General features: G+C 38.3%; 1 protein-coding gene across 1 annotated transcript; it reads left to right on the top strand.

Moving 5' to 3' along the window:
- Window positions 1-24,184: 24,184 nt before the first annotated feature.
- STEAP4 (STEAP4 metalloreductase) lies at window positions 24,185-47,564 on the top strand. Its single transcript, XM_029928474.1, has 5 exons — window positions 24,185-24,287; window positions 39,793-40,250; window positions 40,891-41,418; window positions 42,951-43,115; window positions 45,430-47,564. Exons 2-5 carry the CDS (start codon window positions 39,795-39,797, stop codon window positions 45,715-45,717), a joined length of 1,437 nt encoding a protein of 478 aa, XP_029784334.1. The 5' UTR covers window positions 24,185-24,287; window positions 39,793-39,794; the 3' UTR covers window positions 45,718-47,564.
- The last annotated feature ends 24,525 nt before the right edge of the window (window positions 47,565-72,089 follow it).

Below are 72,089 nucleotides of genomic sequence, written 5' to 3'. Positions count from 1 at the left end.
TAGCCTTTCTAATAACTCTGTATACATGAACTAGGCACATTCTCTTCTAGTTCAAAATCTAGCCCAAACTGTGTATCTTCACCTTTGTCTTACTCTGTAGTCTCACTTCCTTGAAACTCAAAGGACAAATTAAGTTCCTTCATATTAAATGTCATGCCTTACAGAATGAAGAGTTTTCTCTCTTTAAAGCCCATTTGTTTGCAACAGAATGGGCCAAAGCAGTAGCACAAGTGCCATTCTGGTTTACACAGCAATGGAGAACTGGATTGCAGTAGGATCCCTAGCCAGACATGGGTGTGGTCCAGTTTGCTCTGGGACACTAATGCCACAAAATGGCAGGTGCTTTCCCTGCCATTCTTACATACTGGACACGGGGCAAGAACCATGTTAGAAAGAGCTCAAATGAGAAAGTGTGAGGACAAATCCATGACATATATGCGTCCTTATGTTATTTTCCTCAATAGATAAACAGATTGATCCTTATTTTTTATTAATTTTTTTACATTTATTTATTTTTGAGAGACAGAGAGAGGCAGAGCACAAGTGTGGGACAGGGAGAGAGAGAGAGAGAGGGAGACACAGAATCCGAAGCAGGCTCCAGGCTCTGAGTTGTCGACATAGAGCCTGACGTGGGGCTCAAACCCACAAACCATGAGATCATGACCTGAGCTCAAGTCGGACACTTAACCGACTGAGCCACCCAGGCACCCCAGATTGATCCTTATTTTACTTAGTGTTTGAAGATCAAACTAGTTGACAATTGAATATAAAATTCATGTTACCAAGAGCAACAAAGCTATTAAAATATACCCTTAGAGACTGAAAATAGGTACAATCTGTTTGAGAGAAAAATATATCAAAAGCCTCAAAAATGTACTATTCTTTGATCTAGTGATTTTATTTCTGGGACATTAGACTAAGACAATAATCACAGCAGTGCAGAAAAATTCAGTTACAAAGATGTTGGCATTAGTTGGTATATAAGCATAATCATAAAAATTTGGAAATGACATAGATGCCTAATGATAGGAGCCAAGTAGAACGTACCATGAACACCCACGCAGGGAGACATGATGAAGCCAGGACCATGATATCTAAATACTTAGAGATTTCAAAAAGGAACTACAATACAGTTTTAAGTTTAAAATATATTATTTTATAATAAAATAATTTAAAAATACTATAATGCCAATTTAGTTAAAAATAAACTTGCAGGGCATCTGGGTGTCTCAGTCAGTTGAGAATCTGACTCTTAATTTCAGCTCAGGTCATGATTTAAAGTCGTGGGATCAAGCCCCACATTGGGTTTTGCACTGAGCATGGAGCCTACTTAAGATTCTCTCTCTCTCTCTCTCTCTCTCTCTCTCTCTCTAAGATAAAAATAAATAAATAAAAGAAATATGAATTTTTACTCAAACAAAAAATTCTGGAGGAAAGTACCCTAAACATTATTACTAGTTGCCCCTAACTATTTGAATTATACATAAATTTTTATTTATTGTCTTTATACCTTTACCCCAAAAATTAGCTATTAATGAAAGGATATTATCTTTTAATTAAGAAATGGTATTTGTTTTTAAACTGTATGATAAAGAAAACGTATTTTATGTGCAGCAGAAGACTGGAAAGAAAAGCAGCTGCTCATTGCAGTGACAGAGAATAATTTGTGTAATACCTCCTGGAGATACAGTCCTATCTTGCCACCTTGAAATGATAATAAACAACAACTATTCTTACAATGAAGTGGTGTCAAACTGCTACAGTGGGAAAGCAAAATAATATTGTCTCAAAGTCAGATGTCAACCAAATGCAAAAGTTCCCCAGAGAAAGATGCTGGTAGAATAAATAATTGAGAATAGTGGACTGTATCTCTGGTAAATAGTGTTTTTTGTGAGGTTGCATAAACAGAGTTCTAATGGCATGTAAGATATTAATTAGGATACTAATTTTTGATACATGGTGATAAGTATTTCAAGAGTTAAGTTATTAGATTCATATAGTCACCACATAAAGATTTTGTGAAGAGAAACAACATTTAGGAATTGAGTCCACATAACCACATTTAAAATATATTTGTGTTAAAGCATTTATAAAACCATTGTACCTACAAGTTTATGAATATATTTATTCTTCAAACGTAACTTCCTTTCTTTAATTTCTCCCTACCCTGCCTGAGCATACATGCTCCCTTAGACACACATGCACGTGAGCACACACACACACACAGACACACACACACATACACACACTCATTCTTATCACCATGATAATCAAAATAACTCATATTTCCTTGCACTTTTACCTGGCAAATTTTCTGCTGTCTGGTTATCCAGTTGTAAGAGCCTCAGTTTTCTATTTTTGCTACCTAGGGAAAATCCAGAGGAAATTGAGTTTCTTTGATTCATAAAGCCACTGCTAAGCTTATGAGCTTCTCTTTTTCATTCAAATCACATCAACATTAAATTGATCAAAGAAGAAAGGTGTAGGAGTTAAGTTTCATAGAAATAGTTACCTTTTCCTCATTCACTGCAAAGCGGAATTGAATCAACTCTGCACTTTCCTCCCAGCCTAGAACACATTTTTCTATGCCTAACAGTTTAGGAAGAAGTCTTGTCAGGCTGGGGGAGAACAAAGAGCATGTATGGCACTTTGATCAGGGGAATCAAGAAGTTATGTCAGCAGAGCAAAGAATGTTCCAACCTGTGAGCTTGTTAAGGCCAAGCGCACTGTGGAATTGTTCAAATGGGCACAGTCTGAGTTTTGCAATATTTCTTGTCCAGTGCCACTTAATAGCTCACAATCCCTAAAGAATCCTAAGGAAAAAGACTTCAGTGTATGTAAAAAATACAGAGTATCTTAGTTTCGGTTCCCCAGGAAGTAGACCCTGAGGTAAGGATTTGAGTGAACGTTTCCTTGGGAGGTTTAGGAAACTCTAAGCGCAGAGTAGGAAAAAGATATAGACAAAGAAAAGCAATAGAGAGTAAGTGGTTAAGCAAATGTGTTAGTTAGTTAGTGCCACATAACAAGCCATTCCAATGCTACTGACTTTAAAACTGAACCTGTATAGTTTCTCATGCTGCTGGGAATCATCCAGATGGTTCTGCTTGTATGAGTGGGCTCAACTGATTTCTACATTCATCTGGTATGGCTAGATGTCTTCAGTGGTCAGACACATACTTCTAATGATTGGCCTAGGCAGCTCCAGCTGGATAAGCTCATTTCTAAGCCAAGTCTCATCCTCCAAGAGGCCAGCCCTCGCTCCATTAGGTGGCAGCCTCAAGTTCTAAATGCTGCAAGAAAACAAGCCCCAGCAAGCAAGCACTTTTCAAGTTTCTAATTGGGTCATATTTGCTAATCTCCCAATGGCCAAAGCAAATTCATGTGAGTACTCAGATTCAAGGTTGGGGGAACGAATTCCACTTTTTGGTGGGAAATTTGCAATGATGCATGACAGGAAGGAGGAGGATTTGTGGTTATTTTTCAACTTAACCACCACCAGCAGCTATACTGGGAGGTTGGCATTTAATCCAGTCTGGAATTTTAAACTAATCTATGCTTCAGAATTAATTCATCCCACCCAAGGGAGGAGGAAACTGGGGTATGTATCCCCATTGGCCCATTGCAGGGTTGCTAATACCCCAGCAGTTCCAACTGCCTGAGCCAGAGCAGCTAGATTAGCTCACTGGTCCAGATACTGGCAGTCATGACTCTTCAGTCACACCTAGAAAGTAAAAACTCTCAGGAGGAAATGAGACCATGTCTGTGAATGTTATATACAGCACATATTTACCATTCAAATGATTCAAAGCATCCAAGGTGAATAGCTTCAATCAATTTATAAGTCTAATTCTGCTCTGTGTGAGGTTTCTGCTGCTGTTGTTGTTTGTTTGAATTCCTGAGACAGTTAAATGACTGACAAGTGGCATGTAATAGCCCTTATCTGATTTCTGGTAAAACAATGGTGTACTTGCTCCCTAGGCCTCATTAGGCTGCCAGCCACCTACCAATTAGAAATGTCTGAGAATTTGAACTAAAAAGTCAACTTGTTCAATGAACACTATTCAGTGTTCAAAGATACCTTTTCTCTTTACACAGACAGGAATGAACTATAATCAGCTAGCCTAATCTTAGCATCACACTTTATCTTAGCACTACTCCAACAAGTAAGTATCAAGTCATTGGCACATATTTTCTGAAATGGAATCGTCAGAGAAGTGCAGTGATAACATTATTCAATCATTTTGAATGAGTTGTTACCAAAGATTCAAATCCACAATGTGATTCTAAAAACATAAAACTTTTTGTTTACAAAATACTTGTGTTTGTTACAGTGAGGAGTACTACGGAGCGGTGGTCAAGATCATGGACTCTGAAGTCAGATGCTTGGGTTGGAATCCTGGCTTGGCCACATGTCAGCTTCCAGCTTGAACAATTCATTAAAGCTCTCAGGGCCTCCATCCTTTCATCCCATAAAACGAGGATAATAATGTTTCCTATCCCAAAGATTATAGTAAGAATCAATACATACAATATTCTTGGAACAATACTGGACAATATGATTACTTTAGGAGTGAATCACTGTTTTCACATACTGACTAGTGCTCTATTAGCTTGAGTTAATAAGAATTATTTGAAAACAGAAGCAAGCTAAAAACAGCTTACAGCTTTGATTTAATTGCCCCTAGATGTTAGTTAATGCCTTGAGGAAATTAGACTCTAAACCTCAGAAGCAAGCAGTTGTGATTTCAGTAGATTTAAGTTTTTCTCAATGGCTTCTTGGTAAGCAATGAACTGTCCATTGCACAGACACCCATTTACAGTACCTCCATCCACACCCACACATACACACATAAACAAATATACTAACAAAAGCATACCTAAAAACTGTTTCAGGAAGTAGTACTCAATGTGATATTCTCTACTCTCTTTTATTTCAGTTTATTAAAATGTTGGTAATATTATATTATTGATTTTGCCATCATTAATGGTTCATGACCTCATTTCTGAAAAAATACTGTATAACTAATCCTTTCAATGAGATAATTACATGGGGGGGAAATATGCTCTTCATTTCTGGCCTCTCTTCAGCCCAGTCCTGTCCTGTAGAACCAGCACTAAAGTTCACCTTAGTACAAAGGGAAACAGAGACTCTTACAGTCTTTCCTTACTAGATCAGACTACCTGAATCTCTAACCTTGTCATCAGCTACTCATTCTTCTCAGCACTCTTCTAAACATGCAGGATGTAGGGGATGAATGCTTCTGCTTGGGAAAATAAAGACATCTCTATGACCTAAAGTTCTTCTGCCTATTGTGGTTATGGGAGACATGAGGTTGTAGCAAGAAAGAAGAGGCCATCAAACCTCTGGAGAGCTGTAAAGAGCCTCTTTCCAGCCCTAGAATAGAAACTATGACCACTGACCTAGCATCCAATTTGTGACCAAAGCAACACACAATACAGCATCTGATCTAATCTTTGACAATTAAACACATGACAAGATTTTAGAAACGGAAATTCTGTGGGGACAAGGTCAGGCTGAATCTATTTTTAGATAAATGGTGCTTATCTCCTATCACTCAATCACATGAAACATAGTCCACTTACTTTGTAATCTTTTTCTACTTGTGCCAACTGCACTTCACTAAATTCTACCTTTAGTCATGATTCACATCTTTTTTTTAACTTTATTTATTTTGAGAGAGAGAAAGAGAGAGAGCATGCACTCACAAGCAGGGGAGGGCAGAGAGAGAGAGGGAGAAAGAGAATCCCTAACAGGTTCCATGCTGTCAGTGTAGAGCCCAACACGGGGCTTGAACTCGGGAACCCCAACCAGGAGATCATAATCTGAGCCAAAATCAAGAGGTGAACACTTCACCGACTGAGCCACCTGGGTGCCCCAAAGTACTTCTACTCCTTGATTTGTACACTTAGTAGGTTGAACTAGAGATGTTGAGAATTTCACCTCACAGAACAATATTAAATCAGAGTTCTAGAGATAGGTGGTGGCAATTTTGATAGCACAACAATGTGAATGTACTTAATGCCACTAACCTATACACTCAAAAATTATTTAAGATGGTAAATTTTATGCTTATGTGTGAATTTTATCACAAATAAAAAATAATATTTTTAAGTATTACATAGAAGTTTTTGAATTTAGGTTACATATTTAGACCCTCCTCCTACCTCGCCCCCTCATTACTTAAAAAAAAAGAAAGAAAGAAGGAAAAAAACACAAGCAAGTGTTACATTTTTGTTAGTCAAGAAATATTTAGTTAGCTATTTAAATCCTTAAACCTAAATGTCATCCGTCACCACTTGCTCATGTCCGTGGTTTTGGGGGATAACCAGAAGAATAGAAATACCCCTGTTGATATCTTATTCACCCAAAAGTTTCCACACATCCAAACACCCCATCACTGAAAAGTTCTTCATAATAAACATATCCATAAATAGACTGATACTTTTACTGATGCCAGAATTGACATATTAGCCTAATCTTTGTGTTCAGAAACCTACTGACTCACTCAAATTGAGCCATCAAAATAATAAAAATATATTCAAAGAATTATATAAATATGCTGTTCCAAAAATATGAAAATGGAGGACTTATTTAAAGCTTGTGCTTGACTACACCTTGAAAAATCAAGAAAACAAGGACATTTTGTTTGGATGCCTCTAGTAAATGAGGCCTTGAAGAAAACCAGGGGAGCAGTTCATTGAGCATGTATTTCTCATTGACCTTCGGAGGCATTTGTCAGCACCTTTAACAAAAGAGCATGTGAATAAGTATGGTCTCTTACTGTTGAATTTTGATGGCCTTATAAGCCACTCATGCTTCAACTTCCTGGGTAATGTATCATCAGAATCTATCTCTAGTCATTTTGTGGATAGCTTTGTTGTAGCTCCCAATTACCATAGTATATATGCTTCTCTCTCTTGCCCACCTTATTACCCAAACCAAACACTCTACTTCCTAAGAACAAACTTATTTCATGTAAGAATCATTTTTAAAATCCTTTACATTAGACTTTTATCACAGCGCTTGAATATTGCATTTAACATCTCTGTCCTAATTCTAATCCTGAAATCGACCTCATTCAAACCTAATGGCTTAATAGTACTCTCATGCCCTGCCCCACCTCTCCTAATTTTCCAAAATAACTGAATACATAGGAAATACAGCATGATTGAAGTCATAAAGAAACACTTAAATTTTAAAGCTAACAATGCAGGGCCTCCTGGGTGGCTCAGTGAGTTGAGTGTCCAGCTTCGGCTCAGATCATGATTTCATGGTTTGTGGGTTCAAGCTCCGCATCAGGCCCTGGGCTGACAGCTAGCTCAGAGCCTGGAGCCTGTCTTCGAGTTCTGTGTCTCCCTCTCTCTCTGACCCTCCCCTGCTCTCTCTGTCTCTCAAAAATAAACAAAAAGCACTAAAAAGATTTTTTTAAAATAAAACAAAAAACAAACTTGGATTGTCTATGACCTCCCTTTGATTCTCCCTGACTCTCTCCAAGAAGTTAGTCATGGCACTCCATGTGCCCAGTAGCAGTTTGGACGGAGCTCCATAAGCACTGTTTTTAGTGTGTTGTAATAATATATCCTTCACTAGACTGAGTTTATCTAAGACTGGAAATATGATTTATTCATTTTTTTATTCCTTTCAAGAAGCTAAAACTAGAGTCTGTTCATGATAAATGTTTTTTAAAATGTTTTCTTTTTAATTTTTGAGAGAGAGTGCACGTGAGTGGGGGAAAGACAGAGAGAGAGGAGGACAGAGGATCCAAAGCAGACTCTGTCCTGACAGCAGAGAGCCTGACATGGGCCTCAAACTCCCAAGAACCATGAGATCATGATCTGAGCTGAAGCTGTCAGATGCTTAATTGGGTGAGCCACCCAGGCGCTCCCATGATAAATGTTTATTGAAGGAGCAAATCACTAGGCTCTCCTTCCCCCTGAGTTTGTAGTGTTACAATGGAACTCACAAGTGGATACAGCAACAGGGTCTCTTACACAGACTAGATTTACTGGGTAAAAATACGGTCTTCAGAAGTAGTTTTGCTTGGGATGAATCCTGGATCTGGTACTTACTAGCTCAGTGACCTGGGTACTTGTGTCTCTGTGCCTTGGAGTTTTTGTCCATCAAATGGAATGTTAATTGTACCTACTTCATTCACTTGTTGTGAGTATTAAGTGAGATAATGTTTGTAAAGTGCTTAGAGCAATGCTTGGGTCATAATAGGTGCTCTGCAAACATCAGCTATTATGGCTAGGAAAGTTTTCTGCTGAATTTAGTAAACTGGGGAAAAGGAAAATAATGGAATGAGATATTTTGCCCTATTATGATCATGATTTTACTTGTTTTTTTTCCTTCCATTGATTCCTTACATGTTTCCCCCCCTTTTCCTTCCTATTTTTTACTTTTCTGATGCCACTTCTTTTTTTTGAATTGGGTGGTAGGAAACAGAGTTAGGGTTAGGAGTCGAAAAAGTAGCAGTTCTTGGAAGTCATAGATTAAGCCAAGTAGACTGTGATAATAAGAGTTTGATATACACGAGTCATTTGAAAGAGCTTCCTGGATGTGGGTCTAAAAGGTTTTAGGAGGAGGAGTATGCAAAGATTAAAGGAATGGGAGTTGGTCACTGTATGAAATGCATTTGCTATCTTTCACCCTTCCTTGCTGTTTGATAGTTCTTTGTTTAATGCAAATAAAAGGCCAGTTACCTTTGGGTGAGCTACACTTTCTTGTTTTATAGACTTAGGCTTTCGAGACTCCAAGGTTGAGATTTACATGTTTATATAAGAGGTTTACATTATAGCAAGGTATGCATGCATACATCTTAATCTTTTGACCATTATATTAATTTCAGAATCTCTTTAAGCAATTAAAAAAATCTTTGTTGTTGATATAATTTGGTCATTTGGAGTTACATGAAAATGATCTTGCCAGGGCTGTTTGAATTGCTTGCTCTTGAAATTCTAGATACATGTGACTCTCTCCAACTCTTTGTAGTACAGTGATTGTGTACTACAGAATAGAATAGAACTGAACAACAGCACTTTTTATCAGAATCTTTGACTTGCTGTTTATGTGTAGAACTTCCTTTTAGTTCTGGATTAGGACAGTGCCACAAAATATTCTTTACTTAATGCTTTTAACTTAAGCAGAATGGTTTATTGAAAAACAGGCATTTGCATTGTTAGCTTTATTTGTTTATTATTTAAAATTTTTTTAAATGTTTTATTTATTTTTGAGAGAGAAACAGCGTGAGCAGGGGAAGGTCAGAGAGAGAGGGAGACACAGAATCTGAAGACAGAACCCACAAAGTGTGAGATCATGACTTAAGCCAAAGCCAATGCTTAACCGACTGAGCCACCCAGGCGCCCCCCAAGTTTTTTTTAAAGACAAATAAAAGGTCCCAGAAATAGGATGGAAGAAATAAGTAGGTGTCCATGTTTTCAAGAATAACGAAGACTCATTTTTAATAAAAATATTTCTGATGCATATATACACACAGAGTTTAAGCTAAGTCCACAGAACACATAAAAATAAATTACAATTTCTTCTTTCAATAACCATATCATCTAGAAGGAGAGATAACACAAATGAATATTTTAAGGTCATATATATATTTTTTTTTTAATGCTCTAAGATGTCTAGGATATGCCCTTTAGATGACCTAAGAACTTCTTAGAATGAATCCAAAGACTTCTTGGAAACAAATGCCTATTCAGCTTCTATAAGCCTGAGTTCAGGAATGTTGGATCAGCTGAATTATCCTCAAGGACCTGAGGGTAATGGATGAGAACTGAATGCACTGCTTCAATCACATTTTGCACTCAATAATAATTTCGAGACTGATGACAAGGACCAAGTAAGGAAGTATTCGCACATATCCAGACTAGACGATGTGTAGCTCCAGCCTTAGGCATAACACTGGGCATGGGAAGAGACAAATTATACTTTCAGAAAGACTTACAGTCTGCACTCACAATGGGGTAATCCCTGGTTAGCTTTGTACTGTATTCCTAAGATAAGTAAAATGTGTCTGATATACTCAAAAAGAGAGAGGGATGAAGTAGAAGCACAAAGAGAATTAAGGAACAGACACAAAAAGAGGACCCAGTGGTTTTGCCATCCTGTTCCAGTCCTTTGGGATCCATCTCTATTCTTAGTGCTGTATCCCATTTCCTTCCATCTAACTTGAGTTTGTTTCCATTACTTAAAACCAGGATCTTAAGTAGTAATATTGCAGAATCTGTAGAAGTTCAATTCATATTATCCCATTCACTAGGATACAATGGTCAAATGAAAGAAAAGGAAAGAAGAGAAAGAAGGAAAAGAGAAGGAAGGCAGGGAGGCAGGAAAAGAGGAGTGGAGGGAAAGGAAGGGACAGGAAGAAGCGAGAGAGAGGAGAAAAACCTCCCATTCTACTCCCCTATAGGAAAGGGAATAGATTCAGGGCCTAAGTTTTGAAGATATGTGCATGTGCTTTGGGAAAAGGAACCTGGTGAATGGATTTAGGGGTAGGGGATGGAAGCACGGGAGATAATAATGAGAGTGAACATTAACAAGGAAAAGACTACAAATAGAAAGAAAAAAATGGTATGAAAAATGCTGAGAAGGACTGGATGACACTTAGCAACCAACCAGCTGTGTGGGTTAATGGAGGAAAGGAGGAGTCAAGGGTAACTGTCCCAAGTCTGGGGTCTGGACGGCTACAAGAAAAGGACCAGTGAGTGCACCTGAAATCAGGAGGAGCGCTGGCTCCCGGAGCATGCATGAGGCTCCTTCCTGCCTGGCATCGGTGGGGGTGTCCACCAGTACAGGAGGAGAGACAATACGGTGCCCACAGATATGGCAATCGGTCACCAGAGTGGACAGCTGACACAGGCTCACTTAGGCAGAGCTTTACAAGGAGAGAGAAAGAAGGACCGACCAGTAAGACCTGGAGGAAGAGCCACATTTGGGAATGGACAGATGCTGAAAATAGGACCACAAAACCCCAGAGAAATCAAAGGAAATTGGGAACACACAGTGCCACTGATACTCAGGGTAACGCCAGTGTTCAGCAGGGGGCAGTCCACAGTTTAAAACAGCTCAGAGAGGTCAGAAAGAGAAATGGAGAATTTGAGACTAGCTATCAAAATTCACATTAAGAAGTCACTGAGCACTTTTCAGTAATTTGATAAGACAGAATATCAAATGACAAAGGCCCCAGGAGTAAGTAATTAGGAGCAAGTCAGAACTCTTCCAAGGGTGTTTGGAGATGAAGAGAAGCAGACAAGAGAGGCTTGATCATGAGTGTTTTTTCTTTTGTCTGTGTTTGGATGGTGGGTTGGGACTGTTTGTTGTCAATGTTTTGAATAACAAACACCTGACTGGTAGGTAGTGGGGCAAGGACCAGTGACCCCAGACATTGAAAATGCAGGAAAAGGAGTAGAATTGGTAGAAATTACATCGTGGAAGGAAAAAAGAGCTCCAGTGTTCCTGAAGAGGAAAATCTGATTTGGGGAGAGATATAGTTAAGTGAGGTCTCCCATCCTCCGTAAAATCACAGGAGAGGCCAACCAAGAGAAATGACAATGTGATCATGTGAAATCACAGTCCAAAATACAGGCCTAGCAGCCAGTCAGCACATAACAAACATTTGTTGAATGAATAAATGATTCTGCTACTCCAATGTGTATGTTTGAAAACAGACATAAATTTTTTTGAGACAGAGAGAGGGCACAAGTGAGGGGCAGAGAGAGAGAAGTGGGGGTCACCTAAAGTGGGGCTTGTGTTCACCTGAAGCAGAGCTCATGCTCACCCAAAGCAGGGTTCAAGCTCAGCTGATGCGGGGCTCAAACTCATGAACTGTGAGGTCATGACCTGAGCCAAAGTCAGATGCTTAACTTACTGAGCCAGCCAGGTGCCCTGTTGCTGATGGTTTCTAAAAACTGGTTCAGAAAAAAGAGGGCATTCTATAACCATTAACCCTAAAGAGAGCCAAAAATAACAATAAGCTCCCCTTGCCTTGAACATCAGAGAAGAGGAACCCAATTACATGTCATGCCCAAGTTAATTCAGCCACACCTATACGCTCAGAAACCACAGCATCAGCAGAATCATCTCCCATGATGAAAGGCAAAGTACTACAAACAGCATTTCCATTTCCATAAAGGAAACTCCATGACACCCTTTCCACATGACCTGCCTATAATGTCCCTGTTTCCCATACAAGACTTTGTGTCTTACAGCACAAACATTCTGAGGGTAGCGTGCACCCCATCTTCAGTTACAAGCCAAATAAGGAAGGTCAGTATGTGACCAAGGAGGAGTAAAGATGATCACGCATTCAAAATCAATATCGAGAGCTGCAGACGACCAATGACAATAACCTACTGTATGCCTCCACAGAACACTAACAAGACGTGCTCAATGTGGCCACCAAAAATGCTGGTACACGAGATGTCAATAAAATGTAAAGTAACTAAAGAGAACCAGGGCTTGGTCATTTTTGGAAAATTGGAATGTTACTTATTGCAATTTGTCTATGACCTTGAAAGGAAATGTGCTAAACAACGCAGGTTAACCCATGATTTAGTGGCCTCAGACCTTAGTTGTCTTTCTTTCTAAGAGCTAATGCGAGAGTTCTTAAAATTTTCTGTGCCATTAACCTCTTTGGCAGGCTAGGGAAGCCTATGGACCCCTTCTCAGAATAAAACTGATAAATGTATAAAACAAAATAAGTTTACAAAAGCAACTGAAATTGAATTACAATTGAGTTTCAGTTTGCTTTTAATAAAAATTGAGAGTTTTTGCTGTGAATCTGAATTCATAGACTCTGTTAAATGCCCTTGGTTGTCCCTTTTATGAATAGAACACATATAATTGGTGTTCACCTACTGTGATTATTAACTAAATAGACACAAGCTTTTACCTTCTAGAATTACTAAGACTGCAGTGAGTGATCAGAGAGCAAAGACTCAGAACTGTGCCTGCAGCTGGCACAGGCAAGATTCAAGTCCACGGACACAGAGAATCTCTGACGCACTCTGACAAAATTCACATCATTGCTAACCTGGTTCCCGGAAAGGCCCTCAAGAAGAGTGAGTGCAGTGTGTTCCTTCAGTTATTCCAGCCTATTTACTCTCTGTCCTGAAAACCTACAGTGTACAAATGACAATCTAACAGTCTAAGATCATTTTGCGATTAGGTTTCTCTCTGTATTATTTTGATTAAAATTCTCCCAGAAGGAAGTTGCATTTCACCAAAATTTTAAGTTAGGCAATGTTCATTGAAATATTACTAAATACATGATAATTAAAACTTTTATAACAATAGCATGAAATACTTAAGAAGCAAAACCATGAAAGTATAGATTTCTTTTTATTTACCTGGATGGTTGATTGTTGTCAGTATTGGGTTGTCTTTATTGCAAAGGTTGGTAACAGGGTAAGTGAGCATTTAATTATAGAGGAGACAGGAAATAACCATAAAAGAAGCATTAATCAGCAATAGGTAAGGATCTTTTTGGCATTGCACAAGCCATGAACTAGTTATTTCCCCACCTAAAACCAAATGTATTTATTTCCCAGAGATGCCATAACAGGTTACCTCAGGACTGGTGGCGTAACAACAGAAATTTATTATCTCACAGTTCTAGACACTAGAAGTTGAAAATCAAGGTGTTAGCAGGGTCAGTTCCCTCTGGAAGCTCTAAGGGGAAATCTGTTCCAGGCATTTCTAACCCCAACCCTCAACATGCCTTCACTACGGTCTGCATAGCATCCCTTTACTTGGGTCTGCTTCCCTTTTCACCTGGGCTGCTTCTCCCTGTGTCTCAAATCTTTCTCTTACAAGGACACAAATTATTGGATTTAGAGCTCAACTAAATCCAGGATGATCTCACCTCAAGATCCTTAACTAACTACATCGGGAAAGACCCTACTTCCAAATAAGTTCACATTCACAGGGGCTCACAGGGCTGGAGACTGGGATACATCTTTTAGGGGAACACAATTCAACTTACTTACTACACCAAAGAATCTTAAAATTCCAGATATGGCAGTTACAGAGGCTTTTGGTAGAATATGAGAGGAGGCAATGCAAGTATAAAGCATTTTTTTCTTACACACAGTATCAGTATATCCTTCTGTATTTTTTAAAAAATGCATATCATGAATTCTTAGCACTGCAGATCTGTGCAATAAACATAAGGAGTATATGTAGCTACAGACCTGAAATAGAGTTGGTTCAGACTGTGTAGTTGAAACAGAAAGTAAGATATTTTAGGGATTTAACTTTGAGAAATTATAGACACATACCAGAAACTCCCGGTGATCATCTCTGAAATGAGCTGTGCCCAGCCCAGTCCGGGAAGGTGTGGGCTAGTGTAGGATGTAAAAACAGGATGAAGACAGATGTCTCCTTAGTCACTGCTGCCTAAGGGTATTCCTAGTTCTTTAAGGAAATAGGTTGAGTATCACCCAACCCATGTTGGAGCTAGGACTGAATTGTTTAAGATATGCTGTCTATATTTGTTCTTAAATTACCACTTTGTGAATTTTCAAAAAATTTATAGTTCATCTAGTGGTATGTAGCCAACTCTACTAAATTAAGGCTTTTGTGTTTACGTAAAGTCCCAAAAAAGTGGGGAAGAAGACACTTAATGTAGTACAAAGAAAAATGGTATCAGAACTGGGTAGACCAACTGATACTTGCATTCAGAAAGGGGAGACTGCTTGAGGCCCAAATATGAATATTCTTATTTGGCTCTAACACCCTTTATATATCCTAAGACTTTGAAAGCTGGGTACCAAGGTACGGTGATATGGTCTTTATCCACATAATCTAACTTCATGAATATTTTCCATATCTTCAAAATAAAAATACTGTCACCGAAAAACTAGAAGTATGCAAACTTTTATAAATTTGTTCATTTTATTTAGTGATTTTATACAGCCCTTTATAGATGTACAGTCCTTAGACTCACTAAACACAATAATCCTGTCTTTCCAGAAAGAACCTTGTCTTATTCTTCTTTGGTATCTCCCACAATGCCTCACACAGTTCCTGGGGTGTAGGGTATCCAAGATCAGTGGTGGCTACAAGATTGCCTGACACTTTACACTAAATGATTTTTCCTTCTTTTTGAAATGGCAATCAGCAAATGTGATGATCTTAACGGACTTAGGTTAGATAAAACTGCTCAACATTTTCCCCACTGAAGCAACAATGAAAACTGCATTTGGGAAACACCTAAGTGTGCAGGTATGTTCTATGTCTCAGTTTTCTCATTGGTTGTACTTGCTTCAGAGGGTTGTTGTGAGGCTTAAACAAATATTTGAAAAGTGTCCAAAAAAATGTCTGGCATATAGAACATTCTATATAAGTATTTTTATTAGCAGTGGTGTTCATAATTATGGTTTTTCACTAGACTTCCAGAAATGGATTTGTTTGAAGGAGAAAACATAATAATACACCTTTTATTAGCATTATTGGGGAACAATTTCTTCCAAATTATTGTAATCACTACCTTTAAGTAGTCAATCAGTCAATCCATCAGTCAGTATTTATTGAGCATCTATTGAATGCCAGTGACTATTCTCCGACAATACAGTAACATGCTAATGAAAAGATAGTTCCTGGACTTCAATAAGCTTACTCTCTGGTGGGAACAGAAATACATAAACACATAGATACTTTCAGACACTATGTACCATGAGGGAAATAAAATTATGTAATATGATGTACAGTGCCTACCTGAAAAGTGGTAGATGGGAGAGCTAATTTGAGCTGAGAGGGTCAGTAAAGGCAAGGAGAAGAGAAGCTGAGCTGAGAACAAAATAATGAGGTGGTCACTTGTAGATCTGAGCAAAGCCCTTTCTTTCTAAGCAGAAGCAGTCATGACTACAATATGCAAACCTCATGCAATGGAAACAAATGCTCAAGGTTAGGACAGGAAGTCATTACTTGAATGCTATCCATACAATCATCCAGGGCACGGGGATGAACTGAAGACTGAGAAAAGAAAGAAGATAATTGGAGGAGTGGTCTTTATGAAGGTAGCCCGGGGTGAGATCCAGAGTATACCTGGACAAAATGGCCTCGGGGGCAAAAAGACTTGAAGGGGCAGAAGGTGTAAGTATGACTATGGAGGGCTCTTAGAATTAGTGATAGGAAAATGAGACTATGGTAATCACAGCATGTAACTGCATGGGGAAGGGAAGTAGAGGTTTAAGGAGTCATTTCAGAGAGTTAGACATTGACTCTGCTTGGCAGGTACAGCAGGATAGCACTTAGTATGATGCACCTTTGCCACATGTGCTACTGGTTTTGAAATAACTAGTCACCATGACTGTGTGATTTTCTCCAGCAACAGTTATCTGCTTTAAGTAGAGGTGTAAAGGAGGCAGTTAGCTGGGGAAAACCAAGGTTGAGGTTTTGCCAGAGAAGGAAAATGGACAAAGAGACAGCCAGGGGAATCAAAAAATATTTGTGAGCAAAGGGTCATGAGGGTAGGTGAAATCTCAGTGAGGTAAGAGAAGTGAAAAGATGGGGGAAGCACGAGCAAGCAAGGAGTATAAGAATAAGCAAGAGCAGGGACCTGGAGGTCTTGAGGTCAGAAACCAGCAAGAGTGGGACGGACAGGGTGAGCAGGCTGGACGGACAGAGGTAATGGTGAGAAAATCAGAGTGGAAATGGAAGTGTGCCAATCATTAGTTAGGAAAAGGTGGATGGGGGTAACTGTAAGTGGTTTCCCAGGAAGGAGGGTGGGTCAGTATAAAAAACTGACCATATGACAATCATTTTGGATAGAAATGCCATTAAAATGGTTTTTATGCCATTTCTTATATTATGGAAGCACACTAAACATAATTTTTCTTGTCAGAATAGGGCTATCAATATAAAGATTAATATAGTATAACATATATAGTAATTCCCTTATCATTTCCTGATTGTTTTGATCTTACAATAAAGTATCACAGTCATATTTGGAGTCTTAGATCTGCTTTTTAGAGTTTTCCTGTCTCTGCCTTTTTCCCTTCCAAGTATAGTGGCCTAAAAACTGGTCTTAGACTTAACTAAAATGCCTTAATGGCACTACATTTGAAGTCCATGAACTTGACTGAATCTGTCTGGGTTTTCTAGATGTCCTTACCTGGGCTTCCTTCCCTCCCTCTGGTCAAACGAGGATTTATTCTTTGAAGAGGAGAAAGGGGCACCAGGATCAAAAAATATCAACCCCCGCACCCAAAATAATAAGCTTTTATTTCTAGCAAGTGGGTTTTGACAAGATTTGACAAGTGTTTAATTGAAATATTTCTCTTGCTTATGAATGGTCTTCTTAATGAATGACCATTAAGTTATGAATGGCCCTGGATTTAAGTTAAAAATTAAAATAGTTCTGATATAAAGTATTAAGTAATTCACATTTGAATGACATAAAAAATTATAACCTTCCCCGCTGCTTCCAAATATTCTTTCCCTTGTGACTTTCCTCATGTGTAAAATCTATTATGTAATCACACAAATCAAGGATATTCCCAAGTAGTCACTAGCCCCACCAAACCAGATATCTACCTAAAGAGGACCAGTAGAATAACCATTTATTTTGTTTTTCTCCACCTCCTTTTTTTAAAAAAAATGATTTCAAATATTTTTTACTTACACCATTTGAAAGCCATCTGTCCACATCCCTTTTTCTGCAATAGTTATATAAAAATGAAGGTGGCATTTCTGAGGAATCCAAGTTCTATCAGGGCCTTCTGCAGGGTCCTAAAATGTGAAGAGGGTAGTCTTCCCCTCCCTTTTCTATAATGAATGCTGGACACCCTTACACGGCCTGTTTACAAGTGCTAACTGCTGCGACATGGTGTGAGATCTCACTACCAAGACACTTTCAGAGAAAAAGACCCCAGAACTCCATCACATTTTCACAAAATGCTATTGCAGATGTAGGAGATATGGAGCTGGGAGAGAAGTAGTTAAATGAAAAGGTTATAGCTGGAAAACAAGTCTGGGGGGAAAAAAAAAAAAGCAGAATCCTGGGAATAGCAAGAGAGAAGTAGCCAGAGGCATTGGTTTTTTCTAAGCAATTTTAGCACAAAAATGTTTGGCAATCAGTAGAGGCAGTTGCTTGAGCATTCCACTTCCGCTGAAGAGCAGATTTAATAACAGCGGTTACATGAATAGTTTCAAAGATCTTAAATTTCTACATATTTCTCTTATGGGTTGCTACCAGTCCATCATTTTGCCTTCAAAACATATATTCACTCATTCATTCAGCAATATTTCCTGAGATTCTGCTATGTGGTATCAGCCACCATTTGAGGTGCTACATAGACAGCAGATTGCAAATGACACAAAAATGCTTTGTTCCCGTGCCTCCTGCAATCTCGGGGAAGACAAATAATAAACACAGTAAATCATTCCATTACAGTGTGATAGAAAGTAATGAGTGCTATGGAAACAAAGCAAAGACGGGACCAAGTACAGGAAGCCAGGCATGTACCGGTATAATTTCAAATAGACCTGCCTGGACTGCTCTTTCTCAATGATCTCTAAGTTGCACTGTTAAGTGAGAAAAGCACAGGGTAAAATGTGACTAGCAGGCTGCCACTTGGATTTTTTAAGACTAAATAGACAGGCTTTTATTTGCATAGCCTGTCTGTGAAGGGAACCCAATAAATCATCAACATGATTGCCTCAGGCAGGAGAACTCGATGTCTGAGGGGAAATGCTTTCTAATTTTACTGCTTTCATATCTTGAATTTTGCACCTGTGCATCAACCTTTCAAATATTTTAAATTAATCCTTTAACGTGAAGTTTTACATAACCTAAAATAATCTGTAGTAGTGAAATCAACTGTTTGGCAAAATAATCTATAAATAAAAATAAATAAACTGTATTTGTCATTTCCTTACCAGCATGATAAAGAAAGCTCTATAGTTATCTTTAAGGCAAGAACAAGGAAGAAAAATAACTCAGCAGGTAACTGATCTTTATAAACAGTCAAAAGTAGAAAAAAGGGCCCAATGTATTCATTCTTCTTGTCCTTTTCCTCCTATGATCTGCTTTACACTGATCTCATTGAAAATTCTGTTTGAACAGGACAATGGATTAAACTACATTCACTCCTTTCTTTTCTTTTTTTTTCTTTTCTTTTCTTTTTTCTTTTCTTTCCTTCCTTCCTTCCTTCCTTCCTTCTTTCTTTCTTCTTTCTTTCTCTCTCTCTCTCTCTCTCTCTCCCCCCACCCCTTTGGTCTCCTCTTCAGTATGTAACAATTTAGCTAACCTCCCTTTCCTGGCACCAGGCACAGACGGGCTATACTGGAATTACCTTTACCAATAATATTTCTAGTACTAACAGGAACCACCCCCCACTGTTGAAATAGAGCTCTCCCAGCACCTGGACAATCAGCTTATTTACCAGGAGGCTGAGGTAAAACTTATTTTCAGTTTTTTAATTACAAAAAGAAAACATCTCTCATTAAAAAATGTATCATTTATCAAAACATTAACATGACTTAGGTATTTCCCCTTCTCTTCAAACTATAGAGATCTTGTGCTTTGATAACATCATAGCCAAACGACCTTCTCCGAGACCAGCAGGTGTGGCCTGGACCAAGTCCAGATTTCTCCTGGGGACAGTCAGTCCATAGTCCTGCCAAATTACGATAGACCTTGTGTCTCAGAGAGTCAGAAATGCAGATAAATACAACAGGGGTTCCCACCCACTCTCTCCCCCACCCCCCGCAATTCCCAATCCCAGAAGTAGCTGCCCTTTACCTCAGGTCATTTACTTTTTAAAGTGTTGTTATTCACTCATTCACACACATACACACACTTCCACTTTCACCCTCTCTTGAATTTCTAGTGATAGAGCCAGGCTCTTCAGCGCATGTCTTATTTTTAAATTCTTTATTGTTATTCCTGACATCACCGCCTAGCCCAGCCTCCATTATTGCTGCTGTCTGGCATATTTTCCCATCAGCGCTTTTTTTTGGTAACAGGTGGGTGGCAAAATGAATGTTGTTTGGTTTTGCTTCCTGCTTTGTGTTGGCAGGAATCCTAGAAATTGGTATAGTAAGTAAATTCAGGCCATGGACCTGGTTTGAACCCTTTGCAGTTTCGCATTTTGTTGTGGAAAGAAGGTGGTTCTTTTTGTTTTTTTTAATTTTTTTATGTCTTTATTTTGAGAGACAGAGACAGAGAGCAAGCTGGGAAGGGGTAGAGAGAGAGGGAGACAAAGAATCTGAAGCAGGCTCCAGGCATCAAGCTGTCAGCAGGGAGCCCGACTATGGGCTCAAACCCACGGACTGTGAGACCTGAGCCAAAGTCGGACACTTAACTGACTGAGCCACCCAGGCACCCTGACAAGGTGGTTCTATTAGCCCACCTCCCAAGAGGGTAGGAAAGAAGTAGAAAAGAAGTTGGCTGGAACAAGAAATAAAATTTCCACATCTACCGAAAAGTAACCAAGAAACTTCAGCCATTGAGATTATTTACTCAAGTCACAAATCTGCTACAAGAAAATTCAGGAAAATTTCCCCCCGAAACAATAAATGGCATTCTCGTTCTGAATGAGTGATATGATGAAGCCACCTTAATGGGCAGACTGCGTGGAGAAGCAAGACTGAGCAGGTGCCCTTCCCATACTATCAATCCCATTTCATTAGGCGGGATTGTACAAATACCACAATTATTGACACATGTAACTAAAAAGCCCAGGGTGTATAATTCTCTTCAGGTATAAAGTTCCAACAGCTTCAGAAACCTATCCCTTCTCACCTGTTTACTCTGCTTTCCTTTGACGGACTTCTTCCTCAGGCTCACTCTCTCCTCTAGCAGGTTCACCTGCTAGCATTTCAACAAAGAGTGTGCTTCTTTCTGGGTTGTTCCAGGAAAGATTCCTATTGGCCCAGCCTAGGTCACATGCCATCACTAAACCAATCACTGTGAACAAGGCTGTGTGCTTTGACTGGCCAGGTGGCCTATGTTATGGGTCTATTCCAAAAACCGACTCTCCCCTGACCCTCACCCAGTGTTGTCATTTCCACCTGGACCACAGGGACTGGGATTGTGCTAGGGTGTTTCTCAAAGAAAAATGAATTCTGCAAGGCTAAGACAAGAAGAGGTCACCAACAGGCCTAAATTTAAGGAACACTCATTTTCTTGTTCCCAAGGGTCCATTTTAAGAGTGACCCTGCCTCAAATTTTGTGCCGTGGGCTCCTCACTCACCTCACTCTAGTCCTGACCCTGGATACTGGGCAAGCAAAAAACAAAATACTCATGATACCCATATTCAAAATATCTCCCAAAGTTCCTGAAATCCACCACTCCCCCATTAGAGATTTATTTCTTTGGATAAGCCAGACATCTCTAGGAATCCTTCAGTTTTGTTTTGTTTTTCAAAAACAGCTAGAGGGCAAATTTTTTAAGTCAAGAGTTCTCCATATATGTGCTAATTAAAGACTATCATGTCAGTCACCTCCAGAGCCAGCACCCCATAATAATGTGTGATGCACTGCAAGAAGAGGCCTCCAGGAAGAGGGAGGAGTGGTCAAGACCTGAGACTGCAAAGAAAAAGGCCCTTAAGAGGAGAGAAATGACAGAAAAGAAGCCACAAGATGTTAAAGGCAAACTTTCATTCAATCATTAAGTACTGGCACTAGGCCCAGTTCATCAATTGTCCTAAATTCTGCCATGTGGAGAAACTGAGACAGCCGGCTGACCGGTCAGGAAGTAGCAGGAAAGACTTAGGGCGGTAAATGTGGAAATCTGTAAACAGGAATGCTGCGGTGTGTGCAACATCTGGGAAGGCTTTTCCAGAGTTCTGATGATAAACTTTCAGAAGGATGAATTCTGCCAATGGCAAAGCCTTGGTCTTCAGGTTGCTGGCATCTTTAAAAGTTTAATATTCCCGACAGCAAGGGTTTAAGGAAAGACTGGGAGAGTTATGAATTTTGTGTCCCTCCTAGGACTTGGGGGAAAATCAGTCTTTAAACCACAAGATAAATAAGTCAAGCACCTCTTTCTTAAGTTTAGTACTAATAAAGACAATTTCTTCTATCCTTCATATTTCAGTAATTTAATCTTCCTTTTCTGGGACTCTAGTTGCCCCTGGCAAAGAAAAAAGCTTACATAACTGAAATATATCTGCCTCTCATAAAAATTGGGTCTTAAAAATTTTTGTCCACCTGAAAATAAGTATAAAAAGCAATGATTGTGTTATTAGTTGGAGGCTGTATTTGGGAATATGATTGTTCATATGTCAACTCATCATGGATCCAAACATCACCCAGAAACCAGAGTGACCTTGTCCATAGACCCAGCAACATGCATCATGGTATCAATGGTAGATGCTTAGATGCCAACAGCCTTGGAGTCTGATAACTCACTTCCCTGTTTACAGAGCAGCCTTCTGCACAAAATGGCTTCCTTGGGATGTTCCCCCAGGAAAAGAATGTGAGGGCTAGAATGTTTGGTGCCCCAGGCACCTGGATTTTCACAGTAATTATTTTCTTTATATTCCATTTGACAACTAACAAATCAGCATTACTGTTGTATCAGGGTCAGTGTGCTAAGTATCAAGTTTCTGTGCCCACAAAGGCTTAAAGCCAGATACTAGACCAGGGGCAGGTCACCAAAACCGTGCTGATTAACCATGAGGGCTCTAAGGAACACACCAGGAGGCCTTCTTTCCTAGTTGCACACCTTTTTCTTACCCTGTCAGTCTTGAAACTGGGAAAACTGATGCTATAAAATCAATGCATACTTTCTTTTTTTAAAATGTTTTTATTTATTATTGAGACAGAGTGAAACAGCGTGAGTGGGGGAGGGGCAGAGAGCGAGGGAGACACAGAATCTGAAGCAGGCTCCAGGCTCTGAGCTGTCAGCACAAAGCCCAACATGGGGCTCGAACCCATGAACTGTCAGATCATGCCCTGAGCTGAAGTTGACTGCTTAACTGACTGAGCTACCCAGGCGCCCCAATGAATACTTTCTTAAGCTCTTCCTTGCCCCAAGAATACTATCAGATGAACCTTTGACATAGGTTTATTAAAGGGAACACTGAATATTGAGTACCTATTATAAGCAAGCACTGTGTTAGGTGTGGTGAAGAATCCCAGGCGGAAAACAATAGGGTGTCAACCCCCGGAGCTTAGAGTCCAGGAAAGGAGATGTAAACACAGTAACTCTCTGAAGAAGCAAACCTTCCTAACCGGTGTATTGGAAGCATAAACTACACTGTATGGAGAAAGAAAAGCTTACTGCAACCAGAGGCTGGGAGAAGACTTCTTGGAAGATATGGGGTCTGAGCTAACTCCACAAGATACTCTGCAGAGAGCTGCAACCCGAGCAAAGGACGGGTTGGCTCAAAATTGCTGGGAACAGGCCTCTATGTGGCTGAACATCTGGACCTTGATAAGTATGCCATGGAATTTAAGACCAGATGGCTTGGCAAGAGACAGATTGGGAGGACCCTAGGTTCTAAACTGTAGAGTTTGAGGGGTGCTTTGCCCCATAGGTTATGATTGATTAAATCTCAAACCTATTGCTGTAGTTTCTGAGCTCCTCTTATATAAAAAGACATATCAATCCCATTGCACATATATAATTATGCAATATATATTATTGCATATTATTATGCAATATTATCTAGATACATATTAACAATAAGGCACCCACATCATCACCCCCCTCTTTCTTTAGGTTGTTTCTTTTAAACAATTTAATCTACCTAAATGAAAACCTCCAAAATCAACATCAACTAAGCTATGAGCTCCATGAGAAACCCAAGGCTTCCAATAGGGGAAAGATGTCACCTTTTACTCTAAATTGAGACAAAATGGCAGCAAGAGAAATGCCTCAAAGCCTAGACCAGGTAGTGTTTTCTCAGCTACTCAAAGTTGTCTCACTCCTTCAGAAGAGGGATCCTCCTCAGCCTCCCTAAATTTCAATCTGCCGAGAATGCAGATTCCCCGGGCTCTGGGGAAAACCCTCGGAAACTCCACAGGCTGGTACCAGCAGCACATCTGCAGCAACGGCCACAGCGGCAGCACAGGAAGTTCTGGTTCTTCCAGTGCGGGATTCCCAGTTTGAACGCTTCCTGGAAACGCTTTCTTCACCGCTTATCTTGCGAAATCTAGCGGGCCCTCCCTCCCCTCTCTGGCCTCTTAAATGCGCGCCGGGAGCCACCCGCAGCCCCGAGCTGTGAACTGACCCCCTGCTCGCCCTGCTGCAGCTGCGCCCGACCGCGGCCGCCTCGCCTCGAAAACACTTCCTAGCAGGTGGGTCGCTGTAGCCCGCTACTGCCGCGAACCTTTCGCCGCGCGCCCCCCTCCCTTCTCTGCTTCAGCCCCTGCTTCCACTCTCCAGCCCGAAAGCACCTGGAAGAAGGTGCTGGCAAACTCCGCGCCGCCCCCACCCCCCACCCCTAGGAAGCGCCATCCAAGGGTGTCCCGCAATGAGTTAAGCAATTCAGCGAACATCTTTTCCTGAGTTTTATTGCTCATCTCTACCCCAGGATGCGAAGAAACTCGAAGGTAGAAGGAAGACATAGGGCTTGTATTCCTCTCTGTATCTTAATTCCAGATGAGAGAGGTCTTGTGGCGCTCACCAGGAAGAGCGCCTGGAAGAATGTGGTTTTGGCAATCTCTGCAGTCTCAGATCCTTACCAAGAGCGGAAATGTGCCCTGAGATCTGCAACCACCTCTGTCCTTGATCTTGATTTAAATTCCCTACTGTAATTTAGCGATTGCTTTTCCAGAGAAATACTGTTTGAAAATGTAGTTTATTGTAAAGAGTACATAAATCCCCGTTTCCCGGTTTGTCCAGAGGCAGCTAGATGGTAGTTGATTTCCCCTTCTGGATGTTAATTTAGGAACTTTTTAAAAAGATGACTGGTGTGATGAAGGGGAGCTGGACGGAGAATAGGAAAGAGAGGTTGGAGAATTCTCTTCCTAGTTCTAACTAGAAGCTCACTACCTCCGCCTCATTTTCCACATATGCAAAATAAAAGGCTCTTGGACCAGATGATCCACGCAGTCCAACACTCTAACAAGATGAAAATCCATGACTAAAGATGCTTGTTGGTGAAATATATAGAAAATCTCATTAATGCAGTCAGTATGACCAAGTAATTACTTTCTTCATAATAATGCAAGTTTCACTGTTCTAGGGAAAGTGCCCAGTGGTGGAGCATCTCTTCCCACACAAGTAGCTTAGACTTGTACCACATTTATCATTCAGAGAATACGCTCAGATTTCAAAACCATTCTTCAGCCTTGCTCTGTGAGAATGTCCTATTCCCTATAAATGGCAGTCATATAAATGTCACTCACATGAAAGAACATTTTTTTCTGATTCAGTAGGTGTAATTTTATAAAATGGCACATTTATTTGAAGCAGTAACTTTTTTGAGATATGGCCTTTTGCAAGGCCCCGAGTTTTTCAGAATGCTGTGATTTAGCACAGAATGAAATTCCACCTGTATACATTCTACCTGCGTGGCAAACATTGCCAACCCAGAAAACCTATTTATCAGGCTTTGGGGTTGTAAAGTAAATGGTACATGTGTATAGAGAAATTGGGTTGGAGCACTTTCTCCATTGGCAACATTTATGGTTCTGCTGAAGTTCACAAAGCAACTTCAGGTTCAGAAACTGGTATGTACAAGGCCTGACCCCTAACTTGAAAATAATTTCCAGACTTCTGCCCTTGCTTAAGTTTACTAACTGTTGTTAGAGTCACCAAATAAAATTTTATAATCCTGTTAATAAATTGAAAACCCTGAGCCTTGAGCCTCATTCTGAACAGGTCTAAGAAAAATAGATTCATTTATGGTAGAATTTCAAAATTGAAACCCTGGGCAGTCACATTGCATTTCAGGATCTCCGGAAGGAACTCCCCCCCGCCCCCCAATCTGGTTCTTTTTATAAGTCACTTACATCTTTTGTCAACTGCTATTTAAAAATCATTTCCTTTCAAAATCTTAAGAAGGCTAAAAAAGCTACTGGCAAATAGATGGACATAACCACCCTTCAAAGTGGAAGCCTTGCTAAGGTACCTTGTACCTCATTTCCCTGAGTTGTCCTCTGAGAAGGAGCTCATTTGCTAAGTCTCTGCACCCACATCTACCTATAATTCTTACTGTAAGATTCTACACAGGCTACAAATAATATAGCTTTCTGGGTAGGAAGGTTTTTCTGAAGTTACATTCATGCCAGAAATAACAGAAATAAGATTTACAAAGACAAGAGCTCTGAAGTCACCTGTTTGTTCTTTGTAAACCCAAAGAGAATGAGTCATTAGTCAATTATGAAGACTTTCTGAGCAGTTCTGTGTGATGTGTTAAGCCTACCTGAGATATTTTGAATGACTTTTCAAAATGATTTCAATTAACACTTGTTCTTTTGTTAAGAAGAAATCAATCCTGGAAGGAATAAAGCCAATAAATAAAGCCAATAAATAGCTAAAGGATAATTAATGCTTAAAACAATGAATGATAAGAAAACATAAGAAAATATACATAAACAGTTTGTTCTTCCAAAATCATTAAGGAAAAGAGAACAAAGGATGCTTGTACTATGTGAAGATCATCTTCCTGAACTATACCACAGCCAAAAGAATGCACTCTTCTACTAGAACTGTTTCCATTCTAACTAACAAGACATTTACATCCTATTCCAGTGCTTCCCCAACAATGTTCTAGAAGATTATTAAACCCTGTGTGAGAGGTTTTACCACATTGTACTTTGAGAGTCTCATATTTCTGAAAAGTTATTTTTCTTAAAAGTTATGTTTCTTTTAAATCTAGATTGTATGAGCAGTTCTAATGTCAGGCTAAAGCAAAGTTCAATTTTCATCCTAGAAGGAAAAAAACGTGTGTGCAAAGAGTAATTTCTAAAAGGTAGGAACTATAATTCTGAATAAAAAGAAACCTAAGAGGTAACAATATAACTATATAGCACACCTCTTAGAGGGTTAATTAGAATCCAAACTAGGTCGTCTCTTTTACCTCAGTTCCAAATACAGAAGGTGGGAAAAAATGACATTAAGAATAGAGCAAGGGGCTCCAATCAGGTCTTCAGTGGTGAGGGCACCACAGCTGAGGAACATGGAAATATGAGGGGGCATTAATGGTCCACACTGATTATGCATGTTTTATCTGCATCTGCTCTATTTACAGGGTGTGGAAACAGTTTTGAGCCCAAGTTAAATAGTGGCTGAAGCAATTTTGCACAGACTTTAGTAAACTTCCTTGTGCTGTTCCCCAGATAAACTAGTGCCCGTTCTTTAAACTGGGGCCTGCTCTGCACAATCCTCTGCTTGGGTCCTTTCACACTGTATTATAGCAGTTTGATGATATGTCTACGTCCTCCCCAAGAGGGAGTGCAGCACAGGGCCTGGCACAGACAGACTGTTCAAAAAGTCTGTTTCAAACATGAAAGCTGACCAAGACATTGACAACACTGATTTTTATTTTGGAAGATGGGAACCCTTGTGAATGTAGCAGATTCTGCAGGGATGCCCCTGCACTGTACCACTTAAGGTCAAAGATTTCAACTACTTGCCATTTGGGGAGAAGTATGAGGTTGCTTTGTACTGTACAGTCTATATAAAATAAATAGTAGGAATCATTGGAAGTATTTTTTTTTAAAGAGGAAGAAATTGCAGGAATCTTGTTGGTTCTTTTCATTAACCTTAACTTTAGTAACTCTGTTATGTTGCTATACTGGGTAAGTTACATAAAGAAAAATTGTAACTATAATACTTTAGAGTCTAATTCATTTTTAAAAGTGATCTAATAGGATTAAGGCATTTAACTGAGGTCAGGAAAATTGGAATATTGAATTTTTAAAGGTTTTAATTAGTTTAACTTAAGTAAAAATTTAGGCCTTCTTTAATACTTGAAAGCATGGTATAAGATACAAAGCCCAGTGAACAGTTCAAAAGAATTAAGTTATATCAAATCATTTTATAAAAAAATTTATCATACTTCCAGTCATTTCTTCCCCATTCCCCAAGTACTAAAATGATTTCTTCATCCTATTCAATTGCCCTAACTTGGGTGGAATTGGAAAGGGGAGGATGTTGAGGAGAAAACAGCAGGTTGGCAATGGTTTGATTCAGTAGTTAGTAATGAAAGTGTGCCAATTGTTTCTGGTTATCCTAGACTAAGATCCCAGATTGTGCATTCTTGAGGCATATCTGGAAAATGGAAAGATATTGGTTTGGGAATAGTCATACACAAAGAGGCCCTGTCTATCTCCCCAAGAAAAGCAGGGATTTAGAACTGTAATTTACAGCCAGCATTGTATTAACTCCATGTGTGGGGCAGAGAAGGTGCGGGACCTCTGAGGGGTGAGAGGGAGCGACACTGACCCTGTTTTCAGTAAAGCCTAGGAACCTGCTGAGATGAGAGGCTCCTAAGGAAAGAGAGTTAGGCCTAAGGTGCAGTCAGGACTGGAAAAGTATATCATCCTATCAACGGAATTACTTTCCCATTTCCATGGTCACATGCAATTCTGGGGGGGGGGGGGCTGAGAGGTAGGGAAAGAGCCAACAGAGTGCTGATAAATGACTCTCTGAGGAAAAAAAAAAGTCCTGATTTATAGCATTTGCTGATTTCCATGGTGTGAAAATTCCCACCCACCGTGGCTAATTTCAAGCTCTTACCTGGCAAGCCAGCCTCTAGCCATACCACTGAAAAGAAGTGACATTGAAAACTGAGGAATTTAAAAGAAGGAGCTGTCTCATTAAAAAATATCTACCAACCAGCACTGCTGTCAAGTTTGTGTATCAGAGTATAACACAGATAGGGAGGGGAGCAGTTTCAAGTGCACCTTGTCCCCTGGGTAAGACATGGAGCAGCTACAAAGCCAACCCTGGCCCTGAAGCTCAAGCTGATCCATCTTGGCAAACACTAGAGGAACCCTGGCCATGGTGGAGTCCTTGCCTCTGAGAGCTAGCTTAGAAAGAGAAGAAAATGGTACCCAAAAGGTGAAGGAGACTGTATTCCTGAGAATGTGTGAATCACACCCCACCCAAGAAATTTATTAAAAAATGGTAAGAAGATAGACAACATAAAGCAAAATGGAGATTCTTCAGCAGGGACTTAGGAGTGGGATCAGATCCACAGCAAGACTCCTCTACCCCAAAACTAAGTTGGCAGTTATCAATATTTAGATAATTCCTAGTGGCCTCAATATGAAGATAAATGACTATTTATAGGGAGTTTACATTTCAAAATTGAAATGATCAAATCACTTGCTAAATATCCCTGACAACAGAAGTCCTGGAAAAAGCAAAACCCACTAATTGACGCTAAATATGAAGTGGGTTGTCACGATCACCAAATTATCAATAAGCAAATGCTCAGGTAGTGTATACAAGCCAAATGCCACCTAATCAGCAAGATAGAGTTGTTTTTCTGATGGTGGTAAGTCCAGTTCTGTCCTGATGTTGAATGTGTGGTGAACTATAGACTTGTAAGAAGTTGTTCAGCATTTAGAAGGTAAATAGAGGTCAAGGCAAATTAACTCAGAGGTGACTAAATTCCTGACCTTGTTGTCGTGAGCCCCAGGCTTTAATCAAATAAATTAACCAACCTAGTCAGTGGCTAATGAACCTGCATGATAAAATTCTTGGCCAGGGAATCATGATACAATCTTCATTTCTCTTGACAGATGCGGCTGAGATCCAAATGTGAAAACTTGTACTAATACGATTTTTAGTTGAACAAGATTTTCATGGAGAACTTAAGCTAAAAATAAATAATTTTTCTTTTAAAGTACAATTCGAACTGATACTAAAGATCTGCATTTCCTTTCTATCTTGGTAATTCATTGGGTGGCAGTGAAATGTTACTAACAGAATCATTATAGCTGCAGCACAGGCCATAGCTGGTTTAGTTAATAGCAATGCCTGGGGAAGTATATATCCCTACAGAACATTAACATGAAGGTTCTATATAGCTATGCTCTTGTGACTGTACAAGTTAAGAATCCTGTTTTCTTTTGTATTATCCTGTTTGCCTGCATAAAAGCTAGTCATCAGTAAACTTGGTTGCTATGAGATAAATTGTTTTGCTCTCACAAAACAATTGAAGTAATTTGTCAGTTTTTCAGCAACCAACCTACAGTGGCTTCTTTATTTATGTTAAATGCATTAAATGCTAGATATCTTTTTGTCTGTGGCTCTTACTAACAGTCATACTTCTAACTACAAGGCTAAAATAGGAAATGCACTATTTTATTTTCAAATAACATGTGCAACTGAAGGCTGAATGTCAAAAATCACAATTAGAAAATTCATTGATTATAGGCATGTTACATTTTTCATAAACTGCAATCAGAAGTCATTTTAAGCCAACTTCTACTGATTTTGCTGCAATAATATATACCTGTCAGTAAAATAATACATGCTTAAATGCAAATATGCTTGCTTTCTCTGAAGAACCTTGATCTCACTAAATACAGAAATAGCTCAGTGAACACATTGAAGGAGTTCATGTGTTAGTGGAAGGACTTACATTTTTTAAAATATGTTTTGCTTCCCATTTGTCCCTGGGATATATTAAAACAAACGCTCTAATCACAGGAAGACTGGCCCCATTGCAGATGTCCCTGCTGCCCCTCTGCCTGGTGATGAAAGGAAACCCTTGATTTGATTGATGGGCTTCAGCTCATCACAAATATGGTGTCAAGTGGGACTTTCAGGTTGAAATTCAGAAGGAATAATAAAACAGGAGGAGGGACTAAAAAAAAATCCCTGTTTATAGGCATCAAACTAAAATGAAAAATTGTGTCACATCTTATAGACTTTAAAAATGTTATTTGTCTTCTAACTCCTTGGAAGGAGTCAAGCCAGACTCCTGGATTTGTGTGCTATAACACCAGTGGGGATACTACCTGCCAAATGAATTCAATATCTTGGATTGAACAATCATTTCAGAATTCAAAGCGCAATTCTTAAGTGGAGAAAGGTGGAGAATATCTTTAATAATGGTTTCTTCCAAATGATAAACAAGATAGTATATGACACCATGTGAGAGTTACTATTCAAATTCAGGAATACTGTAGTAGATCTGTGGGGGGATTTGATCCAACAAACTTTGTGGCCCACAGAGAACAATTCGTCAAGGTTTCCTTGAGATAGAAAAGAGCAAAAGCCTACCTGGCAGTCTAACACCAAACCCTGAGTCTGGGTCGCTTGAGATTCCTCCTTGTAGGTCCTATGCACTCATCCTTGCTTCTGGTTTTCATAAAAATAGGAATTCTAGTCTCTCAGATTCAGCCAGTGAGTATTTAGTGGAAAAGTTGTAAAGCAGGTGAAATGTTCCTGCAACCCCTTCTTTTAACCTCATCAACACTCTGCTTTCTCTCTGCCTTTCCCTTCCCCACCATCTCTCTCCAAGAAAGATAGCCTTATCTTTTTTCATTTGCAGTGGTTTTCAGCCCTGGGTTCTCCATAGAATTGATTGCTTATTTGGGTTAGGTTTTTGTGTTGTTGTTTGTTAGTACAGATGTCTGGGCTCTACCTCAGACCAATTAATTCAGACTCTCAGGGGGTGGTGCCCTAGCATTTAATGGCTACCTAGCTGATTTTAATGTATGACCAGGAAGAGAACGACTGTAGCAGACCATTAATTGAAAGCTAACAGGCAATGGTTTGCATTCTTGGTTCAAGTAGAATCATCTAGGGGAGCTGTTTTTGAAAAAGAAAATGCCCAGACTCTATCCTAGAGCAGTTGACTAAGACTCTCCAAGAGTTTGTTCATCAGTATGTTATAAAAGTTCTCTATGTGATCCTAATGTATACCAGGGTTGAGAACCACTACTTTCTAGTAATTCCTTTGTAGGGGTGTTTACATTTTATAAACCTTAGTGATTCTAAGAAGCCACCTCGATGGTTGAACAAAAGTCTGGAAAGAGTGTCAAGAACACATCTGTCTGTCTATACCACCACTGTGGACCCTCCCCCTGCATTCCTGTCCAAACCAAATTCTATAAATGGGTCCTTCTTTGCCTATTTATGGTTTTATCATAGTTCTCAGCACACTATTTCTATTACCCAAAATTTTGTGTTGTGATGATAATAGCTTTGTCTTTATAGTCCTTTTCATGATTACCTCCAAACCTTTTTTCAGTGAAGCTTTTTTTTTTTGCATTTTTGGTTTGTATAAATATGTAAAATTGGGTAAACTAAAAAACAAATAAGACTTCTAATATTATGTGTTAATATAAGTTTGAATCTTTATAACAAAGAATTTTCTTTAATTTGTATTTTCTATAAGTTTATCAGTATAGAAGATTTAAATGGATTCATGAAGGCTAATTTTTCCTTTCAGAGTTCTCTGCACCTGAGAAAGGGGGGAATATTTTCTTTTCTCGTCCCATTTTTATAAATGGTCTTATATTCTTAAATATTCACATATTTTCCTCTTCATTCTATGAAGTCATTAGGGGAAACAAATGACCCATTTTCCAAAAGCAAGGTGAAAAAGTGCCCACCTTTTAGAAGGGGCATGCTTTGGGTTGTTGATCCCTGTTCTTCTTACTATAAGAATGTAGAACAGGATCTATTCCAGGGCAGAGAGAGGGGAGAAAGGTCAATTTGCCCCTGGCTGCTGATACACAAGGGACTTCAAAATTTTATTTTGATGTATTCTCCAAATGAGGTCTATGCATATACAGAAATATACTGCTTAGGATAAAAAGAAGTTCATGTTACAAGTTTAGATTTGTATCTACTTATCAGATAACTGCATACTGCTACTATACTTTAATATGAATTACTATTATAATACAGCCCATGATTATCTCCTACACACAAAAAATAGAGTACATTTTATTTTCAGAATATGTCAAAAATCATTGATTTGCTAAGTATAAGCATTTAAAATATACAATTTTTTGAAGCTATGGGTAAGATTTTACTAAAACTTATATTGAAAGACAAAGGAACTAGAATATCTAAAACAGTTCTGAAAATTTAAAAAAAATAATAATGTGGGAAGAATGAGTCTACCTAATTTTAAGTCATCAAAACTGCAGAACTGGCAGAGTGTAGATCATAGATCAATGGAACAGAATAGAAAGCCCAGAAATAGAGCCACGCATGTGCAGGCAACTGATTTTTGACAAAGGTAAAAAAGCAATTGAATGAAAGAAGGATGGTCTTTTAAAAATTGATAGGGAAGTAATTACCTATTAATAAGCAAAAAATGATTTAAACCTCATACTTTGTAGGAAAATTAACTCAAAGTGGAAAATGGAGTTATATGTAAAATATAAAACAACCAAGCTTTGAGGAGAAAATATTCAGGACCAAGGGCTCGGTGAAGAATTCCCAGACATGACATGAAAAGCACAATCCACAAAAGAAAAGAGCCAATATATTAAATTTAATGAAAATTTAAAACCTCTGCTCTGTGTATGACCCTTGTGAGGATGAAAAAACAAGCTACAGAGTAGGAGGAAATATTTGAAGACTACCTAACTGACCAAGGACTCACATCTAGAGAATATATAAAAATTCAACAGTTAAAAAACAAAAATCCAATTCGAAAATGGCCGATGACAAGATGACTTTTCACCAAACAGGACAAATAAGTAGCAAATAAGAAAATGAAGAAGTCCATACAATGGATCGGTAGTCTACAATAAAAAGGAACAAACATATATGCACCAACTTGGATGGATCTCAAGGGCATTATGTGTGGTGGGGGCAGAGGAAAAGCCAGTATGAAAAGGTTACATTTTATGTTACTTCATTTATATTTCATTCTAAGATGACAAAATTATAGAATTAGAGAACATACTGATGATTTCTGGGGTTAGTAGAACAGAGAGGGGAGTAGTGCTGAAATAGTTCTGTATCCTGGTGGCCCCAGTGGATACATGAACTTGCATATGGGATAAAATGACAGAGAACCATACACACACACTGTACCAATGTCAGTTTCCCAGTTTTGATATTGCACTATAGCTATGGAAAATGTAACTACTGGAAGGAACGAAGGATCCCTAGGAACCTCTTATACTATCTTTACAACTTCCTGTGATCCTATAGATATTTCAAATAAAAAGATTCTTTTGTTAATAGCATTGATTTGTTTAGCATAGACATATAAAACATGCAATTTTTTGTTATCGGGTTGGGACATTTTCATGTTTTTAATATGCTAGAATTAGAATCCTCTTAAACTGGAAGTGGCCAGGCCTTCTCTAATCTCTGACTTCTAGGAGGTGATAGCTCTAAAACGCACGAGCCAGACAGGCCCTAACGTCCTCACTGGAATGTCCCAGAAGAACGCTGTCTCAGGTACCCCAGGCCTGGGGTAGGTTCTGAAGACAGAGGAAGATGACAGGCAAGACACTACACGACCCACACTTAGTCCCGCTCGATGCCTCACACGCACGCACAGGTGCTCACCCATGCGCAGGCGCACAAGCTTCTCTGGCGGCTGCTACCATGGCTCTTCCACGTCAACTTCGCCACCTTTGCATCTATTAGTTGCGAGTCTCTTAATCTATATGAACGCCCAGGGGGATCACTTTACCTGTCTTGGCCTTCAGCTTGACGAGCCTCTGAATGATTTTCCAATCCAGGGGGTATTCCTGTTGTGTTTTCCGTTACAGACCTGAAGTGTTTATAGAGCAGAAGGAAAAAGAAATCACTGTTATGTTTTAATATCTTAATCCTACTTTTTCTTAATGCCTCTGCTTCCTGTGTACCACCTTTCTTATTTTCTCTATTCCTCCCATCCTACATCTAAAAGTAAAATAGGATTAGAAAGCTTTTTTTTTAAGTGGCATCAGAAATATTACTACCTACATAAACCCATGTTTACACACGGGAGCTATTTTGAGTTACAAATACTCAGAAATGGGCGTTAACTTCCCTTTTTTACATAATACCGTCTATAAAATGAGCCCTCAACTTGATCTCCGTTGTGATTTCAATTATGCATGTATCTCCTTTTTATGAACTCTTGTCATTAGACCTTTTTTCCCAAGAGCTCAGAATTAAATTCTTCCAAAGAATTAATAACTTTATATTTCACATTTTTTTCATCATCCCAGTTATGGTAACCTGAGGTCTGATCTTTTTCGCTTCTTCCATAAAAACAAATAATAATCAAAATGTTGCATTACCCTGGGTTGATTTGCAAGCAGTGGCTGTGACAAAGGTTTTCATGCAAAATTTATTAGGGAAGTGATTCCAAGGAGTAGTATTGAAGGGCAAGGGGGATAAACCAGGAATGGAGAAAGTCAGCAGGAGAGGGCATTTAGTTGGCCACTGCTAAGGAGGAGTGGCACTCTATTCCACTGTGGCTTTCTGAGGAGCCTTACAAAATGTGTCAGCACTGTGTGCCAGAAGATGAAAGGGTAAGCATTTATCTCTGGAGTCCCATCCTGCATTGGTCTATGATGGCCCCATGGGTTATACATGTCTGAATGCTAAGCAGGTACAGGTATCAGAGAAACTTCAGGACAAGAATCAAGAGATATAATGTGGGTCCTCAAAGTGAGCCTCTGATAGGCAGTGGAAGTGCAGCAGAGCTCCATTACTGCCCAACAACTGAAAGTCGAACCAGGAGGATTTGAAGAGGAGCTCAAGATGCCACCAACACAATTATCAACCTTATAGCTTGATAAGGAGTAACTAATTGCCCAACGTAATGACTGTATTTCTAAGTCAATCAGCGACATTTTAATAATCCTTACACTGTCTCCAAAGTAAGTACTATCAATCTCTCATTTTAAAGATGATGAAACAGAGACACCAAGAGTTTAAGTAACTTACTCAGGCTGATAGTGCTAGTAAAAGTTGGAGCAAAGAAAGTGGTATCTGGGTAGCTCAGTTTGGTTAAGCATCTGACTCTTGATCTCAGCTCAGATTTTGATCTCAGGGTCTTTTTTTTTTTAATGTTTATGTATGTATTTATTTTTTATTAATTTTTTAATGTTTATTCATTTTTTATGGTTTTTGTTTATTTTTGAGAGGGAGAGAGAGAGAGACAGTGTGAGCAGGGGAGGGTCAGAGAGAGGGAGATACAGAATCTGAAGCAGGCTCCAGGCTCTGAGCTGGCAGCACAGAGCCCAATGCAGGGCCTGAACTCACAAACCATGAAATCATGACCTGAGCTGAAATCAGAAGCTTCAACTACTGAGCCACTCAGGCGCCCCCGTATGCATTTATTTTTGAGAGGAGAAAGTGCAAGCAGGGGAGGGACAGAGAGAAAGGGAGACAGAGAATCCCTAGCAGGCTCCAGGCTGTCAGCACAGTGCCTGATGTGGGGCTCAAACTCATGAACAATGAGATCATGACCTGAGCTGAAATCAAGAGTTGGATGCTTAACCAACTGATCCACCCAAGTGCCCTGATCTCAGGGTCTTAATTTCATGGTCATGAGTTCAAGCCCTATGTTTAAGTCTCACATTAAAGGGGAAAAATGTTGAAGCAAAAAAATAGTGCTGTTTAGTTGATGTCTTCACTTAAAAAAATTTTATAACAGGTTAGAATAAATTAAGGTAGTGGTCAAATCATCAAAATAGTGTCTGGAATCTCACTTTGCAATGATTAAGATGATCCAAATGAGACTGTCAATAAAGATATCATCCATCTCATTACCAGACACTGGTAACTTTATCAAATCTGTATTTTGCTTGCAAATGTTCATCCAAATATAAGAGAGAAAGAATAATGTATTAGGATAAAAGACTAGATGAAAAGTGAGGGGATACCATCTAACTAGCCTTCTTTGAACACACAGTAATTAAGGCATTTACCAGTTTGAAGGGTTGAGTTGTAAGAACGAGCTGTTAACTGATTAGCAATTAACCAATATACATTGCTAAAGTAGTTTGCATTCATAGATTCCATGAAGAATTTTTCAGCTATGTTCCCATCTGAGAGGCCCTGTATCATCTTCAGGTGCTTCCCTACATGTGGTCACAACCGTCTCTGACAGGTATCAGTCACCAGGTGTTTTTAAAAATGATTCAGGGGGCACCTGGGTGGCTCAGTCAGTTAAGCCTCCGACTTCGGCTCAGGTCAGATCTCACATTCGTGGGTTCAAGCCCCGCGTCAGGCTCTGTGCTGACAGCTAGCTCAGAGCCTGGAGCCTGCTTCCGGCTCTGTGTCTCCTTCTCTCTCTGCCCCTCCCCTTCTCATGCTCTGTCTCTCTCTCTATCAAAAATAAATAAAACACTAAAAAAAATTTTTAAATGATTCAGTTGCTATGATTATTTCAGTTATTCCAAGAGTTCCTGTAGAGAGACAGGAAAGTCTTGGGATACCTGGGTGGCTTACTCAGTTGAGGGTCTGACTCTTGGTTTTGGCTCAAGTCATGATCACAGGGTCATGGGTTTCAGCCCCACCCCAAGCTCTGTGCTGAGCAAGAAGCCTGCTTGAGTCTCTCTCTCTCTCTCTCTCTCTCTCTCTCTCTCTCTCAAAAATAAATAACAAAATAATAAATTAATAAATTTGGGGGAAAATTCAGTACTAAAAGAAAAAATAATATTCTAATAAATAACCTAGTTAATTTTATTAGATTGGAGAAGCTTTGAGAACTTTTATTTGATTTGTTTTTGATTTGAATTTCACAAACTTTCAAAAAGTAACTCACATGTTTTTAACAGTATCTAAGTTTAGTTTCAACTTGCATTTCTTTTATTTTGGGTAAGATTAAGATTTTCTTATTTTACTACATTAAAACAGTCTTTCATATCACCTTAGGATAAACAGTCAATATATATCCTTTGCCCAATTTTCTAAAGGACAATTATTTTTTAAATTTTTTAATGTTTATTTTTGAGAGAGAGAGAGAATGAGCGGGGGGGAGGGGGGAGCAGAGAGAGGGAGAGAAAGAGACAGAATCTGAAGCATGCTCCAGGCTCTGAGATGTCTGCACAGACCTGATGTGGGGCTTGTACTCGCAAACTGTGAGATCATGACCTGAGCCACCCAGGCATCCTGGCAATTTTTTTTTTTTGGTAGGAGTTAAAAATATTTTTTCCATTTTGTTGATCTTCTGACTTTGCTTACAGTGGTTTCTGCTTTGCAGGTATTATTTATTTTTATGTAATCATATTTATTCCTTTATTCATTGATAGTTTCAGGGATTTATAGGAAAAGGGCCTTTGCCCTCCAAAGTTATAAAATAAATCTCCATGATTCCATCTAGTTCTATTATGGTTCTACTTAGATAGATAGATAGATAGATAGATAGATAGATAGATAGATACGATAATTTAAATCTTTAATAATTTTAAATTTACCTTGAAGGGGAGCAAGAGGTATAGATTCAACTTTTTCTTCAAACTGGCTATTCAGTTGTCCCAGTATTTGCTACTGAATAATCCATCTTTTCTTACTGATTTGAGATGACATCTTTATCATTCATACTTAGCTCAATTTCTATATTTTTTACTCTATTTCATCAAACATTTTCTATTCCTGTGACACTGCCATATTATTTCATTATTTTAGTTTTATATTTAAACATTGAATAGAACTAGCCCTCTATTCATTACTTTGCTCTCCAGAATGTATAGATTAAATTAGTTAAAACTGACATCTGCATAAGGCTGAGCCAGTCCATCCAGGAACATGCTGTACCTTTCCATTTACATAAATCTTCCCTGGGTCTTCAGGGCATGTTTAATTTTTCTTCATATAGTTCTTGTACCTGTCTTGTTATCTTGTTAAGTTTATTCCTAAATGTTTTCTCTATTTTGTGCAACTGTAAATAGAGCCCTTTTTTCTATTAAATCTTTGAACTTATTTTTTAATATATGAAGGATATTGATATTAATTGGCTTCCTGAACAAGATGTTGGGTTGATTTTGTGGTATTTTAGGTATGGTACCTTTTCAGTTGACTTTCCCAAGTTTTCCAAACTTACAGTTTGATCATGCACAACTCCTTTTGAATTTCTATATCTCAAATCTTTTACTCTGATCTAGTTGTATTATCTAGAATTTCCAAACATAAAAGCTAAAGTGGTCAAAGCAGATATGTTTATCTGGCTTATGACATTATTGGGAGTGTTTCTGGTAATTTCTTGTAATTGTCTTTTAAGTATAATACTAATTATTTTATGTTGACGGAGATATTTTGTATGTTAAGGAAATATCTATCTGTTCCTTTTTGACTATAAATAAAAAATAAATGCCAAATTTTAACATATGTCCACTTAGCATACCTAAACTTGACTGTATTTTCTCCTTCTAATCTTCTAATATAGTAAGATATATTAATAGTTTTCCTAATATTGAATTTAAAGATCTAATCTTTATATTTATCCCTAGAACAATCCCCATTTGATCAATGCACACTTTCTCTTAACAAGCTGCTGGATTCTGTTTGCTAATGTTTTATTTAGGATTTTTGTATCATAAAATTGGTCTACAATTTCCTTACTAGTGCATTCTTTGCTAGATTTTGCTCTGAGAACTCTGGCAACTGTTAAGTGTTAGGTAAATGCAGTTATCACTGTAACACATGTCCATGGTTTAAAACATCCACCAGTAGGTGCCTTGGCTTTTCACTGCATCTCTTTATCCAACAATGTTTTTCACCAGTGACTTTGTTAAATGAGACATATGTGAGCATATATATGAAAATATTTACTCTTTCCAAATTTTGTGGGGAATGTGCTTGAGATAATTCATTAGAAGATGAGAGCAACCTCTGTTGATCACTGTTTCCTGGATATGATTCTCATTAACTGTCCTGTTCAGCATTTATATTTTGTTGACTATTTCTGTTATTAATTTTCAGTTATGGAAAAAACATCTGCATATGCATCTGCTTTTACAATGAATTCTTCAGAAAAGCAGGAGACTGTATGTATTTTTGGAACTGGAGATTTTGGAAGATCACTAGCACTTAAAATGCTCCAGTGTGGTTATTCTATTGTTTTTGGAAGCAGAAACCCCCAGAAGTCCAGCCTGCTTCCCAACGGTGCAGAGGTCTTGAGCTATTCAGAAGCGGCCCGGAAATCGGACATCATCATCATAGCAGTCCACAGAGAGCATTATGGTTTTCTCACAGAACTAACTGAAGTGCTCAAAGGGAAAATATTGATCGACATCAGCAATAACCTCAAAATCAATCAGTATCCAGAATCTAATGCAGAGTACCTGGCTCAGCTGGTGCCAAGTGCTCACGTAGTGAAAGCATTTAACACCATCTCAGCCTGGGCTCTCCAGTCTGGAACACTGGATGCAAATCGGCAGGTGAGATCAAATGATTAATTTACACTCAATCTTTAAAAAAGTAAATATTTTAATGTGCATTTACCTCAAAGATGCCAAAATATAATTACAAAGCCAAAGACCCACTAAACATTTCAGTTTGCTAATATGTGCCGTGAATAATTTTCCTGGGTTTAACCAAGCAGTCAATTGGCGTGATTTATTTCCCACTGTCAGAACCCTCAGCTTTGAATTGGATAGAAGCCAATGGTGTCTGTCTCCAGAGGCCTCTTATAAATACTAAAATGTAACACAATTAAATTGTTGATGGATATCCTTTCCATTCCCATCATACTGTATGAAACTAGTTCCACTTATTCAGAGATTAAAAGTAATCCCAAAGTGGTATAGTACTCACAAATACAGAAGAAAAATCAAACCCTCACCCTGTGGAGAACTAAGTCATATTGTGTCAGTGTGATATGCTTAAAACCACTCTCAGTTTCAGCCCTGGCACTTAAGTATCCAGCGCACGTGTGCAAGTTGAAAACAAGTTGCTTCTATATCCTTGTTTGAAAAGCAGTTCACTACTATATGTCCTTGCTCTGCACAGTGCTTACATAGACTTTCAAAGTAATTATTAAACAAAGAATAAGTACAAAATTAATTATTCTTAACCCAGGTGTTCATCTGTGGGAATGACAGCAAAGCCAAGCAAAGAGTGATGGATATCGTTCGGACTCTTGGACTTACTCCACTGGATAAAGGATCTCTCATGGCAGCCAACGAAATTGAAAACTACCCCCTGCAACTATTTCCAATGTGGAAGCTCCCCTTCTATTTGTCTGCTTTTCTGTGTGTCTTCTTCTTTTTCTACTGTGTTATAAGAGACATAATCTACCCCTATGTAAATGGCAGGAAAGATAGCACATTTCGCCTGGCTATTTCCATTCCAAATCGTATCTTCCCAATAGCAGCACTTACACTGCTTGCCTTGGTTTACCTCCCTGGTGTTATTGCTGCCATTCTGCAACTGTACCGAGGTACAAAATACCGCCGATTCCCGGACTGGCTTGACCATTGGATGCTCTGCAGAAAGCAGCTGGGCTTGGCAGCACTGGGCTTTGCCTCCCTTCATGTCCTCTACACCCTTGTGATTCCTATTCGTTATTATGTAAGATGGACAATGAAAAACAGAACCATTACACAGGTAAATCTTTACTCATTTGTATTCTCCAGCTCTTTAAAGCAAAGGGAAATCTTGCTACATCATATTCCACTTCACAATTATAAAAAATTACTCTTCTAACCATCTTTTCTTTCTTTAATGTTTATTTATTTCTTTATTTTGAGAAAGGGGGCATGGGCAGAGAGAGTGAGACAGAGAATTCCAAGCAGGCTCCACAGTGTCAACACAGGGCCTGACGCAGGGCTGGAACTCACGAACCATGAGATCATGACCTGAACCAAAACCAAGAGTCAGACGGTTAACCAGTTAACTGACTGAGCCACCCAAGTGCCCCAAACCATCTTTATTTTTTCTTCATGTAGACTATATGTCCTGTCTGTTTGGGGTTTTCTTTGTTTTGGTTTGGGCTGGAGTTCTTTTGAGTTTGGGTTTTAGGGTTTTGTTTTGTTTTTAATGAATTAGGTTGAGATCTCATAAAACTTGTGAGAATGAAAGTTAGATTCCCAGGTTTGCTTGGGTGCAGAATTCACTGGGACACTGGCAAACTGACAGATTTGGAGGCTCAGGAAACCTAATAATGCTTACTTGAATTCCTTAGGGAAGGAGAGCAGTCAATGAATGTAAACCTATGTGTTTTCAAGCTTCTCTTGTTGTGCATGCTTCTTCCTTTTGGAAGTCAAAACCAACCATCTTATAAAAAATAAGGGGTCTGTTCAAACCTCTGTCACAGGAAGGCAAACAAATTCACAAAAGGGTGCTTATAACTCCATTAGTGTTTGACTTGCAGAAAGCTGTACTCAAAAACGAGAAAACTAAACAATTTAGAGCAAATGTCAAATACTATTTTCTGCATAGTGAACAATTCACAAAGAATCAGCTCAGAGAGTCATAAAGCAATCCCAGAGGAAGTGCTATCCATCCATTCTCATTTGGAAATAATTGGTTTTGATCAATCTTACTGCAGTCTCAAAGTTTCTTAGTTAATAACTCACTGATGGTACTTCTGTGGATTTCTCTACATTATTTCCCAAACAAATACATGGAAGATTCTTAGGTAACAGTCCCATTTAAAGGACCTGGATTTTCTCAGTCTGTGGTGTGACAAACTTGATGCTATATTATGGCATCATAAACGTGAAAGACCCAAACAGTGTGTGGGTGAGTAATCAGCATATAAAGCAGAAGAACAGAATCCAGATATAATCATTTGAGAACATCAAGTTTTGCTTGGAGAACAAGAAGCCATATGGTAAAGAAGGTTTAAGTAAATGTTTACTTTGTTTTAGAATTTATAGGGTCAATTAAAAGTTTCTACACAACTCCTAGAGTCAACTATTATAATAAAGTACCAGCAGAACCGATTACTTTTTCTACCAAGAAATATCATTTCCAAGTATATAGTTCTCTATAGTTATTTTCAAGTGATTATTAAGAAATACATATGATTTGTCTTGAGCAAATATACTATGCAGAGGTATTTTTCAATCCCCTTAAAAGTTTGGGCAATTTGTTAAAAAATGTAATTTTTTTAAATGCCTTATAATTTTTCTTAGGCAACAGCAAAGAGAGAAGATCCATTTAGCACTTCTACTGCCTGGCTTAATGATTCATACATAGCTTTGGGCATCCTTGGATTTTTCCTGTTTGTACTCTTGGGAATCACTTCCTTGCCATCCGTTAGCAACATGGTCAACTGGAGAGAGTTTCGATTTGTCCAGGTAAGGACTTGAAGATTTTTTAAAAACATTTATTTATTTTTGAGAGACAGAAAAAGAGAGCATGAGCAGGGGAGGGGCAGAGAGATGGAGACCCAGAATCTGAAGCAGGCTTCAGGCTCTGAGCTATCAGCACAGAGCCCAATGCGGGGCTTGAACTCACAAACCACAAGATTATGACCTCAGCCGAAGTCAACACTTAATCAACAAAGCCACCCAGGCACCCCAAGGACTTCAAGATTTAATCTACTTTATACTGCAAAATAAGGCTGACTTTATAAATATTTTCATTTTTCTCTCATACTGTGTACAGATTTTCATTATGCTCCTTCACTTCCCTAGCAGTGTTACAAAAATAGCAAGTGAAACAAGTTCACGTTCAAAAATGCTACACTCTGGTACCAAAAGGCATACCATAATAGTTTCATTTCCTATCCAGGCATCACGTGCCAAGACTGCTGACTACTCCTAGAGCCACAGGTACAAGCATAGAGTTAAAAGCACCAGTAACTATTAAACTTTGTGTGTAGGGATACACTAGACACAAGGTGAAGAGAAACCCAAAGATAAAATTTCTATTTCTGAATATTTGTCTTATAATATGGACATGTTGATACAAAAAGTCATATATTAAACTCAACTTTAAAACCATCAAAGCAAGGTTTGTTAGACTCTTCTACCGGACTCAGTGCTGGTCTCTACGAGGGAAAACTGGTTTTGCCCACATACCAACAACCAGACACCTCACTAAAAGCAGTTAGTTACTATTCTTATAGACCAGTAGTCCTCAAAACCTCAGCATCACCTGGGACCTTATTAGAGACACAAATCCCCAAGCTCCACACAGACCAAATGGATCAGTCACTCTGGAGGTGGGGCCCAGCAATGTGCTTTAACAAGCCTTCTAGATTCTTCTGATGCATGCTCATTGTTAACCAGTATAATAGAGAAGACATTCGTAACTAGAATTAGATTTGAATTTTATCAAACTATTCAAATTTCTGAAAGTCTTGCAGTTTCTCTGGAAAACAGAGAACAAATGCAGTCAGCGTTTTCTCATGTTAACACCTTTAGTCAGGCATTAAGACAGAAATAAACATTGAGCTTTAGAATTTAGGCCAAAACAAACAAACAAAAGTAAAGTTTTCTAATTGTTCTTTATTGCAATAGAAATTAGCTAGCATCTGCTTTTAGTCTGTAACATAAACTAACGTGGTGCTTCTTGAGGACATACTGTCTTACTCATCTCTGGCCTCCAGAAAATTTGATCAAGGAAAGAGTTTCGCCATTGGGGAAGAAGCCACAGTATATTATTTATTCTAACTCAAAAGAGTTTACTCCTGGCAAAGTTCCCCATCCAGCCAGGTTAAGATGAAACCGCCACTTAATCTCCTTCCTCTATTTCACCCATCCCAGGAAGGAAAGGTATGGGGAATATAGTCCATAATATTGTAACATCGTATGGTGACAGCTGTGCTGTGCTTGCCATGGTGAGCAGGACAAAACATATGGGACTGTCAAATCAATATGTTGTACATTCGAAACTCATACAACATTGTATACCAACTATACTTCAAGAATTTTTTTTAAAAAGGATGAAACTGGGGCACCTCAGTGGCTCAGTTAGATAAGATCCAACTTTGGCTCAGGTCATGATCTCATGGTTTGTGGGTTCGAGCCCCATGTTGGGCTCTGTGCTGACAACTCAGAGCCTGAATCCTGCTTCAGATTCTGTCACTTGCTCTCTCTTTCTCTCTCTCCCCTCTCCCACTCATGCTCTCTCTGTCTCTCTCTCTCAAAAATAAACATTAATTTTTTAAATAATTAAAAATTAAAAAGATGAAACCACCATATCATTTGTAAGTACAATCTTTTTTAAATGAAATATTTATCAACCTGAAGGAGGGTTAATGTTTCCTCCAGTACTTAGCAGAGTGTTCTAAATATTATAAATGTCAAAAGTTTGTGGTTGCTAATAAATATCCTTCATTGGCTTAGAGTGTTTCATTTTATTTTTCTTATTATTTTTTATAAATACAGTACAGTACTGTATTTTCTTTTCCTTATGGTTTTCTTGACAACATTTTCTTTTCCTTAGCTTACTTTATTGTAAGAGTACAGCATATAATCCATATAACATAAAAACATGTATTAATTAACTGTGAGGCTTCTTTTCAACAGCAGGCTATTAGCAGTTAAATTTAAGGAGAGTAAAAAAGTTATGTGCAGATTTCCGACTATGCAAGTGTTGATGCAGTGTTTTGTTTTAAAATGTAAATATAGTGTTAATGTACATATTCATTTCTTGCTTTTATAGTCCAAACTAGGTTATTTGACCCTGATCTTGTGCACAGCCCACACCATGGTGTATGGTGGCAGGAGATTCCTCAGTCCCTCGAGTCTCATATGGTACCTTCCTTCAGCGTACATAATAGCACTCATCATTCCCTGCATCGTGCTTGTGATCAAGTTCATCCTCATCCTGCCATGTATAGACAACACCCTTACACGGATCCGCCAGGGCTGGGAGAGGAATGCGAAACCGACATTGAATGGAGAAAGATATTTAAAGCAAAGCTCAGTCCACATGGACTCTGAACTGTAGTCGTGTGTAATGGGCACAGTTAAGAAAGCATTTTTCTCCCACCATGACCTGAAGTTTGTTAACAGACAAGGAACTGTTGCTAGACTTTGAGAACTTGACAGATAGGAATAAAACACCATTAAATGTCAGGTTAGTGATGAATCTGTGTTGGTTTCTGCCTATCTTTTTCCCAGAGGCAGCAGGGCTGAGGTCATGGTTAGCTTTGCAGTTTCACTCTAAAAAGTGTTTTGTCATGGGCAACGTGCATGACCGAATGTCTTACAAAATCCAGGGGAAGTGCAGCAACTTCCTTCTCTGGGTCAAGGGCTGAGTGGAATGAGAAAGAAAACAGTAAGATGGTGGCCACTGATAAAGGCTTTCTGAGGTATGTCTGAAAAGGAGGGCCCAATGAAGTGAAAGGAATGAGAATTTTTCTTATTGTTCTTTGTCAGTGAAAGTGGTCATAAATATTGCCATAGTAAATTCTGTAGTTAAACACGCTCTTTGATTTTGCTTTGGCCAGCAGGGGTGTGTACTGTGCAGAACGATTTTACAACACAAAATAATATCACAATTGATTGGAAGTAATCATGGCTTGGATATATGCAAGTCTATTATTATTGTTGTACAATCTTTCCTTTGCAAAGAATAAGTATGGGGAAGATTGAGTTACAATGGAGAGATACCACTTGGATTTTCTCGGTGTACAGTAAGAAAGGAAGGGCTGAAAAAAGCCCTTGCACAAAAAGTTCAAATAAACCAGAATTTTAGACAGAGAGCTACATAAATTTTGTAAAGCACTATACTAGGATACCAGGTGTGTATAATTTAGATACGGTGGTATGCTCTGTGAATAGTATATTCCAAATATTGGTCAATCTAATCATCTATGAAATTGATTTCTAGTATAAAAAGTATCTTCTCTAATTCTCAAGGCTTATTATAATTTTAAGCAGTGAAATTATATGAATAATGAAAGTATAATTTTGACCAATGCATATAAGAGAGAAAAGGTGTGAACAGTTGCTGAAATATGAGATAATTATCTATGATCCACCCAAGTGAGGTTCCAAAAATCCTGGAAAACTGTGAGCAGAGCTGAGGTGTGTGGCACTGACCCCAGTGTATCAGTGAGAAAGACAGGGAAAATGTCATTACTCATCTGTGCCAAACAGCTGAATATTCTAGGGTTGGAGCCTGCCCTTTGTCTAGAGAATGGTTGTTTCAAAATTAAATACTGTCCAGGGTGATGTAAAGAAAGCCTCTGGGGTTAGCCACACTTTCTGGTAAAAGATGAGTATGTTTTTACTGGATCATAGTTCATCACTAAAAATAGAAAATTATACAGCTAAGTAAAAAAAAAAAAAAAAAAACAAAACCACCTAGAGTAAAACTCAACTTTTATAACCTAGTAAAAATGTTCTACCTACGTAGTTGATAAAAGCCATCCATGAAGCCAGAAGTTAAAGAACACGTCCAGGGGTTTCGGTGTAACAGTGCATTGCTACGCCCGACCCTCAGCCTCAACCACAGGGCCCCCAGCCCCACCGGTGGACCAGAGAAGCCAATTTCCTCCCTCTCTACATCCCTTCTCCCCAGACAATCAAACCAGCTGGGCCACCGTAACACAACTGACTCCTCCAGTTCACCTAGGGTTGGAAAGAATGAGTTTGGAACAGACAAAATAGCAAACTATATTCCTTTTAACAGATCCAGACTGTTCTACATAAAAAAGTTAGACTAAACTTCACTGTATTCAAGGACAATTTTTATTGAGCTCATAGACCTTTTATTTTTGTGTGTCTGCCCCATGTTATGGGATGACTGCTTTTGTAAATTTGCACTCATTAAATGTTATTTTAAAAATACGTTCCAGCTTTGTTTAATTCTGGTTTTGACTCATTAGCATTCCAAAAAGAAAAGAAAAGAAAGAAAGGAAAAGGTTGAAAGGTTTTAAATCATGATACTTCTGGTATATGGAAGTAAAAATACTTTCTTTCAGGCATAAGGAGAAGGAGAGACAGGACTTGAGCTTTAAAGCACATTAACAGATTTGCAGCTTTGTGCAATATATGTTTGAGCTCATCAGTGGGTGCTCTCCAAAATCCTATGCATTTCAATTTTACCCTCAGAGAGGGGAGGGCATCAGCTGGCCAAACAGGTGTAAGGGTATATTATCCCACACCAGACTTCAGTGAGAAGTGGGAGTAAAAATGCTTTCTTTCTTCCAGATAGATGCCACCAGGGCGGGGCTAATGACTTCACTAGTGGACTGACCTCAGGTTGGATTTCAGCCTGCAGACCATACATTAAATGCCCTTCACAACTGGACAGCTGCAGGCCTCATGGGTGTTATCCTTCTTTAGAAACAAGATAAAAACTTGTGAATAGAGGCCTAACAACCTGGAGTAGGCTAGAAGCAAACAGAAAAGGCCTCACTCAAAAGCTACTATAATTAGATATTACATTAAAAGCTTTTCCTGCATTAATTGTTCAGGGGCCACAAAAGAGCTGTGAAAATGATAAAAGTGTATCATGAGGTTTACCTCTAGGAACCCGAAAGATTCTGGACCTCTTCTCTAAAACCAAGGAGAATGGCAGTTAAGGTGCTGCCCACAGAGCCTGCAGGTTTTAGTCTCTACCCCCACAACCATCATCCACACCACTCACCCATTACCCATTCACACACCAACAAATCCTTGCATGATCCTACTCCAATTCTCTGTAATGAGTAAGAATTACCATGTAGAAAAATTCTCTACTCTTCTAAAAGTTTGTTCCGTAGAGTTTAGGAAAAGAGAGTTTTCATTATTCTTCTTTGCACTGCCTTTCCTTAAGCTCAAGCCAGAGCCCTGAAAGCTCCAGGCCAAGAGGGCAATGCGGGAGTCCCCTGAGCGCACTCCCTCCCTCAGACACAACACACCTGTAAAGCTGCACACGTTGCAACTCCTCTGAAAGCCCCTGAACTCACAGATAAGAGGAAGCAAGAAGACTAGTGAGGAGGAGCAGGATCAAGGGTGAAAGGAAAAAGTCTGGGGGTGAGAGAAAAGGGGACTGTGGCTGAGCAGGAGAGCGCACCCCTTCCCTAGCCCAACAAAATAGAAGCATCCATGTTTCCAGCCACAAGGGAATCTTGCAAGGCTTCTAATAATACTTGTTGCCTATTTCTATGGGTAAAGCCTATGCTAAACATTTCACATGCAATATCTTACTTAATCCTCATACCAGTTCTCTGAAATATTCATGTTATCCCCATTTCTCAGAAGAAAAAATGAGGTTTAAAAATATTTAGTGCCTTGCCTGATAGGAGGCAGAGCTGGAATTCGAACTGGAGGCAATGTGCCTTCAAGGCCAGTTCCTTTTAACACCACAGTATAATGGAGGACACTCGTATCATCCTCCAAAACATTCCTTCGAATCCATATATCAGGCTGGATGGACTGAATCACTGGCAACTCCTTTTGGAAATATTATTTAAAATTTTTTATGTTTTTTATTTATTTTTGAGAGACAGAGAGAGATAGTGCAAGCAGGGGAGGGTCAGAGAGAGAGAGGGAGATACAGAATCTGAAGACAGGCTCCAGGCTCTGAGTTAGCTGTCAGCACAGAGCTTGATGCAGGGCTCGAATCCATGAACCGTGAGATCATGACCTGAGCCAAAGCTGGACACACAACTGCCTGAGCCACCCAGGTGTCCCTGGAAATATTATTTAAAGAGGAGGCTAATTAGTACTTTCTATATTCCTGATTACCCATCTTCAACACTCCACATTTGCCTAGTGTTGATTTTAGTACACACTATAGGATTGTAGTGACCAGCCATGGCAGTTTCAACCCTGAGTTCAACTTCGTTGCAAATGTGTTAATCTTCCCACTCTAGTCTGATGACAAGCTAGCCCAAGCCTCAGAGAAAGCTTGGTTCAGCTGGAGGTAGGCAAAACCCCTGATCTGAGGACTCAGAGGAGTAGCCAAGAACCACAGAGCTCTTCTCTGGAAGCGCAAACACAAATGTTTTTTCTCTCTGGTTTCACCTCAGTGCTTTAGGCAGTGAGTAAACTTATTTGTTCTTGAGGTCCAGTGACTCACCCAGGAAATCTCTTAACACTTTTCACTTAGTATTTTAATGCCAGTTGAGAAACTTAAGTGTTGAAAAAAAAATATTCCATACCATCACCTAGTTGCCAGTTTCTCACTTTTGTAAATTATGAAGAGTCGCTGGAATAGAACTCACAATACACCAAAGACTATCAGAACAGGATCAACTAGAACTAAACTTTCCCCTCTAATTTTTATGTTTATTCATTTATTTTTGAGAGAGAAAGAGAGAGTGCACAAGTAGGGGAACAGCAGAAAGACACAGAACATGAAGCAGGCTCTAGGCTCTGTACTATCAGCACAGAGCTTGATACGGGGCTTGAACCAATGAACCATGAGATCATGACCTGAGCCAAAGTCAGATGCTTAACTGACTGAGCCATTACCAAAAGTTTTCTAGTTGTACTTCCATATATTGTTCTTAGGACCATTATTTAAAGTAATGTCTCTCCAACTATCTGAGGTAAAGACCAGAATTTTTGTTTTTGTTTTCTGCCAGTTCACACAGACTCTGTGTGTGTGTGTGTGTGTGTGTGTGTGTGTGTGTGTGTGTGTGAAAGAGAGAGAGAGAGAGAGACAGACAGACAGAGAAAGAGAGAGAGAGAGAGGGAGGGAGAGAGATAACACAAAATCGCACGCTTACATATTGTGGCAACATCAAATTGCTATAAAAGTTTCTAAAGTTTTAAACTCAAATTCCGAAATTACCAGCCGGTAACAAACAGGTCATAAACCAGCGCCACCTGCAGACCACACTTGGAGTAGCACTCAAGGATAGGAACTAACAACATGGTTTGGCTTGGGTTCCCCCAGAAGCGACACTGAGGCAGAAATTCTACTATGCACAGTTTACTTTGGAAATGAAATCATTAAGTACAGAAATAGGGTAAGAAATAGAGTAAAAAGAAAAAGAGAAGGAATGAAGTGTGCATTGTCAAGCCAGTTTCTATTGTGGGCCCCACTCCCCCCGGGGAAACTCTGGAAGACAGTGTTAAATGTACCTGTGATTTATCCCTATTGAGGGGAAAGGAAGATGGAGGTTTTAAGCAACAAATCTGTTTGTTATCGGGTAAAAGAAGTTTCTAGGGCATTAACTTTCAGCTCTCCTGACTTTGACTATATACTCTCACCCCACTTGCCGATGTGGCCAGGAAAAAAAGCCTGCAGGCAAAGTGTTACAGGTGTTCATACAAGCAGCTTTCAGTTTGCAGAGGGGAATGCCAACAGGATGAGGTGCAGAACTAACAACCACTACGTAATCCAGTACAAAACTGTGCAAAGGGTATGAACAGAGAGTTCACAGGGGAAAAAGTCTCTCCAACATATGAAAGTATATCCACCTACATTCATAAAGAGATGCATGGAAACTGAAACTACATTAAGATGCCATTTCTCACCTAATAGGTGGGCAAAAATCCAAGAGTTTGAGCACACTCTATGTGGGAGAGGCTGGGAAGACATGTATTTGCATACATTGCTCTTGAAAGCGCCAACTAGGACCACCCTTATAGACAGCAATAAGGCAGTATCTTTCCATATGCATTTTTAATGCCCAGAGGCCCCACTCCCAAAAATTTATCCTATAGATATCCCTGCAAGAATTTGAGGTAAAAAATAGGCACTGCTACTAATTTTTCTTGTTTTTTCATAAATGACAACATTGTACAAACAAAAACTGGACAAGAACTCAAGCAATTATCTTTGAAAGTGGTTATGTTACCTGTGGTGCTTTAACAGATGGAAGTCTATACAACTATTTAAAACAAATGAGGCTCCCTGGGTGGCTCAGTTGCTTAACTGTCAGACTCTTGATTTCAGCTCAGATCATGATCTCATGGTTAATGAGATCAAGTCCCATGTTGGGCTCTGTGCTGAGAGTACAGAGCCTGCTTAAAATTCTCTCTGTCTCTCTCTTTCTCCCTCTCTCTCTCTCTCTCTCCCTCTGCCCCTCTTCTGCTTGCTCTTTCTCTCTCTCTCAAAATAAATAATATAAACAGCTCTAAGAGGTACCTTCTTTATACGTATATGGAAAGGTCACCAAAATATATTATTAAGTAAAAAAAAATCAAAGTGCAAAATAACATGCATAGTTTGATTCTTTTGTATATGTGTATTTGCTTGTAGTTGCCTGAGGAAACACAGTGGAAGGATTCAAAAGAAATGAATAATCACCTAAACAGGATGGGGAAACAAGAGTAGAAACAGAAGTAGATGCACTGATATCTTTTCTATCATTTTGATTTTTTAAGTATATGAGCAGTTTACCTAATTTTTTAAAATATATGTAATTTAAAAAAAACGAATTCATTGAATGTTTCTGCTAAGCCTTCTCTTGTTCAGGCTAAAGCTCTCTGGCTCAGTCAGTCTTTCCTCTTACCTAATAATTTTCAAGTCTTTAATTACTCCGCTATCTCTCCTTTGGACCTTATGCAAACATTTCAGTGTTCCTTTTACAACATAGTTCTCTGAACCAAAAATAGAACTCTAGGTGAGGTGTAGCCACGTTACAATATAATATGATTGGTGCTTTCCTTATTCTGGATCATCAGTGTAGACCTCTATTAATGTAAGTATGTGGTGTGTTAGGTGGTTATTGCGGGGGGGGGGGGTTTGGAAAGTCACAATGTCAGGATTGTGTGACATAATATACCTAAATTCTTTTCACATAAAATGTCAAGTCCAGTCTTTCCACACTGACCCAGTAGCCGCATCTCAGCCCCTTCCACCACCAGCCTACCCAAGTTTGCCACAGATATGTTTATACTTATGTGTAAAGCAAAAATAAATAAGCACTCTGTACTACCTTTGCCATAATTCTGTAAATCTAAAACTGTTCTAAAATAAAAGGCTTCTTTTAAAAAAATAGAAAAACAATCCACCCTATCATTACTAAAGTTTATTTTGTAAAAAATAACCTATCCGTCAGGCCTGGAAGATTATTTTAAATATTAATTGCATTTTCCAACATGTGTGTTGTCCACACATTTCCTAAATATAGCTTCCATCTCTTTATTTTAGTTCTTGATAACAAATATAGAAAATATTTTATCCATAACCTCCAACTTCAAGTGCAATTATTTCATAGGCTAGATGAAGCCTAGAGATTATCTAATCTAATAAATTCATTTCCCAGATGTGAAAACTGAAGTCCACGGGGGTGAAGTAATTTCTGCAAGGTCACACAGCTACATTGTGACAAAGCAGCATTAGACCACAGATGACCTGATTCCCAGGCTAGGAGTTTTTCTGGTCCTTTTGGAAGCAGATGATTCCATTGAAAACAAATTGCCTGGAGATCAAAATCAAAATGGTCAAAAGGACAGACGGATCAGACACAGGTATATCCAGTTACGAATTTTGGACTTTCCAGTCAGTGATGAGTACTTCGCCTTTGGGAAATAACAAAATCAGACAAAAAGAACAGCACTATCTAAAGGTGTATTTAGATTGCCTACAATTATTGGACTGATAAATAATAAAAAATGATATTTTAACTTCTTCAACATTCTCTAAAGTAATACTTAGATCCTTAGACATTTTAGGAATATACAACAACAAAATGTATATAATTGATCTCTGTTGGAATCCTTGCCCCATATGAAGAAGACTTTGTCAAACTGCTTCAATAAAGAAAAAATTTGCATTGAAGGTGTTTTTTATAACTGGCTAAATATATGAAGTAGACATCCGCGGCAGCCATGAGGATGACCGCCTTGCATGGCCTGTCAGGAGAACCTGCTCAATGACAGGGTGAACAGTCACATCTTGGAATGTACCACCTCATTCACTCAGTCCACATTCCACCTTGAACCTGGGCTGCTCCTGGCCAACAATTGTGTGTGACAGGGGGACTGGAACCAGGCAATTAGAGTTTCATGCAAGATTCTCTAATGGGTACACTTTGAGTATTTCCCATTGCCCCGCCAGGAGTTTTTCACACCTGCACCAGGATCTGAATCCCTTCCTTCCCCATCATTCTCTCACTTCTGTCTTCCACAGGTGTGAGACCTGCACTGTAGTCTGAAGGCTCCCTCCCGCCTTATCCTTTATGGCATTTCCTCCAATGTATCTCTTGTTCTTCTACCTTGCTGTTTGCTTCTTGGAGGACCTGACAAGCCTCAGTGGCTGAAAAGTCACAAAAAAATAAATCGTTTTTTATTATAAGATATCTTAAAAAATCTTAACACTTACTGTGTCTTTAGCAATTAGCTTCACTGACGTGTATGTTAAGATAAGATGGGCATAAATGAGCGAAGATGCATATCACAGAGTGTGTTAGGACAGACCTACTAAGAAGTGGAATCTACTTTCCCAAGTTTGAATCCCTTACTTGTAAAACAGAAGATAACAAGTATTCCTAAAGGTTTGAAGATATAAAATATCCTTCAAAACACACAAAAGAAAAATATGTATTTCTATTTCACTGCAAATTATGAAACCAATGGTCTCAGAGAAGGGCAGCAGAGGTTGAAATGGCCAAATCGGAGTGAAAAGTATGAGTTTAGCCTCTCCTCTACCCAGAGACTGCGGTGGCCAGGGGACTGAGGGTTGTGGAACAAAGCATCCCAGGGGATGACAGCCGCCTTACTGAGTCTAAGTAAAACAAAGGTTTTAGTAAGAATATTCAGACAATGTAGTGAAGTGCTCTAAAAAGTATCTCTAAGGATACTCAAAGCAAAGAGCCTAAATTCAGCCAACAGTCAACAGCAGTAGCACGTAGCAGGAGGAGCCAGAACAAGATGCCAACCGCTGTGTGCACAGGACCAACTCCACCCCATCTTCTAGCCACAAGTGATCCCTGGATTCTGCTTTGATTTAAAAAAAAAAAAAAAAAGTAAAAGAGGATAAGCCACAAAGAATTCCTCAAATTGAAACTGGCTAGTTGAGTGGTAGCTCCAAAGAGTTATTCTGATTTAGAAAATTAAAGCATTCCTTCTACACAAGAGTTGTACCTCAAAAATTATAGAAAGTAAGAAAATGAGGATTGACAGATGTCAAAAGAGAATTGGGAGAAAAGAGCAAAAGGTGAGAAATAAAAACTAAATTGGGGCCCCTGGTGGCTCAGTCGGTTGATCATCCAGCTTCGGCTCAGGTCATGACAATCTCGCGTTTCTTGGGTTTGAGCCCCACATCAGGCTCTGTGCTGACAGCTAGCTCAGAGCCTGGAGTCTGTGTTCAGATTCTGTGTCTCCTCTCTCTCTGACCCTCCCCTGCGCACACTGTCTCTTTCTCTCTCTCAAAAATAAATAAACATAAAAAAAAAAGGAACCCACAAATAGATGCCATGAATGCATACAAAGGGAAAAGTGAAAGAAGAAATGCAAACAAAGTTGTTGCTGTCGTTCTTGTTGCTATTGTTTTTTAGATTTAGGAGGAAATGTGACAGGGAAAAAAAAAACAGGATAAAAGAGGCAGGGAGGGAAAGGATTAGGACCTGATGTCATCAGGTGGGGAAAGACGTATTTGGAACAATGTCGGGAGTGTCTGACCACTGGAAACACCATCAGGGGACTCCCCCTCAGGTTTCCTTCAGGGATTTGACAAAAGTCCTGCCTAAAATTAAGCAGAACATAAAACCTATGACCACAAGGAACTGGTACAGCCATAAACCATCCCTCAGACAATGGAAATGAGTCAATCAGGAATGGAGAACCCAGCACCTACAGTTATCCAGCCAGTAACGATAAAACCTGAGAAAGAACAAGGGGGAAGGGAGAGGGGCTGGGTGACCAGAACCTCATAAAACAACTTTGCCTATTGTCAGCGTCCCCTTTTTGTAAAGAGAGGCTTCCTACTATTCTTCTTTTCTAATCTTATATTCTAATAAACTTTGCCTGCTGCTCATTTTGTGTCCACTTCTTAATTCTTTGAAGTGGTGAGACAATGAAACCTGGGTATTGCGGCAAAAAATCCTGCAACAAAAGTACTAGAAATAGCCAGAAAATAAAAGAGATCTAATATAAATGCAATTGGAGAAGTGTAAGATAACATCTAAAATATGAAACAAATAAAACATTTAAAACTATAACTTGAGAAGTTCCTGGGGAAAAAAAAGAAAAAAAAAACGTTTCTTGAATTTAAAAAGTGTTGGATCTATATATATATATCAAGGAGAAATGGTATACAGGGGCACCTGGGTGGCTCAGCCAGTTAAGTGTCCGACTTTGGCTCAGGGCATGATCTTGCACTTCATGGGTTCCAGTCCTGCATCAGCCTCAGTGTTGACAGCTCAGAGCCTGGAGCCTGCTTTGGATTGTGTGTCTCCCCCTCTGTGCCCTGTCCCCCCCCCCCCCCCCCCCCCCCCCCCCCCCCCCCCCCCCCCCCCCCCCCCCCCCCCCCCCCCCCCCCCCCCCCCCCCCGCCCGCCCCTGCCTGATCTCAGCCCCTCCCTTGCTCGTGCTCTATCTCTCTCTCTCTCTCCCTCAAAAATAAATAAACATTTTAAAAAATCAAATAAAAATGAGAAATGGTGTATTAACCTATAAGTGATATATTTCATTGGATATAGCTTAGTAAAATTATTGAATTTCAAAGATAAGGAAAAAATTCCTTAGGTAGTCATGAACCATGAAAATCACATTGGCACCCATTTTCCAAGCAGCAATATTTTGTGGTGGAAAACACTGGAGCAACATCTTGAAAAAAAATTTTTTTAATCAAAAAAAAAAAAGGAACTAAGGATTTACATCTAGTTAAATTCTAGTTAAATTGCTCTTCAAATGTAAAGGCCACAGAAAAAGAGATGTAACCTGAAGAAGGTACTAGAGAACAATCCCACACAAGAGGACGGCAGAAGCTCTCATATAAAGCTGACAGATATGCACTGGACGTGGTCAACTGGAGAACAAAGACTAAAAGATAGGATTAACGGTGACCAAGTCGAGCATACATTCCAAATGTCCTGACAAGGGGCAAATAATCCATACAGACAGCAAAAATGGTGGGGGAAAGAAAAGCATACAAGGAAAGGAGAGCAGATATTAGGTATGAACCTCCTAGTGATGCCTTTTTTAAGATACCCAATGAAAGAAAATGTGAGTTAAGGATATCTCTTGAAAGTGATAAGCTATGTCATAGTCGTTTCACTGTCCTTACGAATATACAGACTAAAATTAGATAAAACTATCAAGTTCTTTTTAATATTAAAGATCAAAATTAAGACAAAAAATAAAATTGAACAGTGAGGGGAGAGGAAGAACAGAGGAGAATTAGCAGTAATAAGCTATTTTAAGTCCTGATTCTCATAGGAAGTCAGGATCTAAAGAGAGAGAAGACTAAGGGCATTTGCAGAAAAGTAATAATTAGAATAAAAATGAAAAGTACTCCTAATTATCATCAGATATTAAGACATATTTTACAGCCACTATAATTAAACAGTGTGTGGTAGAGGGGCACCTGGGTGGCTGAGTCAATTAACCATCCGATTCTTGATTTCGGCTCAGGTCATGATGCCATGGTTAGTGAGTTCCAGCCCTGCATGGGGCTCTGTGCTCACAGCACAGAAGCTACTTGGGATTCTCTTTCCCTTTCTCTCTCTCTCTCTGTCCTTCCCCTTCTCTCTCAAAAATAAACTAATTAGTTTTAAAAGAAACACTGTGATACATACAAATAGAACAAAAAAGAAAGTATGTAACAGATTCAAGTGTATATGGAAATCCAGTATCCAATAAAGGTGGCATCTCAAATTACTGAGGAAAAAGATGAACTATAATAAATAGTGTTAGGATAACTAGACATAAATTAGGAAAATAAAATTAAATCAGGTGAGTACTTCACACCATGATAAATTCCAGATAAATCAAGGTTTAAATGTTAAAAACTAAAAACCATACTAAGAGAAAACATGGGAGAATTGCCTTATCACCTGAGCTGAGGAAAACCTTACTAATTCAAAATCCACAAACTACGAGAGAAAATACTGAGATAGCTAACCATGTTCATTTTCCTTAAACTATGGGCATTGACACAACATAAGCTAAAAGCTAAAGGTAAAAGACAAATGGTAAACTGAGAAAATATATTTGTAGTTAAGTGGCTAATATGCTTAAAATATTAAGAGTTCTTACTAGTTGAGAAGAAATAGACTAACAACCTGATAAAAAAAAAAAAGTAGCAAAACGTATCAGCAGCCATTCCCAAAAGAAGAAATGAAGTAGGCATAAACATGAAAAGATGTCCAAACTCACTCTTATTTAGGAAGTGCAAATGAAAACGACAATGAGCTACAGTTTCTCATATATCAGATTGGCAAACATCCCAAAGTCTGACAACGTACTCTATTGGCAAGGTTCTGGCAAACAGCTGATGAGAATACAAAATGGTACAACTTACAGGCAAAGGAGTTTGATAAGATCTTTAAAAAAAATTGCTAGCAATCTATCTAGAAATTTCACTTCTAGGAATCTACCTCCAAAATATTCCAGCAAAAATTAAAAATGACTTCGATGAAGAAAATTTTAAAAATGACGTATATGACTAATATAACTCTGTATGTTAACTAACTGGAATTAAAATAAAAACTTAAAAAAACGACTTGTATGAAAAGTATATTTTTCAACAACAAGATATAGAACAGTACACATAGTAGGATAATATTTGGGTAAGAAAAAAGGAGATTATTAATATATTTGTATTTTGTTATATTTGCAAAAAGAGAAACTAATAAAAATGGCTATCACTGGAACAGTGGTTCTCATATATTACACAAAATTCACCAGCAGAGACTGACTCCCAAAGTTTCTGATTTAGAAGTACTGAGATGGGGCCCAAGAATTTGTATTTCTAACAAGTTCTCAAATGATGCTGAAGCAGCAGATTACACTTTGCCTTCAAACTTAAAACAATGAAACCTGTCAATACATCCAAATAATGACATGGTAACACACATCCAAATAATGACATTATAATAGGAACAACATATATATTTCCATGAGTACTTTGTAATCTTAAATGTAATGTGTTCTAATTAAAAACAGAGCTTCACGGGTGTCTGGGCGGCTCAATCGGTTGAGCATCCAACTCTTGATTTTGGCTCAGGTCATGGTCTCACGGTTCATGAGATAAAGCCCCATATCAGGCTCTGCACTGATGGCTCAGAACCTGCTTGGGATTCTCTCTCTCTGCCTCTCCCTGACTCACACACAGGCAGACACTCCCTCCCTCTCTCTCAAAATAAAAATCAAAACTTTTTTTAAAAAACAGAGCTTCAAATAAATATTGAACTTAATTATGTATTAGTTTTAGTATTCATTTGGAAATAGTACACATACAAATGAAGCTAAATTAAAAAAAATAGTTCAATGTTGCTAAGAACCAATATTATTAGTGTAAGAGAAAAGAGTTTAGAGAAAACTTCTATGCTGTTAAATTTGAATTGAATATCAATATTAAGTATCAGTATTATTTCATTATTTTTCTTTTAAAAATATGTATTCCTTAGCTTTATAACTGCAAAAATCTAGAGGACAGTGACCATCCAAAAATCAGAGAGTCCCCCAGTTCCCAAATGCTGGTCTCTAAGTAGCATTTTCCACTAAAAGGAACCAGGAGTCTATGACAGAATTCTGATTCTCTGTTTGGGGAACAAATTGCATGGAAGGAGTTTGTGGTGAGTTATGCCACAAAGCAAGGAAACAATCAAAGATTAATGGGACATATCAGAGGCCAAAAAAAGCAGGAGCAAATATAAGGGAAGAATCCCACTATCAAAAATAGGCAAACAATTTTTTAAAATAGTAACTGAAATTAATTAACTAGAATTCATGAGTTCATTCCATTACTTAAAAATAAAAAAAAAATTAAAAAACCAATGCACACAGATGCAAAAACCTAGTTGGTCACCATTGGATTTAGAAGATTTCCTTACTTTGAAAATTGGCAGAAGAAAAGAATTAGGCATTTATCCTGCCTTCTCTGTTTAACCTAATAAATAAACAGCCCCAGTCAATAAAGTTCTTCTCCACAGAAAAAAATCCAGTTAATGAAAAGAAAAAGAAAATTAGAAAATCACCATTCTACCTAATGAAATAATCTGGCAACTTTCATCAGTAGATAAAACTGTTAGAGGAAAAGCTGATGAGTATTTGTATCATGTTAGCGTCACAAAAGTGTGACAACTAGACACTAACGCCGTGATGAAGCAGCCAGCACCACAAATGTTTGCCAATGGAGTTGAACCTAAATCACATCATGTACTGAGCATTCAGTTAACAAGAAATACAAGGATAGACAAACAAGTTAAACGTCACCAACAGGAAGCACAGAGAGAAGTCCAGCATATGGAACATTCTATAGGACAAATAAACCATTTTTTTCTATAAATCAACAATAGGGAAGATGTGAAACTAGATCAAGAGATTTAACCAAATAGTGTGGTACCTGGTATGAATAAATCAAAGGTAAAAAGATATTTTTGAAACATTTGGAGAATTATAAATATATAAGACTTTGTGAAGAATTGCTAATTGTGTTGAGGTGAAAATGGCTTCATGATTTTTTAAAGTACATTTTAAAAGCGTGCACATTAATACATGTCAGACCAAAATAACACAGTGTTTGGGATTTGTTTTGAAATATTTAAGCAAGGGGTGCCTGGGTAGCTTAGTGAGTTAAGCATCCAACTTCAGCTCAGGTCATGATCTCACAGTTTGTGAATTCGAGCCTCACATCAGGCTCTCTCCTGTCAGCTCAGAGCCTGCTTTGGATCTGCTCTGTCTCCCTTTCTCTGCCCCTCCCTCCCTCAAAAATAAATAATGTTAAATAAGTAAATATTAAAAAATAAATATTTCAGCAAAAAAGAATAATGGATGAAACCAGTGATGCAAAATAGTGATGGCTATTGAATCTAGCATATGGATATTCATTATACTTTCTTTCCTGTTATTACATATTTAAAACTCCAAAATATATATGAAATAGTAGAACTGAAAAAGTGAAATTGGCCCAAAGAACTCTGCTAATTTTTTTAAAGTATTTCATGTTACTTTCATTAAAATACATGGAAGGATCTAGATTACTGATAATTTCTGCTTTCCAATAATTTAAGGATTTAATCTAAATCCCAATGTAATAGAAAACATCCTAGAGGGGCACCTGGGTGGCTCAGTTGGTTAAGCATCTAACTTTAGCTCAGATAATAATCTCACAGTTCATGAGTTTGAGCCCCATGTCGGGCTATCAGCACAGAGCCTATTTCAGATTCTGTGTCCCTCAATCTCTCTCTGCCCCTCCCCTACTTGCATTCTGTGTCTGTCTCTCCCCAAAATAAATAAACATTAAAAAAATAAAGAAAGAAAGAAAAGAAAATGTCCTAAAATAAAAGTCCAGAGGGAAACCTAGGGCCAGTCCCTGACATGACTCTTCTGAATTTGGACAAGTCTTCCATTTTCAGGTCTATGGAAATTTAGAAAATTAGAGATATGACTCAAGGTCTTATTTTACCTCCAATTGCCAGAAAGTAAAACATATATACCTTTTTGGGTAAGCAAAGGGTACAAAACCAAAAAATGATGAAATAGCAATTACCCAGAATAACTTCCTTGAGTGCCCTATGAGAAGTGAGTGGATTAGATGGCAATTTTCTAAGATGTTGGCCGTAACTGAGACTGGTGAGTGAAAGTTAAAGGAGACACTGTTCACTGAACCCTGGGGATGAGAGCATTCTTGTAAGGACTACTGCTCCATGAAGGTGGAATGGAGGGTCTAGAGAGAGAATGAACTTAACCAGAGGCTAGTATGCATTTTATTCACTTTTTTAAGTTTATTTATTAATTTGAGAGAGAGACAGCACAAGTTGGAGAGGGGCAGAGAGAGAGAGAGAGAGAGAGAGAGAGAGAATCTGAAGAAGGCTCCATTCTGCCAGTGCAGAACCTGATGTGGGGCTCAAACCCAAAAGGCCATCAAAGCCAGGAGATCATGACATGAGCCAAAACCAAGAGCCAATGCTTAACCAACTGAGCCACCCAGGCACCCCAGTTTTTTTTTCCGTCTTTTAAAAAGGTTTATTTTAGTGTGCATTTTATAAAGTGATTACAAGTATCAGATATAGTATAATTTATAAAATTTATAAATTTTAGAAGAGTGGAGGTAGGGCTTAAAGAAGCTATTCCATCAAATTTTTAAGTATGTTATGATTCTGCAGTAGAAGTATAATGTAGGGATCTATATTACCAGTAATCACTGTTTTTTTAATTTGAGAAAATTCTAACTCCCCATTAATAGATTTTTTTTATGTTTTTTAAAATTTATTTTTGAGAGACAGAGACAGACAGCACGAGCAGGGGAGGGTCAGAGAGAGAGAGGGAGAGATACAAAATCTGAAGCAGGCTCCAGGCTCTGAGCTAGCTGTCAGCACAGAACCCCATGCAGGGCTCGAACCCACAAACCATGAGATCATGACCTGAGCCGAAGCTGTACACTTAACTAACTGGGCCACCCAAGCACCCCATAGATTTTTATCATTGGAAATTCTAATTTGTCTATTCTTTCTATAAAATAAGGAAAATATTTATAAATATTTGTCAAATGAATACTTAAGCCCTCATAATGTGAAATGTAGGAGGGAAAATCAATTCATGCAATCATTCAAGAAAGAGTTTTTCAAAGTCAGCTATACACCGGAAAGTGGTAAATTCCTTGTTTTCATGGAGTTTTTATTCTAGCTGGAGGAATCAGATAATAAATGATTTTTAAAATTACACGTCAGATGACCATTATGCTGTACATCTGAAACTAATAAAATGTTTTATGTAAATTACACCTCAATAAAAAAAATATGTCAAGTGGTAACTTTTATGAAGAAAAGTAAGTGAATAGGGTAAATAGGGCAACTACTTTCGATGAGGTTTTCAGGAAAGCATGTGTCATAAGGCAACACTTGGGCAGAAGTCTGGAGAAATTTGAGGGAGGCAACCACATGGATATCTGAGGGGAAGGGCCAGGAAGATGGAAGAGCATGCACAAAGACCCTGAGGCAGTGTGAAGGAAGGACAAGGAAGCAAGTGTGGCAGGAGCAGAATGAACCTGAAGCAGCGCAGTTGGTGACAGCTCAGGCAGTTAACAGGATCACTCTGCAAGCCTGGGAAACCAGGGCAAGGACTTGGGCTCTTCATTTAATTTTTTTTTTTAATGTTTTATTTATTTTTGAGAGAGAGAGAGTATGAGTGGAGGAGGGACAAGGAGAGAGGGAGACATGGAATCTGAAGCAGGCTCCAGGCTCTGAGTTTACAGCACAGAGCCCAACACCAGGCTTTAACTCACAAACTGTGATATCATGACCCGAGCTGACATCATACTCTTAACCGACTGGGCCACTCAGGCACCCCAGGATTTGGTTCTTCAGTCTGTGAGAAGGAAGTCACTGCAAGGTTTTAAATGGAGGAGTAGCATGTTTCCAAAGGATCTCTCACTTTGCTAAGTGCAGAGTAAACCATGAAGGGCCAAGGGAATAAAGACAGAGAAATTAGAAGATAATAATCCAGGAATGAGATTATGGTTTGGACTGGAGGGGTGGGGGGTATATCATGAGACTTGGTGAGATGTAGGAGAAACAGGTTTGCAGGGAGGAAATTTCATTTTGGACATGTCAAATAAAAAAGGCCCATCAGTCACGCAGGTGGAAATGTCAGATGTGCAGGTGGACAGATATGTCTGAGAACCAAACTGAAGACGTAAACTTAGAAGCCTTCCACATACAGGTCTTTAAAGCTATGGGACTGAGATATGAGTGAGACAAAACCAGGTCTAATGACTGAAACATGACATATCCTAACCTTAGAGTGTGGGAAGATGATGAAGATCCAGCAAAGGAGACTGAGGTAGGCAGAGAATCTCAAAAGAATGGAGACCTGGAAGCCACATGAAGGAAGTGTGTCCAGCAGGAGGGAGTGATGACCATGGTAAGTACTGCTGATGTGCCCAATATGATAGAGGGTGATAATTGAATTTAGCAACATGTAAATCATTTGTGATCCTAATAACTCTGATAACTGTACCTCTGAAAATATTTTACACATAGTATGTTTAAAAAAATATTGAATACATGAAAAGATATAGCTCTATACCATAATTCTGAAGTTTTACAGAATTCTGTAGTTGAGCCACTTAAAAATACAGGATAAAATAAGTTATTGCTCTGATTTAGCATAACAAAAGTACAAAAAAATAAACTCTATACAAATGGGTTGCCCAAATGCTAGAGATATGCCAGAGAAATTCTCTGCATATGATTTAAAATAAATTTTAATGCTGACTATTGTATTTAGATGAATAATTTTTTTCATTAAAAATAAATAAAAGCACAACTCACAAGACAGCCTCAGGAGGAGATCATAACTTATGTGATTAACATAAAAACAGTAGCTTCTAAAAGACAGTCAAAGAAAGAAGTATTCTGCCTCGTGGGTGACAATCAACCAGGGACCTCAGGGTAGACTTTCCAAATACCTGCTTAGAAACTGTCTTATTTTCCCAGATCTATTCCTGTGGTTTTAATTATGCTAAAGATCATATCAGCTTTTATACTTGGTATAAACTGTTGCATTTCCAACTGCTCTCAAGATTTCTAAATAACATGTGCATCAAAGGTAGAAGACATTCAAGTGTTATGGCTTACTTTATGTCATTTCATTCTGTGAAGAGGGTTATCACCAACACCAAGAGATGATGTGGGAAGTAGGAGATGCAAAGGAATGAGTACAAAATACCGGACCTGAAAACCTGGGATGATTTTTCTATGGTATCTTCACATTTGACAAAGTATACTAAGTACCCCGAATCCAGGAATTTATATTTCAGCAGTATCAATCAATTAACAAAGTATTTGAAAAACATACTATAGGGGATACAAAGAAATATAAGAAATGATCAACTTATAATCACCTCATTTACAACTTAACATTGTATGGCTCACATTTGTGTCAGGAATTTGAATTCAACTAACACCTTCTGAGCATCTTATGTAGGCCAGAAATGACAACAAATATGCATTAAGACCTTCCTGCTTCATGTATTTTATGAACGCCTTTGTTCCCTCACTCCAAGGTAAGAGCAGGTTAGTTGAAAGTTAAGGTGAAGGGAAGTTCAACAATTAGGCAGCAAGCCCATTTTGAGGGTTAGGAAAGGCCTTTCATCATACCCTGGAGAGAGGACGTGAAAGCAACATTAGGTTTTGTGTTCGACAGACTTAAGAAAATAAAGGGAAGTGCAATGCATAAGGAATAACTAGGCTAATTTGAATATAGACTCAGTGTTATAATGATTCATAATTACTGGGAAATTAATGTTAAGTTTGCCATCTGGGAATTTAGTACTGTGTTTAACCAGAAAATGTTCCCATTTATAGATGTCATATGACATATTTGGGGGCAAAACATCATTGATTTTACTTATTTAAGTCACTTGAGAAAATTAAAACACAAGAAGTGAAATGCAAGGGCATCAGATATTTTTGCCTGTTACAAGTATTTGTCTGCTGTCCGTCTTTGATGCGGAGAATTGGGGACATTTTTGTCTCGTCTCCCCCATGTAACACATACCCATCTTCTGAGAGTGACCATTCTGAGAACTGACAACACAGTTACAGGTCAGTTGAAAATTAAATGTGTTTTTAGGCTCCTAATCACACTGATAGAATATGTCACATAAGCAAATTTTTCTCTTGTACTCAGTATTAGTTGGGCTTTTTCTTTTCATTTATCTTTTTAAGTTTAAGTAATCTCTACACCCAGTGTGAGCTTGATCTCATGACTCTGAAATCAAGAGTCACATGCTCTTCCAACTGAGCCAGTCAGGTACCCCTTAATATTCATTTTTATGATGAAGTAAACCTCACATTAGAAAATATATTTAATTTTACATACAATTTAAAAATATACACCTGGAATGAGATTAATTTGGGGGGAAATTGACTTTTTTGTTATTTGGAATCTTCCTATTCTAAACATTATATGCATCCCCTTTACTTTTATATTTAGGTCTTACTTTAATATCTTCTTATACTACAAAATGGTCTTATACTTCATTGGTTAAGTTTATTTCTATGTTATTTTGCTGATATTGTTAGGAATAATTTATATTTTTTAATTTTCTATTTGACGCCAACATATAAATACCTATCTACACACAGATGTAGATCTGTTCATGCCTCCAACGTATTATGTTGTTCCGGTATCTGGGAACCAGGCTAAGCTCTCCTATTATATTTAGATTCTTCTGAATTTCTACCTAAACAGTCATAGAATTTGTGAATCTATCTAATTCTTATATGTCTATTTCTTTTTTTGGCCTCACTGCACTGGCTAATGTCTTTAATGCAATGTTTAAAAAAAAAAAAAACTGGTAGCAGCAGGAATTGTTTCCTGGTTCTTATTTTTAGAGAGAAGTGTTTTCTAAAGTATAAAAAATAAGTATATTTCTTATCTGTTGTTTGTATTTCACTTTCTTTAGATATTCTTTATAGGCTAAGGACATTACCAACTATCTCTAATGATAGAGATAGCATCGTAAATTAATTACAGTTACTATGTCATTGTTCTCCTTTAATCTTCTATAGCACTACGGTGGCTTACATTAATAATATTGCATTTCTGGAATACTCCAACTTGGTCAGATTGTATTATTTCTGCTGTACCTTGGTAGACTTGACTTGCTAATATTTTACTTAGGATTACTGTACTGATGGCACGCATGAAATTGGTCTAATGTTTCTCTCTCATATTACCTTTATCCTGTTTTGATTCCAAAATTATATCAGCCTCATCAAATGAGGTAGAGAACGTTTCCTTTTTATATCTATAAGTGGATGCAAGATTGAAATTTTTTACTCCTGATATGTCTACAGAACTTGCCAATAAAACCCACTGAGTATTTATTTTATAAGAGGAATAATTTGTGACTACTGATTCAGCTTTTTTAATGCCTTCGCTGCATTCTACAAGTTTTCAGATGTAATGTATTTATTTTACAGTGTTAAGTACTTTCTAGTTTCTCCTATAATCTCTCCTTTGACCAAAAAGTTGGTTTAAATTCTTTTCACCTCTAAACGTATATTAGTTATCTATTTTGTCACTGACCTCTAATTCAATTACATTGGTCAGAGAATGTGGTCTCCATACCAGTTCTTAGAAATACACTGAAACGTGCGTTATGGACTGACATATTTTCCACTTTTATAAAAGTTCATTGTGTGATTAAAAATAATATACAATCTCTTGTGGTTGATACAATGATCTGTATATGTCCATTAAATTAAGCTTGTTGACTTTGTTTTTCTTCTTATTAGGTTCTTTTAAATCTTCTGTTTCTTTAGTCATGTTTTTGTCCATTTGATTCATCAAATACTGAGGGAATTGTGCTAAATTTTTCAAATATGTGAGTTTGTCTTGTTTCTTTTCTAATTCTATCGGTTTTTACTTTATAGAACTTGAAACTATGCATGGGGCATACATACTTGCAATTATTATTATATTGTAATTATATATTATACATATTACACACATATATCAGCCCATTTAAATTGATTGTGATTACTAATATATTTGGATTTATTTCAAATGTCTTATTTTGTTCTTCTTGTCTATATTGTTCTATAAGTCTTTTTCCCCTTTCTTGCCTTCTCCTGGAGTGATGGACTATTTCCCTTCATCCCATATTTTCCTTTTCCTGCTGTGAAAGTTATAGTCTATTGGAGCCTTACATTAAATCCCCTAGAGATTACAACATGCATATTTAACCTTTTTAAAAGCTTAAAGATAATCAATACCTTTATCCCTTTCTGCATAATACAAGTACCAAAAATATTTTAACTCTAACCATTATCCCCTTCTACTTATATGGTCTTCTTGTTAGATTTCCTTATGCTGTTTATTTATTTACTATCTCCCAGCTCAAAGGCTACTCTTTTCTACTCTGTTCTGTGCTGAGACTCCACGAATGAAATTTCCCAGACTGTCTTGACTGTTGACTTCCTATTGTACTGTTACTAGGGACACAAAAGGGACACATTCCAATCCAATTTTTCACTTCTGGCCAGCATTGCCCATCAGGAACTTTGTTGGCCAGCTCTCAGCTTTTTCCAGAAATTCTGATACCAGCTTTGGCAGTCTCCTTCAGAGCAACTAGCAGCCTCCAGGGGGATTCCCTCTGTTAAGCTTACTAACAAATGGGAGAATTAGGAAGAGTGAAAATGCAAGGCCAGTTTGAAAAATAAATATAATGTTGCAGTGACATCTGGTGGATACTGGCAGAATAGCACTGACTCATGGGTGAAAAGTAGCATTCAATCTACAAAGATGCTAGGTATTTAGGAACTTAAAAAAACCACCAACATGTTTTCGCTAGACTAGAAAAATGGAAATTACATAAACATAGGACAATAGAAAGTACAAATTGGTGAAATCATATTTCTTTCCCTTGTGCTGCACAACACTAGATCGCTCTTTAAAAAGGCCAGCTTGTTCACATCAATAGACACTTTTCCAAAAAAGACACTGAGATGGCTAACAGACACATGAAAAAATGCTCAACATCACTCATCATCAGGGAAATACAAATCAAAACCACACTGAGATACTACCTCACACTTGTCATAGTGGCTAAAATCAACAACTCAGGCAACAACAGATATCAGCGAGGACGTGGAGAAAGAGGATCTCTCTTGCACTGCTGGTAGGAATACAGTCACTCTGGAAAACAGTATGGTGTCTCCTCAAAAAACTAAAAATAGAACTATCCTATGATGGAGCAATTGTGTTACTAGTTATTTATCCAAAGGATACAGGTGTGCTGTTTCAAAGGGGCACATGCACCCTAATATTTATAGCAGCATTATTGATGATAGCCAAAGTATGGAAAGAGCCCAAATGTCCATCGATGGATGAACGGATAAAGAAGATGTGGTATGGATATCTATACCACACCACACACACACACACACACACACACACACACACACACATACACACACACAATGGAATATTACTCGGTAATCAAAACAAATGAAATCTTGCCATTTGCAATAATGTGGATGGAACTAGAGTGTATTATGTTAAATGAAATTAGAGAAAGACATATCATATGACTTCACTCATACATGGAATTTCGGATACAAAACAGATAAACACAAGGGAAGGGAAGCAAAAATAACGTAAAAACAGGAAGGGGGACAAAACCTAAGAGACTCTTAAATACAGAGAACAAAATGAGGGTTGCTGGAGGGGTTTGGGATGGGGGGATGGGCTAAATGGGTAGAGGCATTAAGAAAGACACTTGTTGGGATGAGCACTGGGTGTTATATGTAGGGGATGAATCACTAGAATCTACTCGTGGAATCATTGCTGCACCATATGCTAACTAACTTGGATGTAAATTAAAATAAGCAAACAAATAAATAAGACCAGCTTGTTCCACCTCAGTTTGCTGTCATTTTCAATTTCTCAAGAGCTAATTTCTTCTTCAAATAAGTAAATGATCCTCACCCTTTTTTCATAACTAGTGGTTTCCTATTTATTATATATTTTTATAGTTGTGTTCTGCAAATTTCTACCTTTTTCATTACAATTTTCAACTCATCAAAAAGAAAAACACAACTTTTAGCAATCTATCCTACTAAACTATGTTTTTGTGTGAGACAAAAACATCAACCCTGATATAATTGTAGTACATCCATTAATTTTTTAAATTTTTCTACATTTTCCCTTTTTAAGCAACTTTCTGGTTTTAAAAACTTTCTGTCACTATGATGTGTATGCCAGTTACCACTTAAACAGAATTTAATCATTTTCATGTTTTAAAATTGAATTAGTATGGAAAGAAGTTTAGTAGGCCATATAACATATTAGAAAACAAGACACTTGGTTTGAGAAGACCTAACCTTTGCATTTATTAGTAAGACCAGGGTAAGTTACCTTATTTAACTAGCCTTAGTGTAATCATCTATAAAATGGGAATTCTAACATGACTCCTAATTTAACAATATTGAGTAGGAAACTATACATAAAATACTGATATATTGTAAAGTATTCTGCAGATTTCAAGTAGCTGAAATAATATGCATCATGTTCACAAGAGTACTTATTTTAGAATTTTGTCTGGAAGAAATTTAAAGTGGCTCATTCCATGCATCTGACAAACAATCCTCACATAATTACTGAGAGTATATTTTTTGCAAGATACTCTAAGCGGTATAAAGGCAAATGATTCCCTGTGATGGCCTTTAAAGGTTTCTACTTTCTTTTGAGGATTCATGTATACCTGACAAGCTAAATTACAAAAAGATTTAAACTTGTCTTCTTTTTTTAATGTTTATTTTTGAAAGAGTGCGAATGGAGAAGGGGCAGAAAAGGGGAGGTTGGGCAGAGGATACGAAGTGGGCTTTGTGTTGACAGCAGTAAGTCTGATGCAGGGGCCCAAACCCACAAATCTGTGAGATCATGACCTGAGCGGAAGTCTGATACTCAACTGAGCCACTTAGGCATCCCTAATCAGTCTTAAGGTGACATCACAAAAAAAGTGTTCAGCTGGGTTTGGGTAGACCATAGATGAGGAGGGACATTTAATGATGGGAAAAAAAGCTGAACAAAAGAATACTTTGATTTGCCCTGTCTTAGTACTTACTGCTAGAGTATTTATTGTTTAAAAAAATACTGTTATTAACTTTCAATTCCTAACCATATGGTCCTTTAATGTGTAGTTTTTATTCCTAAATATAACTTTGGCTCCTGTGTAATTTAGGATTTCTCCATGGATATTCAATAAAGCTTGGTCAATGATTTCTTTTTTTGTTCTAGTATTGCATTATTACCAATGTCACATTACCTATTTAAAAATTAATTAGAAAAAAATAAAAATTAATTAGACAGTGTCTCATCTTTTTCCAATTTCTGTAATAGTTTGTATAAGATAAGAATAATCTGTTATTTTAACACTTAGTATCACATGCCATTTGATAGTGGCAAAACTTTGCAATATCCGTTTGTGTGTGTGTGTGTGTGTGTGTGTGTGTGTGTGTGTGTGTGAGATAATTCCTTTATTCAAAGTTTCTACCAGCCCTGCCTCAGGAATGGAGGTGGATATGCTACACATTTACCAGAAAGAATTCCAAATTTAAGTGACAAAAATCAGTCATATAGGGAAGGATATAGTGAGAACAATTATGTAAAATACCACAGACTGTGTTGTGTTAAACTGTATTTTTAAATTTCCTGTGTCTTTTTTTTTTTGCTCCTGTTCCTCTCCGCTCCTTGAAAAATCATACAAAAGATTTTTCTACTTTATTAGATTGCATAAAGAACTAGCTCCTAGTTTTATTAACAAAGTCAAATTCATTTTTTTGGTTTATCTTTCTTTAATATTTATTACTCAAATCCTACTCTTTGGGAGATTACTATGTTGTTCTTTAACCCATTTCTTTGCTCAGTTATAGTCAATCTTCCTTTTCTAATCACAAACATTTAAGGTATAAATTTCTCACTGCCAAACTAACGCCATGACAGGCTTCAAATAAGCCTCAGAAACCAGAAGGCCCAAGTTTCTGTTTCCCCAGGCAGGACTAAACTTACTGGAATCTGTAGCCCCACCTAAAGTTCCAGGAACTTTGAAGCAAAGGACTTGCTCAAACAAGTTAGGAATAACGACCCCCACCCATGATGATTCGGGTTAATGGAAACCTACTCCCCCCAACCCCGCCTAGATTCTGGGAAATTTCACCTTCCTGGGGGTCTCTGATTGGCTCAGGCTAAGTCAGACACCACCCTTAGCCGGGGCCAATCATGGCCCAGCAGGGGAGTACCTGACATTCCCGCAGTTTTTAGTAAGACCCCTTAGTTTTAAATTAGCCAATCACCCTGCCCCTCGCCGACCCCTGCCGGTGGGCCATCCTATCATACTGCCCCTCACATCACCCTTCACCCCACCCTTCACCCCACTCTTCACCCCACCCCTCACCCCTACTATAATAAAAATCCTGCTTTACCCGTGTTTGGGGCTCTCAGCACGGATCCACTGCATTGCTGAGGTCTGAGAGACCGAGCTTAAACCCAAATAAATGCCCTTTGCTTTTGAATACGTGACTGGGACTCCCTGGTGGTCTTGGTCTTTGGGGACCCTGTGATCTGGGCATAACAGACACTAATCCAGGTGCCCAACAACATACTGCTTTTTAGCCTAGTTCCAAATTTTTATAGTTTGATTTTTATATGCTATGTTTAACCAAAAAGGTATTTAAATGCATTATCTTTAAATTTACAGCTATGTATAGAACTTTTAAAAATATCTTTTTGTTGTTGATTCCTTTTTAATTCTACT

The sequence above is a fragment of the Suricata suricatta genome, chromosome 2, assembly GCF_006229205.1.
Source record: "Suricata suricatta isolate VVHF042 chromosome 2, meerkat_22Aug2017_6uvM2_HiC, whole genome shotgun sequence".
In the NCBI taxonomy this organism is placed as follows: domain Eukaryota; kingdom Metazoa; phylum Chordata; class Mammalia; order Carnivora; family Herpestidae; genus Suricata; species Suricata suricatta.
The sequence above is the reverse complement of the archived record's forward strand: the minus strand, read 5'-3'. Positions and strand labels throughout refer to the sequence as shown.

Bases quoted from the DNA above. Each gene is read 5' to 3' on its own strand.
- STEAP4 (XM_029928474.1), top strand. From the start codon at position 39,795: ATGGAAAAAACATCTGCATATGCATCTGCTTTTACAATGAATTCTTCA. The intron at 41,419-42,950 runs GTAAATCTTTAC...AATTTTTCTTAG, and splicing joins AAAACAGAACCATTACACAG to GCAACAGCAAAGAGAGAAGA. The intron at 43,116-45,429 runs GTAAGGACTTGA...TTGCTTTTATAG, and splicing joins GAGAGTTTCGATTTGTCCAG to TCCAAACTAGGTTATTTGAC.